General features: G+C 43.9%; 3 protein-coding genes across 3 annotated transcripts; 1 reads left to right on the top strand and 2 right to left on the bottom strand.

Annotated features, from left to right (window-relative positions):
* Nucleotides 1–46,773: 46,773 nt before the first annotated feature.
* Nucleotides 46,774–48,449, bottom strand: BHLH92 (basic helix-loop-helix (bHLH) DNA-binding superfamily protein). Its single transcript, XM_048712245.2, has 3 exons — nucleotides 47,887–48,449; nucleotides 47,498–47,797; nucleotides 46,774–47,047 (listed from the first exon to the last, which is right to left on the bottom strand). The coding sequence occupies exons 1-3, from the start codon at nucleotides 48,310–48,312 to the stop codon at nucleotides 46,922–46,924; spliced, it is 852 nt and encodes a 283-aa protein (XP_048568202.2). The 5' UTR covers nucleotides 48,313–48,449; the 3' UTR covers nucleotides 46,774–46,921.
* A 2,658-nt stretch (nucleotides 48,450–51,107) lies between these two features.
* LOC125544966 (photosystem II reaction center W protein, chloroplastic-like) lies at nucleotides 51,108–51,847 on the top strand. Its single transcript, XM_048708780.2, has 2 exons — nucleotides 51,108–51,318; nucleotides 51,413–51,847. Exons 1-2 carry the CDS (start codon nucleotides 51,246–51,248, stop codon nucleotides 51,733–51,735), a joined length of 396 nt encoding a protein of 131 aa, XP_048564737.1. The 5' UTR covers nucleotides 51,108–51,245; the 3' UTR covers nucleotides 51,736–51,847.
* Nucleotides 51,848–51,949: 102 nt separating this feature from the next.
* On the bottom strand, nucleotides 51,950–61,956 carry LOC125544965 (Glycosyl hydrolase family 47 protein). The gene is made up of 17 exons (XM_048708779.2): nucleotides 61,719–61,956; nucleotides 58,984–59,103; nucleotides 58,799–58,891; nucleotides 58,158–58,244; nucleotides 57,126–57,216; nucleotides 56,571–56,626; nucleotides 56,118–56,190; nucleotides 55,900–56,009; nucleotides 55,506–55,556; nucleotides 55,188–55,276; nucleotides 54,814–54,895; nucleotides 54,618–54,731; nucleotides 54,336–54,415; nucleotides 53,958–54,093; nucleotides 53,384–53,454; nucleotides 53,081–53,297; nucleotides 51,950–52,591 (listed from the first exon to the last, which is right to left on the bottom strand). Exons 1-17 carry the CDS (start codon nucleotides 61,869–61,871, stop codon nucleotides 52,193–52,195), a joined length of 2,022 nt encoding a protein of 673 aa, XP_048564736.1. The 5' UTR covers nucleotides 61,872–61,956; the 3' UTR covers nucleotides 51,950–52,192.
* Between the last annotated feature and the right edge of the window lie 10,133 nt (nucleotides 61,957–72,089).

The following is a 72,089-nucleotide window of genomic DNA, read 5'->3' as shown; positions in this document are numbered from 1 at the left end:
GCGGCATCGTGGGATGAAGCGGCCCGGACCGACCTTACACGTACGCTTACGTGAGACAGGTTCCACCGACTGACATGCACTAGTTGCATAAGGTGGCTAGCGGGTGTCTGTCTCTCCCACTTTAGTCGGATCGGATTCGATGAAAAGGGTCCTTATGAAGGGTAAATAGAAATTGGCATATCACGTTGTGGTTTTGGCGTAGGTAAGAAACGTTGTCGCTAAGAAACCTATAGCAGCCACGTAAAAATTTGCAACAACAATTAGAGGACGTCTAACTTGTTTTTGCAGCATGTGCCGTGTGATGTGATATGGCCAAAAGGATGTGATGAATGATATATGTGATGTATGAGATTGATCATGTTCTTGTAATAGGAATCACGACTTGCATGTCGATGAGTATGACAACCGGCAGGAGCCATAGGAGTTGTCTTAATTTATTTATGACCTGCGTGTCAACATATAACGTCATGTAATTACTTTACTTTATTGCTAAACCGTTAGCCATAGTAGTAGAAGTAATAGATGACGAGACAACTTCATGAAGACACGATGATGGAGATCATGATGATGGAGATCATGGTGTCATGCCGGTGACGACGATGATCATTGCGCCCCGAAGATGGAGATCATAAGGAGCAAAATGATATTGGCCATATCATGTCACTATTTGATTGCATGTGATGTTTATCATGTTTTACATCTTATTTGCTTAGAACGACGATAGCTTAAATAAGATGATCCCTCGCAATAATTTCAAGAAAGTGTTCCCCCTAACTGTGCACCGTTGCGAAGGTTCATTGTTTCGAAGCACCACGTGATGATCGGGTGTGATAGATTCTAACGTTCGAATACAACGGGTGTAAGCCGGATTTACACACGCAATACACTTAGGTTGACTTGACGAGCCTAGCATGTATAGACATGGCCTTGGAACACAGAAGACCAAAAGGTCGAGCATGAGTCGTATAGAAGATACGATCAACATGAAGATGTTCACCGATGTTGACTAGTCCGTCTCACGTGATGATCGGACACGGCCTAGTTGACTCGGATCATGTTTCACTTAGATGACTAGAGGGATGTCTATCTGAGTGGGAGTTCATTGAATAATTTGATTAGATGAACTTAATTATCATGAACTTAGTCTAAAATCTTTACAATATGTCTTGTAGATCAAATGGCCCACGCTAATGTTGCCCTCAACTTCAACGCGTTCCTAGAGAAAACCAAGCTGAAAGATGATGGCAGCAACTATACAGACTGGGTCCGGAACCTGAGGATCATCCTCATAGCTGCCAAGAAAGATTATGTCCTAGAAGCACCGCTAGGTGATGCACCCATCCCAGAGAACCAAGACGTTATGAACGCTTGGCAGCAACGTGCTGATGATTACTCCCTCGTTTAGTGCGGCATGCTTTACAGCTTAGAACCGGGGCTCCAAAAGCGTTTTCAGCAACACGGAGCATATGAGATGTTCGAAGAGCTGAAAATGGTTTTCCAAGCTCATGCCTGGGTCGAGAGATATGAAGTCTCTGACAAGTTCTTCAGTTGTAAGATGGAGGAAAATAGTTCTGTCAGTGAGCACATACTCAAAATGTCTGGGTTGCACAACCGCTTGACTCAGCTGGGAGTTAATCTCCCGGATGACGCGGTCATTGACAGAATCCTTCAGTCGCTTCCACCGAGCTACAAGAGCTTTGTGATGAACTTCAATATGCAGGGGATGGAAAAGACCATTCCTGAGGTATATTCAATGCTGAAATCAGTGTAGGTGGAGATCAAAAAGGAACATCAAGTTATGATGGTGAATAAAACCACTAAGTTTAAGAAAGCCAAGGGTAAGAAGAACTTCAAGAAGGACGACAAGGGGGTTGTCGCGCCCGGTAAACAAGTTTTCGGGAGGAAGCCAAAGAATGGACCCAAGCCCGAGACTGAGTGTTTTTATTGCAAGGGAAGTGGTCACTGGAAGCCGAACTGCCCCAAATACTTAGCGGACAAGAAGGCCGGCAACACTAAAGGTATATGTGATATACATGTAATTGATGTGTACCTTACCAGTACTTGTAGTAGCTCCTGGGTATTTGATACCGGTGCGGTTGCTCACATTTGTAACTCAAAGCAGGAGCTACGGAATAAGCGGAGACTGGCGAAGGACGAGGTGACGATGCGCATCGGGAATGGTTCCAAGGTCGATGTGATCGTCGTCGGCACGCTACCTCTACATTTACCTACGGGATTAGTTTTAAACCTCAATAATTGTTATTTAGTGCCAGCTTTGAGCATGAACATTGTATCAGGATCTCGTTTAATTCGAGATGGCTACTCATTTAAATCTGAGAATAATGGTTGTTCTATTTATATGAGAGATATGTTTTATGGTCATGCCCCGCTGGTGAATGGTTTATTCTTACTGAATCTCGAGCGTAATGTTACACATATTCATAGTGTGAATACCAAAAGATGTAAGGTTGCTAATGATAGTCCCACATACTTGTGGCACTACCGCCTTGGTCACATAGGTGTCAAACGCATGAAGAAGCTCCATGCAGATGGACTTTTGGAGTCTCTTGATTACGAATCATTTGACACATGCGAACCATGCCTCATGGGTAAAATGACCAAGACTCCGTTCTCAGGAACAATGGAGCGAGCAACCAACTTATTGGAAATCATACATACTGATCTGTGCGGTCCAATGAGTGTTGAGGCTCGCGGTGGCTATCATTATGTTCTCACCCTCACTGATGACTTGAGTAGATATGGGTATGTCTACTTAATGAAAAACAAGTCTGAGACCTTTGAAAAGTTCAAGGAATTTCAGAGTGAGGTTGAGAATCAACGTGACAGGAAAATCAAGTTCTTGCGATCAGATCATGGGGGAGAATACTTGAGTCACGAATTTGGCACGCACTTAAGGAAATGTGGAATGGTTTCACAACTCACGCCGCCTGGAACACCTCAGCGTAATGGTGTGTCTGAACGTCGTAATCGCACTCTATTGGATATGGTGCGATCTATGATGTCTCTTACCGATCTACCGCTGTCATTTTGGGGCTATGCTTTAGAGACTGCCGCATTCACTTTAAATAGGGCTCCGTCGAAATCCGTTGAGACGACACCATATGAATTATGGTTTGGGAAGAAACCTAAGTTGTCGTTTCTAAAAGTTTGGAGATGCGATGCTTATGTCAAGAAACTTCAACCTGAAGAGCTTGAACCCAAGTCAGAAAAATGCGTCTTCGTAGGATACCCTAAAGAAACTATTGGGTATACCTTCTACCTCAGATCCGAAGGCAAGATCTTTGTTGCCAAGAATGGATCCTTTCTAGAGAAAGAGTTTCTCTCGAAAGAAGTAAGTGGGAGGAAAGTAGAACTTGATGAAGTATTACCTCTTGAACCGGAAAGTGGCGCAACTCAGGAAAATGTTCCTGAGGTGCCTGCACCGACTAGAGAGGAAGTTAATGATGATGATCATGAAACCTCAGATCAAGTTGCTACTGAACTTCGTAGGTCCACAAGGACACGTTCCGCACTAGAGAGGTACGGCAACCCTGTCTTGGAAATCATGTTGTTAGACAACGGCGAACCTTCGAACTATGAGGAAGCGATGGCTGGCCCAGATTCTGAAAAATGGCTAGAAGCCATGAAATCCGAGATAGGATCCATGTATGAAAACGAAGTATGGACTTTGACTGACTTGCCCGATGATCGGCGAGCCATAGAAAATAAATGGATCTTTAAAAAGAAGACAGACGCAGATGGTAATGTGAGCACCTACAAGGCTCGACTCGTCTCTAAGGGTTATCGACAAGTTCAAGGGGTTTACTACGATGAGACTTTCTCACCTGTAGCGAAGCTGAAGTCCGTCCAAATCATATTAGCAATTGCCGCATTCTATGATTATGAAATATGGCAAATGGACATCAAAACGGCATTCCTTAACGGCTTTCTTAAGGAAGAATTGTATATGATGCAGCCGGAAGGTTTTGTCGATCCTAAGAATGCTAACAAGGTGTGCAAACTCCAACGCTCAATCTATGGGCTGGTGCAAGCATCTCGGAGTTGGAACATTCGATTTGATGAGATGATCAAAGCGTTTGGGTTTACACAGACTTACGGAGAAGCCTGTGTTTACAAGAAAGTGAGTGGGAGCTCCGTAGCATTTCTCATATTATATGTGGATGACATACTGTTGATGGGAAATGATATAGAATTCTTGGAAAGCATAAAGGCCTACTTGAACAAGTGTTTTTCAATGAAGGATCTTGGAGAAGCTGCTTATATGTTAGGCATCAAAATCTATAGAGATAGATTGAGACGCCTCATTGGTCTTTCACAAAGTATGTACCTTGACAAGATATTGAAAAAGTTCAATATGGATCAGTCCAAGAAGGGGTTCTTGCCTGTATTGCAAGGTGTGCAATTGAGCACGGCTCAATGCCCAACCATGGCAGAAGATAGAGAAAAGATGAGTGTCGTCCCCTATGCCTCAGCCATAGGGTCTATTATGTATGCCATGCTGTGTACCAGACCTGATGTAAACCTTGCCGTAAGTTTGGTAGGAAGGTACCAAAGTAATCCCGGCATGAAACACTGGACAGCGGTCAAGAATATCCTGAAGTACCTGAAGAGGACTAAGGATATGTTTCTCGTTTATGGAGGTGACGAAGAGCTTGTTGTAAAGGGTTACGTCGATGCTAGCTTCGACATAGATCTGGATGACTCTAAGTCACAAACCGGATACGTGTATAATTTGAATGGTGGGGCAGTAAGCTGGTGCAGTTGCAAGCAAAGCGTTGTGGCGGCATCTACATGTGAAGCGGAGTACATGGCAGCCTCGGATGCAGCACAAGAATCAATCTGGGTGAAGGAGTTCATTACCGACCTAGGAGTCATTCCCAATGCGTCGGGCCCGATGACTCTCTTCTGTGACAACACTGGAGCTATTGCCCTTGCCAAGGAGCCCAGGTTTCACAGGAAGACCAGGCATATCAAGCGTCGCTTCAACTCCATTCGTGAAAGTGTTCAAAATGGAGACATAGATATTTGTAAAGTACATACGGACCTGAATGTAGCAGATCCATTGACTAAAACTCTCCCTAGAGCAAAACATGATCAACATCAGAACTCTATGGGTGTTCGATTCATCACAATGTAACTAGATTATTGACTCTAGTGCAAGTGGGAGACTGTTGGAAATATGCCCTAGAGGCAATAATAAAATGGTTATTATTATATTTCCTTGTTCATGATAATTGTCTATTGTTCATGCTATAATTGTGTTATCCAGAAATCGTAATACATGTGTGAATACATAGACCACAACACGTCCCTAGTGAGCCTCTAGTTGACTAGCTCGTTGATCAAAAGATAGTCATGGTTTCCTGACTATGGACATTAGATGTCATTGATAACGGGATCACATCATTAGGAGAATGATGTGATGGACAAGACCCAATCCTAAGCATATCACAAGATCGTGTAGTTCGTTTGCTAGAGCTTTTCCGAATGTCAAGTATCATTTCCTTTGACCATGAGATTGTGCAACTCCCGGATACCGTAGGAGTGCTTTGGGTGTGCCAAACGTCACAACGTAACTGGGTGACTATAAAGGTGCACTACGGGTATCTCCGAAAGTGTCTGTTGGGTTGGCACGAATCGAGACTGGGATTTGTCACTCCGTATGACGGAGAGGTATCTCTGGGCCCACTCGGTAATGCATCATCATAATGAGCTCAATGTGACCAAGTGATCACGGGATCATGCATTACGGTACGAGTAAAGTGACTTGCCGGTAACGAGATTGAACGACGTATTGGGATACCGACAATCGAGTCTCGGGCGAGTAACGTACCGATTGACAAAGGGAATTGTATACGGGAGTGATTGAATCCTCGATATCGTGGTTCATCTGATGAGATCATCGAGGAGCATGTGGGAGCCAACATGGGTATCCAGATCCCGCTTTTGGTTATTGACCGGAGAGTCGTCTCGGTCATGTCTGCGTGTCTCCCGAACCCGTAGGGTCTACACACTTAAGGTTCGGTGACGCTAGGGTTGTTGAGATATTAGTATGCGATAACCCGAAAGTTGTTCGGAGTCCCGGATGAGATCCCGGACGTCACGAGGAGTTCCGGAATGGTCCGGAGGTGAAGAACTATATATAGGAAGTCCAGTTTCGGCCACCGGGAAAGTTTCGGGGGTCACTGGTATTGTACCGGGACCACCGGAAGGGTCCCGGGGGTCCATCGGGTGGGGCCACCTATCCCGGAGGGCCCCATGGGCTGAAGTGGGAGGGGAACCAGCCCCTGATAGGCTGGTGCACCCCCCCTTGGGCCTCCCCCTGCACCTAGGGTTGCAAACCTTAGGGGTGGGGGCGCCCCACTTGGCTTGGGGGGCAAGCCACCCCCCTTGCCCCCCCATCTAGATGGGATCTAGAGGGGCCGGCGCCCCCCTGGACCCCTATATAAAGAGGGGGGAGGGAGGGCTGCACACCCTAGCCCCTGGCGCCTCCCTCTCCCGCCCGTGACACCTCTCCCTCTCGCTGAGCTTGGCGAAGCCCTGCCGAGATCACCGCTGCTTCCACCACCATGCCGTCGTGCTGCTGGATCTCCATCAACCTCTCCTTCCCCCTTACTGGATCAAGAAGGAGGAGACGTCTTCCCCAACCGTACATGTGTTGAACGCGGAGGTGCCGTCCGTTCGGCGCTCGGTCATCGGTGATTTGGATCATGACGAGTACGACTCCATCAACCCCGTTCTCTTGAACGCTTCTGCTCGCGATCTACAAGGGTATGTAGATGCACTCCTTTCCTCTCGTTGCTAGAAGACTCCATAGATTGATCTTGGTGATGCGTAGAAAATTTTAAATTCTGCTACGTTCCCCAAGAGGCACCACTAGGCGGCCCTTGAAGTACAAGATGCCATCATCAGCAATAGTGAAGAACGAGGGCCTTCCTTCAGCGAGGTAGCGCTTAATCTTGTGGGCTTGAGAGTCATAATTCTATAGCATTTTGATGCTGTCCACAAGATCAGGTTTAGCAACCAGGGTATTGAGAGAACCCTGGGAAACAACATGGAGGTTCATCTTGCGGCACTCGGGGGAAGGGGGAGTGAGTGCACCCAGAGGAACTATATGGAGGTTCAGCTTTCTGAATTCTTCAACAAGCGAGAGCTGACCCTTGTGAACCTGGAGGTGGTTGCTGTAGGACTTGCGGCTCAAGGCATCAGCCATTACATTAGCCTTGCCGGGTGTATAGGATATACCCACGTCAAAGTCTGCAACAGTCTCCATCCATCTCTGCCGACAGAGGTTCAGGTCTGGCTAAGTAAACAGATACTTCAGACTTTGGTGGTCGGTGAAGATCTCGCAACGATTACCGGGAAGGTAATGTCACCACTGCTTCAGTGCATGAATGACAGCAGCAAGCTCGAGGTCGTGAACCGGGTAGTTTTCTTCGTGAGGGCGCAGTTGACGAGAGGCATAAGCAATCACTCTATGCTCTTGCATTAGGACACAGCCTAATCCTTGACGGGAAGCGTCGCAGTAAATGACGAAGTCCTTCTTAGTGTCAGGTGGAGCAAGCACTGGGGCAGAAGTCAACTTGTCTTTGAGTGACTGGAAACTTTCCTGACATTTGTCTGTCCATTGGAACTTGACGCCCTTATGCAAAAGATTAGTCAGAGGCCTAGCGATCTTGGAGAAGTTCTCCACGAATCGACGACAATAGCTGGTGAGACAGAGAAAACTTCGGACTTGCTTGACATTCTTCGGAGGAGTCCAGTCGAGAATATCCTAGACTCGTTCAGGGTTGACGGCAATACCATCCTTGTGTTGGAAATATGCCCTAGAGGCAATAATAAAAGGATTATTATTATATTTCCTTGTTCATGATAATTGTCTTTTATTCATGCTATAATTGTGTTATCCGGAAATCGTAATACATGTGTGAATACATAGACACCAACATGTCCCTAGTAAGCCTCTAGTTGACTAGCTCGTTGATCAATAGATAGTCATGGTTTCCTGACTATGGACATTGGATGTCATTGATAACGAGATCACATCATTAGGAGAATGATGTGATGGACAAGACCCAATCCTAAACATAGCACAAGATCGTATAGTTCGTTTGCTAGAGTTTTTCCAATGTCAAGTATCTTTTCCTTAGACCATGAGATCGTGTAACTCCCGGATACCGTAGGAGTGCTTTGGTTATACCAAACGTCACAACGAAACTGGGTGACTAAGGTATACTACGGGTATCTCCGAAAGTGTCTGTTGGGTTGACGCGGATCAAGACTGGGATTTGTCACTCCGTATGACGGAGAGGTATCTCTGGGCCCACTCGGTAATGCATCATCATAATGAGCTCAAAGTGACCAAGTGTCTGGTAACGGGATCATGCATTACGGTATGAGTAAAGTGACTTGCCGGTAACGAGATTGAACGAGGTATTGGGATACCGACGATCGAATCTCGGGCAAGTAACGTACCGATTGACAAAGGGAATTGTATACGGGGTTGCTTGAATCCTCGACATCGTGGTTCATCCGATGAGATCATCCAGGAGCATGTGGGAGCCAACATGGGTATCCAGATCCCGCTGTTGGTTATTAACCGGAGAGCCATCTCGGTCATGTCTACATGTCTCCCGGACCCGTAGGGTCTACACACTTAAGGTTTGGTGACGCTAGGGTTGTAGAGATATGAATATGCAGTAACCCGAAAGTTGTTCGGAGTCCCGGATGAGATCCCGGACATCACGAGGAGTTCTGGAATGGTCCGGAGGTGAAGAATTATATATAGGAAGTGCAGTTTCGGCCATCGGGAGAGTTTCGGGGGTCACCGGTATTGTACCGGGACCACCGGATGGGTCCCGGGGGTCCACCGGGTGGGACCACCCATCCCGGAGGGCCCCATGGGATGAAGTGGGGAGGGGAACCAGCCCATAGTGGGGTGGTGCTCCCCCCTTGGCCCACCCCCTGCGCCTAGGGTTGGAAACCCTAGGGTGGGAGGGCGCCCCACTTGCCTTGGGGGCCACTCCACCCTTGGCCGCCGCCCCCCCTAGGAGATCCCATCTCCTAGGGCCGGCGCCCCCCCTTGGGGAGCCTATATAAAGGGGGGGGGGAGGGGCAGCCGCACCCTTGACTCTTGGCGCCTCCCTCTCCCCTGCTACACCTCTCCCTCTCGTAGTAGAACGGCGAAGCCCTGCTGTGGTGACTCATGCATCCACCACCACGCTGTCGTGCTGCTGGATCTTCATCAACCTCTCCTCCCCCCTTGCTGGATCAAGAAGGAGGAGACGTCACGCTGACCGTACGTGTGTTGAACACGGAGGTGCCGTCCGTTCGGCGCTAGGATCTCCGGTGATTTGGATCACGTCGAGTACGACTCCCTCATCCCCATTCTTTGAACGCTTCCGCGCGTGATCTACAAAGGTATGTAGATGCAATCCGATCACTCGTTGCTAGATGAACTCATAGATGGATCTTGGTGAAACCGTAGGAAATTTTTTTGTTTTCTGCAACGTTCCCCAACAGTGGCATCATGAGCCAGGTTTATGCGTAGTTCCTTTTGCACGAGTAGAACACAATTTGTTGTGGGCGTAGATGTTGTCAACTTTCTTGCCGCTACTAGTCTTATTTTGCTTCAACGGTATTGTGGGATGAAGCGGCCCGGACCAACCTTACACGTACGCTTACGTGAGACCGGTTCCACCGACTGACATGCACTAGTTGCATAAGGTGGCTGGCGGGTGTCTGTCTCTCCCACTTTAGTTGCAGCGGATTTGATGAATAGGGTCCTTATGAAGGGTAAATATAAGTTGGCAAATCACGTTGTGGCTTTAACGTAGGTAAGAAAACGTTCTTGCTAGAACCCTCTTGCAGCCACGTAAAACTTGCAACAACAATTAGAGGACGTCTAACTTGTTTTTGCAGCAAGTGTTCTGTGATGTGATATGGCCAAAGTTGTGATGAATGGTGAATGATATATATGTGATGTATGAGATCATGTTCTTGTAATAGGAATCACGACTTGCATGTCGATGAGTATGACAACCGGCAGGAGCCATAGGAGTTGTCTTTATTTTTTGTATGGCCTGCGTGTCATTGAGAAACGCCATGTAAATTACTTTACTTTATTGCTAAACGTGTTAGCCATAGTAGTAGAAGTAATAGTTGGCGAGCAACTTCATGGAGACACGATGATGGAGATCATGGTGTCATGCCGGTGACAAGATGATCATGGAGCCCCAAGATGGAGATCAAAGGAGCTATGTGATATTGGCCATATCATGTCACTATTATTATTATTTGATTGCATGTGATGTTTATCATGTTTTTGCATCTTGTTTACTTAGAACGACGGTAGTAAATAAGATGATCCCTCATAATAATTTCAAGAAAGTGTTCCCCCTAACTGTGCACCGTTGCGACAGTTCGTTGTTTCGAAGCACCACGTGATGATCGGGTGTGATAGATTCCAACGTTCACATACAACGGGTGTAAGACAGATTTACACATGCAAACACTTAGGTTGACTTGACGAGCCTAGCATGTACAGACATGGCCTCGGAACACAGAAGACCGAAAGGTCGAGCATGAGTCGTATAGAAGATACGATCAACATGAAGATGTTCACCGATGTTGACTAGTCCGTCTCACGTGATGATCGGACACGGCCTAGTTAACTCGGATCATGTTATACTTAGATGACTGGAGGGATGTCTATCTAAGTGGGAGTTCATTGAATAATTTGATTAGATGAACTTAATTATCATGAACTTAGTCTAAAATCTTTACAACATGTATTGTAGATCAAATGGCCAACATTGTCCTCAACTTCAACGCGTTCCTAGAGAAAACCAAGCTGAAAGACGATGGCAGCAACTATACGGACTGGGTCCGGAACCTGAGGATCATCCTCATAGCTGCCAAGAAAGATTATGTCCTACAAGCACCGCTAGGTGAAGCACCTGTTCTCCCTGCAGAACAAGACGTTATGAACGCTTGGCAGACACGTACCGATGATTACTCCCTCGTTCAGTGCGGCATGCTTTACAGCTTAGAGCCGGGGCTCCAAAAGCATTTTGAGAGACACAGAGCATATGAGATGTTCGAAGAGCTGAAAATGGTTTTTCAAGCTCATGCCCGGGTCGAGAGATATGAAGTCTCCGACAAGTTCTTCAGCTGTAAGATGGAGGAAAGTAGAACTTGATGAAGTATTACCTCTTGAACCGGAAAGTGGTGCAACTCAAGAAAATGTTCCTGAGGTGCCTGCACCAACTAGAGAGGAAGTTAATGATGATGATCATGAAACTTCAGATCAAGTTGCTACTGAACTTTGTAGGTCCCCAAGGACACGTTCCGCACCAGAGTGGTACGGCAACCCTGTCTTGGAAATCATGTTGTTAGACAACGGTGAACCTTCAAACTATGAAGAAGCGATGGCGGGCCCAGATTCCAACAAATGGCTTGAAGCCATGCAATCCGAGATAGGATCCATGTAAAACAAAGTATGGACTTTGACAGATTTGCCCGATGATCGGCGAGCGATAGAAAACAAATGGATCTTTAAGAAGAAGACGGACGCGGATGGTAATGTTACCATCTATAAAGCTCGACTTGTCGCTAAGGGTTATCGGCAAGTTCAAGGGGTTGACTACGATGAGACTTTCTCTCCCGTAGCGAAGCTGAAGTCCGTCCGAATCATGTTAGCAATTGCCGCATTCTATGATTATGTGATATGGCAAATGGACGTCAAAACGGCATTCCTTAATGGTTTCCTTAAGGAAGAATTGTATATGATGCAGCCGGAAGGTTTTGTCGATCCTAAGAATGCTGACAAGGTGTGCAAGCTCCAACGCTCGATTTATGGGCTGGTGCAAGCGTCTCAGAGTTGGAACATTCGCTTTGATGAGATGATCAAAGCGTTTTGGTTTATGCAGACTTATGGAGAAGCCTGCGTTTACAAGAAAGTGAGTGGGAGCTCTGTAGCATTTCTCATATTATATGTAGATGACATACTTTTGATGGGAAATGATATAGAACTTTTGGACAGCATTAAGGCCTACTTGAATAAGAGTTTTTCAATGAAGGACCTTGGAGAAGCTGCTTATATATTAGGCATCAAGATCTATAGAGATAGATCAAGACGCCTCATAGGTCTTTCACAAAGCACATACCTTGATAAGATATTGAAGAAGTTCAATATGGATCAGTCTAAGAAGGGGTTCTTGCCTGTGTTGCAAGGTGTGAAATTGAGCTCAGCTCAATGTCCGACCACGGCAGAAGATATAGAAGAGATGAGTGTCATCCCCTATGCCTCAGCCATAGGGTCTATTATGTATGCCATGCTGTGTACCAGACCTGATGTAAACCTTGCCGTAAGTTTGGTAGGTAGGTACCAAAGTAATCCCAGCAAGGAACACTGGACAGCGGTCAAGAATATACTGAAGTACCTGAAAAGGACTAAGGAAATGTTTCTCGTTTATGGAGGTGATGAAGAGCTCGTCGTAAAGGGTTACGTCGATGCTAGCTTCGACACAGATCTGGATGACTCTAAGTCACAAACCGGATACGTGTATATTTTGAATGGTGGGGCAGTAAGCTGGTGCAGTTGCAAGCAGAGCGTCGTGGCGGGATCTACATGTGAAGCGGAGTACATGGCGGCCTCGGAGGCATCACATGAAGCAATCTGGGTGAAGGAGTTCATCACCGACCTAGGAGTCATACCCAATGCGTCGGGGCCGATCAAGCTCTTCTGTGACAACACTGGAGCTATTGCACTTGCCATGGAGCCCAAGTTTCACAAGAAGACCAGGCACATCAAGCGTCGCTTCAACTCCATTCGTGAAAATGTTCAAGATGGAGACATAGATATTTGTAAAGTACATACGGTCCTGAATGTAGCAGATCCGTTGACTAAACCTCTCCCTAGAGCAAAACATGATCAACACCAGAATTCCATGGGTGTTCGATTCATCACAATGTAACTAGATTATTGACTCTAGTGCAAGTGGGAGACTGTTGGAAATATGCCCTAGAGGCAATAATAAAAGGATTATTATTATATTTCCTTGTTCATGATAATTGTCTTTTATTCATGCTATAATTGTGTTATCAGGAAATCGTAATACATGTGTGAATACATAGACACCAACATGTCCCTAGTAAGCCTCTAGTTGACTAGCTCGTTGATCAATAGATAGTCATGGTTTCCTGACTATGGACATTGGATGTCATTGATAACGAGATCACATCATTAGGAGAATGATGTGATGGACAAGACCCAATCCTAAACATAGCACAAGATCGTATAGTTCGTTTGCTAGAGTTTTTCCAATGTCAAGTATCTTTTCCTTAGACCATGAGATCGTGTAACTCCCGGATACCGTAGGAGTGCTTTGGTTATACCAAACGTCACAACGTAACTGGGTGACTATAAAGGTATACTAAGGGTATCTCCGAAAGTGTATGTTGGGTTGACGCGGATCAAGACTGGGATTTGTCACTCCGTATGACGGAGAGGTATCTCTGGGCCCACTCGGTAATGCATCATCAGAATGAGCTCAAAGTGACCAAGTGTCTGGTAACGGGATCATGCATTACGGTATGAGTAAAGTGACTTGCTGGTAACGAGATTGAACAAGGTATTGGGATACCGACGATCGAATCTCGGGCAAGTAACGTACCGATTGACAAAGGGAATTGTATACGGGGTTGCTTGAATCCTCAACATCATGGTTCATCCGATGAGATCATCGAGGAGCATGTGGGAGCCAACATGGGTATCCAGATCCCGCTATTGGTTATTGACCGGAGAGCCATCTCGGTCATGTCTACATGTCTCCCGAACCCGTGGGGTCTACACACTTAAGGTTTGGTGACGCTAGGGTTGTAGAGATATGAATATGCGGTAACCCGAAAGTTGTTCGGAGTCCCGGATGAGATCCCGAATGTCAAGAGGAGTTCCAGAATGGTCCGGAGGTGAAGAATTATATATAGGAAGTGCAGTTTCGGCCATCGGGAGAGTTTCGGGGGTCACCGGTATTGTACCGGGACCACCGGATGGGTCCCGACCACCCATCCCGGAGGGCCCCATGGGCTGAAGTGGGGAGGGGAACCAGCCCATAGTGGGCTGGTGCGCCCCCCTTGGCCCACCCCCTGCGCCTAGGGTTGGAAACCCTAGGGTGGGGGCGCCCCACTTGCCTTGGGGGCCACTCCACCCTTGGCTGCCGCCCCCCCTAGGAGATCCCATCTCCTAGGGCCGGCGCCCCCCCTTGGGGAGCCTATATAAAGGGGGGAGGGAGGGGCAGCCACACCCTTGACTCTGGGCGCCTCCCTCTCCCCTGCTACACCTTTCCCTCTCATAGTAGAACGGCGAAGCCCTGCTGCGGTGACTCCTGCATCCACCATCACGCCGTCGTGCTGCTGGATCTTCATCAACCTCTCCTCCCCCTTGCTGGATCAAGAAGGAGGAGACGTCACGCTGACCGTACGTGTGTTGAACACGGAGGTGCCGTCCGTTCGGCGCTAGGATCTCCGGTGATTTGGATCACGTCGAGTACGACTCCCTCACCCCCGTTCTTTGAATGCTTCCGCGCGTGATCTACAAAGGTATGTAGATGCAATCCGATCACTCGTTGCTAGATGAACTCATAGATGGATCTTGGTGAAATCATAGGATTTTTTGTTTTCTGCAACGTTCCCCAACACCTTGGAGATGACATGCCCAAGATAGGTTACTTCAGGGAGCCAGAATTCACACTTGGAATACTTAGCGTAGAGTTGATGCTCTCGAAGCTTTTCCAGCACAAGACGAAGATGTTCAACATGTTCTTCTTTGTTCTTGGAAAATACAAGGATATCATCCAGATAAACCACGACGAACTTGTCGAGGTAATCCATGAATATATAGTTCATCAGACAAGAGAAGGTGGCTGGAGCATTTGTTAAGCCGAATGACATGACGGTGTACTCGTAAGATCCATATCGAGTCACGAAGGCGGTCTTTGGGATATCCTCTTCACGAACAGGGATCTGGTGGTAACCCAACCTCAAGTCGAGTTTGGAGAACACTGATGAACCAGCCAGTTGATCATAAGGATCATCGATCCGAGGGAGGGGATATTTGTTCTGAATAGTGGCTTGGTTAATAGGACGATAGTCTTAGACTAATCGGTTCGTCCCAACCTTCTTCTTAACAAAGAGAGAAGGTGCTCCCCAAGGAGAGCAATTAGGGCGAATGAAACCTTTGCTAAGAGATTTGTCGATTTCCGCCTTAAGCTCAATGAGTTCATTCAGCGGCATCATGTAGGGTCGTTTGGCTATAGGGGTGGTGCCTGGTTTCAAGTCGATGATGAATTCGATAGCTCTAGCAAGGGGAATCCCTGAAAGTTCTTCCGGAAAGATGTCTTGGAATTTGCAAACAACGGGAATGTTTTCAATGCCCTCGAGTGGTGCAGCGTTCAATGCATTCAAGGCATAAAGTCGTGCCTCGACATTCTGAACCAGATGAGCCTGGTAAGTAACTATTTCATCGGAAGGGTGTAGCAGATGGACGGTCTTAGTGGTGCAAACTATAGAAGCAGTATGCGCTTTCAACCAATCCATCCCCAAAATGAAGTCGATGTTAGACGACTTCAGGATAATGGGAGAGGCATACAATTCCAGCCCTTCAATTTCCACGGGGATGTCGATGCCAACCAGTGAGGTTTGACATTGTCCCACGGGGGGTTTTACCACTACTGAAGTGTTCATCTCCTCACATTTAACGTCATGCTTGTATGCAAAATCTTCTGACATGAATGAATGTGATGCTCCTGAATCGAATAAAACAGATGCATGTACTGAATTTATGAGGAGTGTACCCATCACAGTAGTAGGCTGGTCTTGAGCTTCATTGAGATCAACGTGGTTGGCATGAACACGACCATAAGACCTGGCATTGGTGTTGCGGGGATGGTTGCTTCCACGGCCAACTGCGAGAAGGGCCAGTTGATTCTGGCTCTGGTTGCATTCCCTAGCACGGTGTCCTGGTTGACCACACCTAAAGCACAGACCATTATTGGGAGTGGGAACAGGACCTCGGGGTGGTGGAGCTGGAAGTCTTGGTTGCCTAGTTGGTGGGGGAGGCAGACGCGGTGCAGCATAGGACTGCCTTGGAGCAGGTGTTGTTGGCTGGTACATGCTGTTGGGAATCCATATCCTACGCTTCTGCGAGGACGGGCCCGAAGATGAGCATGTGTCACTGTTGTGCCTGTGAGAGCTTTGGTGTTCCTGCAGACCAGTTTCGACATTGATGACCTTGTTCACCAAGGTGGCGAAATCAGCAAAGTCATGCACTAGAAGTGCGAGCTTGATGTCAGCTTGAAGGCCATCACGAAACTTCTCTTGTCTGCGTGCATCAGTTGCAATGTCTTCTTCAGCATAGCGGGACAAGTCCAGAAACTCCCGCTGATAAGCTTCCACAGTTTTGTTGCCTTGGGTGAGGTTGCGGAACTCGCGCTTCTTCTGGTCCATGACTCCTTGAGGAATGAAGCGGGCACGGAAAGCAGCCTGGAAGTCTGGCCAGGTGATGATTGTTCCTACCGGTAGAGTATGCCTGTGGCTGTCCCACCATTGAGCAGCGGGTCCTTTCAGGAAGAAGGAAGCAAAGGTGACATAGCTGGCAGGGGCTACATCAGCAGATTCCATCTCATAGGTGATGTCACGGAGCCAGTCATCAGCATCCAGAGGCTGAGTTGAGCTGCGGTACACAGTTGGGTTGAGGCGCATGAAATCCTGTAGAGTCACTTGGGCTGGCTGCTGGTTCATATTGGGGCAAGGAAACTGAGCCATAATATTCTCCATGAACTGGCGATTCGTCTCAAACTGTTGCATCATACCAGCCATGTACTCAGGCGGTGGTGGGGGATGGCCACCACGCCCACGCCCACCTAGTCTAACCATCCTGCTAATATATAACGGGGGTAGTTCAGCATTGAGAAATTGCAAGGACAAGAATCATTCATGATGAAACATGCATAATGAAAGGAACACGATAGATACTACATAGTAGTTGGCATATCTTACAAAAGAGATCATGCATAGAGTTCGGTACACAGAGTTCAGTACATAGACTAAGAACATCATAGGCGGCATGTAGGCTCGCAGTGAATGCATCTAACACTAACAAGCAAGCCTACATCAGTCCCAGGAGGAGCTGTGGAGGTAGGTGTAGCCTGACAGCTGGTAGTGACGCGACGGGAAGTCCTCCACATCAGTAGCCCGGGGTCCGCGGATACTCTGGTGCAGAACCCGATGCGCAGGTGGCAGAAGAGGACCAAGTGTGGGAGAGTATCCTCCCACATCTGGCCAGCCGACACCCTGGGGCATTACGGTCCTGGCAGGGTAGATCACAGAACGCGACAGATCACCAGATCGGACAGAGGGGTGCAACAACGTCAGAGCATGGTACAGCAAGGTTGGAAAAAGCGGTAGGTGTAAGCGAGGCGGTTGGCCTTCGCCTAGTGCCTAGGCGGTGCTTAAGCGCCCTAGGCGTGGCCTAGGCGGTAATATAGTTTTACTATCAGGGCATATTTGTGGATATGATATGCATGCCGATATTAATTTAGGGCATATAAATAAGTTAACTACCAACTACTACCATTGGCATATGGCCCATTTGGCATATATATGAATGCAATATGGCATCGTTTGTCACTTGGGGAGACAATTCTTTGCTTGCACTGCCTAGACTTCCATTTATGCCCTAGGCGAGGCGTTTGGCCATCGCCTAGCGCCTAGGCGTGCCTAAGCGCCTCCTAGGCACTGCCTTTTCCAACAGAGGGTACAGGTGCTGACGGGTGGTGTACAACTTGTGGTGGATAGCTCGATTAGCTCTATCCAGCCCATCAGCATGCAGAACCAGGTTCCGATGGTAGAAGGGCTCTTGGGTGACAGTGGAGTAGGCAGCAGTGTGGTACCCCTCCGCACCAACATCGGATGCGATAGCAATGTGCCTGAAAGGGGAGGTGTCCAACTCCCGATACTCTCCATGAAGACATGTTAGAGAAGCATAAGCAGCATCATGGACCGCCATGTCGATAGTCACTCCAACACCATGAGCAGTGTGCAGCACGGTAGTGGAGTCATACTCCCGAGATTAGAGGTGGACGATGGCACGGTACTGCTCCTGGTTAAAGTCCTGGTACTCCTCGTAGACAGTGTACTCAGGGTGCCAGCGATAACCCAGATAGGTCATCATCTCAATCAACATAGCAGGTGATCATGAGGCACCAATGGTCGTCGTGTGGCGCACGACCTGTCTCGTGGGTTCCATCTGAAAACAAAGATGTTTTAAAGGAGTCAGATGACAGTGTGGATAATGTTCAATATACTACTCTAAGGAATAGCTAGGGCTTATCCAACTTTCAGGTGAATGTGGTCACGGGATCCTAATGTTAGAGTTAGTAAATTCATTTAACCCAAGTAGAAGAGAGTTCAGAGTCCCAGAGTAAAAGATCGAGGAGTAAAAGATCGAGGAGTACAAGAACCTAATACCACCCAGATGGCGATGTGGGCCCGTCAGACACACAAACATGTTAGTAAAAGTTTTGCAATGTCTAGACTCAACTTCGGCCAAGGAGTGTGAAAGAGGGATTCCTACAGGCAGTCGGCTCTGATACCAACTTGTGACGCCCCCGATTCAATCGTACACTAATCATACACGCAAACGTGTATGATCAAGATCAGGGACTCACAGGAAGATATGACAACACAACTCTACAAATAAAATAAGTCATACAAGCATAATATTACAAGCCAAGGGCCTCGAGGGCTCGAATACAAGAACTCGATCATAGACGAGTCAGCGGAAGCAACAATATCTGAGTACAGACATAAGTTAAACAAGTTTGCCTTAAGAAGGCTAGCACAAACTGGGATACAGATCGAAAGAGGCGTAGGCCTCCTGCCTGGGATCCTCCTAAACTACTCCTGGTCGTCGTCGGCGACCTGCACGTAGTAGTAGGCACCTCCAGTGTAGTAGGAGTCGTCGTCAACTGTGGCGTCTGGCTCCTGGACTCCATCGTCTAGTCGCAACAAATGGGTATGGAAAGGGGGGAAAGGGGGCGCAAAGCAACCGTGAGTACTCATCCAAAGTACTCGCAAGCAAGGAGCTACACTACATATGCATGCATTGGTATCAAATGGAAAAAGGGGTAGCATATGTGGACTGAACTGCAGAATGCCAGAATAAGAGGGGGATAGCTAGTCCTATCGAAGACTACGCTTCTGGCAACCTCCATCTTGCAGCATGTAGAAGAGAGTAGATGGTACGTTCACCAAGTATCATCGCATAGCATAATCCTACCCGGTGATCCTCCCCTCGTCACCCTGTGAGAGAGCGATCACCGGTTGTATCTGGCACTTGGAAGGGTGTGTTTTATTAAGTATCCGGTTCTAGTTGTCATAAGGTCAAGGTACAACTCTGGGTCGTCCTTTTACCGAGGGACACGGCTATTCGAATAGATCAACTTCCCTGCAGGGGTGCACCACATTTCCCAACACGCTCGATCCCCTTTGTCCGGACACACTTTTCTGGGTCATGCCCGGCCTCGGAAGATCAACACGTCGCAGCCCTACCTAGGCACAATAGAGAGGTCAGCACGCTGGTCTAAATCCTATGGCGCAGGGGTCTGGGCCCATCACCCATTGCACACATGCACGTTGCGTACGCGGCCGGCGAGCAGACCTAGCCTCCCTTATACAAGAGCAGGCGTTCCAGTCCAACCCGGCGCGCGCCGCTCAGTCGCTGACATCAAGAAGGCTTCGGCTGATAGCACGACGTCGAGTGCCCATAACTGTTCCCGCGTAGTTGGTTAGTGCATATAGGCCAGTGGGCCAGACTCAGATCAAATACCCAGATCTCGTTAAGCATGTTATTTTGAAATAATCGCGGACGCCGACCAGGGCCAGGCCCACCTCTCTCCTAGGCGGTCTCAACCTGCCCCGTCGCTCCGCCACAAAGATCCACTCAGAGGGCCGTCGGGACAAACGTCCTTTCGGACCCAATCCGTGAATCACTCGCGGGTACTCTACGAGCCGACCCGACTTTAGTCACCACAGGTATCATATAATATGTATAAGTATATACCCGTGATCACCTCCCGAGTGATCACGGCCCGACAGTATAGCATGGCAGACGGACAAGGATGTAGGGCCACTGATGATAAACTAGCATCCTATACTAAGCATTTAGGATTGCAGGTAAGGTATCAATAACTGGAGCAACAATGACAGGCTATGCATCAGGATAGGATTAACGGAAAGCAGTAACATGTTACACTACTCTAATGCAAGCAGTAGAGAGAAGAGTAGGCGATATCTGGTGATCAAGGGGGGCTTGCCTGGTTGCTCTGGCAAGTAGGGGTCGTCAACAACGTAGTCGATCGAGGCACCAGTAGCGGCGTCAGTCTCGTAGTCTACCGGAGAGAAGAGGGGGAAGAAACAATGAATACAATGCAAACAGATGCATAACGATGCATGACATGACAAGTAGCGGTGCTAGGTGTGCCCTAACGCGGTATGAGGTAATACAGGTGAAGGGGGGAAACATCCGGAAAGATATCCCCGATGTTTCGCGTTTTCGGACAGATGAATCGGAGGGGGAAAGTTGCGTGTTCGCTATGCTAGGGATGTGTGGCGGACGATCGGGTTGCGTATCCAGATTCGTCTCGTCGTTCTGAGCAACTTTCATGTACAAAGTTTTCCCATCCAAGCTACGGTTTATTTTATATTGATTTTAAAAGAATTAAATCATTCTTAGAATTTGTTAAATTATTTTAATTCAACATTATCCAGAACAATGCATGCTGATGTCAGCATGACGTCAGCAGTCAACAGGGGTGTTGACTGGTCAAACTGACATGTGGGTCCCGTTTGTCATTGACTAGACTAACTAATCATGATTAATTAGTTTAATTAATCAAAATTAATTAAGTTAATTAATTCTTTAATTATTTATTTATTATTTTTTAATTCCTTTTTTATATAACATTTTGGGGGTGGGCCCTGGCTGTCATTGGGCCAGGGTCCCTAACGGGCACGGGCGTCGGGTCATGGGCGTCGCCCAAGCGAGGGGAAGCGAGGCGAGGCCAGTGGAAAACGCCGACGAAGAGCGCGGTGCGGGTGGCGAGAGGAGCGGCATGGCGCGCAGCCGGACGGGGAGGTGGAAGGCGGAGGCCATGGCAGAGCTGGGCGGCGCGGGGGTGGCGGAGCAAGGCGGTGGGGGCCGCGAGCGGTGGCGCGGCCGGGCGAGGACGGCGTCGAAGCAAGGAGCAGCCGCGCGGGGAGGCCGAAACGGTGCGATGGGCGCCGAGGAGGGAGGTCGGGCATGGCGAGCGGGGGGGCCGAGGCGACGGCGGCCTCGCTTGGCAGCGACAGGGGCGAGGCGCGGCGAGGCGGGGCGCGGCGGTTGCGGTGAGCGCGTGTGGGGCGGGCGGCGAGCGTGTGCACGCAAGGCGGTTGTGGTGGTGCGGGGCAGTGTAGGGGGGTCGGCGGGAGGTAGTGGAGCACAGGGGAGGGGCGCATGGCGCGTGAGCTGGCAGCCACTACGAGCAGCGAGGCGCGGGCGGCACGAGAGAGCGAGCACCGGAGTGCGGCGCAGGGGCGACCGCGGGGGAAGGCGGCGGCCTCGAAGCGGCAGCGGGTGCGCGCGGTGGGGGCTGCAGGCGGGCGTAGGGGAGCGGCAGCGAGCGCGGGCTGGTGAGCGGGATGGAGGGGCGGCGGTCGCGAGGTGTGGCCGGGCGTGCGGCGATGTAGTGGAGAGCGGCGGTTAGAGGCGAGCAGCAGCGCCGAGGCGCGGCCACTGTGGATGGGGGGCGCGACGAGCACGGAGGGCAGAGGGGAGGGAGAAGGCGGCGGCTCACGGCGGGGAGTAGGGATCGGGGCAACGGGGGTTAAGGAGGAGTCGGGGACGACGGCGCTAGCGAGGAGGAAGGCGACGGTGGTGGTGACGGCGTTCGGCGGCGGTGAGCGGCGGCCTCCTCCTCTCAATCCCGATCCAATCAGTGGAAAGAGGGGGAGATATTTTACGGGGGGGCTGTGGGGTGTCGGTGGGGGGTTTGGGTTACGGGAGTGGGGATATGGGGAGTGGGGGTGGTTGGTCCGGTTGGGCCGGTGGCCTGCTGGGCCTGAGCCCAGTGGGAGGGGGTTTCTCCTTTTTTTGTTAGTTTTCTTTTCTTTTATTCATTTTTCTTTTTCTATTTTAATTCAATTTAAAATATTTATGCAATTTCTAAAAATGTGTATTCTGCACTATAATTACCTAGGCATTTAACTGCACACTCCGAACATTTTAATTTCAACGTTTATAAACTTTTATCGTTTGCCATATTTTTTAATACAAATTTTGAACGGGTTTTGAACTAACGAGAGATTACCAACAGTGACGGAGGTGACGTGGCATCATTAGCAGAGTTTTACTATCGCTTGATTATTCGGGCGTTACAATGGATCTTCAAGAGGAAGACGGATGCTGATAGTAGTGTTACTATCTACAAAGATCGAATTGTCGCAAAATGTTTTCGACAAGTTCAAGGTGTTGACTACGATGAGATTTTCTCACTCGTATCGATGCTTAAAAGTCTGTCCGAATCATGTTAACAGTTGCCGTATTTTATGAAATCTGGCAAATGGATGTCAAAATTGTATTCCTTCATGGATTTCTTAAAGAGGAGTTGTATATGATGCAACCAGAAGGTTTTGTCAATCCTAAAGGTGCTAACAAAGTGAGCAAGCTCCAACGATCCATCTATGAACTGGTGCAAGCATCTCGGAGTTGGAACCTATGCTTTGATAAAGTGATCAAAGCATATGGTTCTATACAGATTTGCGGTGAAGCCTGTATTTACAAGAAAGTGAGTGGGAGCACTACAACATTTCTGATAAGTATATGTCAATGACATATTGTTGATCAGAAATAATGTAGAATTTTTTGGAAAGCATAAAGGAGTGTTTGAAAGGAGTTTTTCAAAGAAAGACCTTGGTGAAGCTACTTACATATTGAGCATCAAGATCTATAGAAATAGATCAAGACGCTTGATATATTTTCAATGAGTACATACCTTAACAAGATTTTGAAATAGTTCAAAATGGAAAAGTCAAAGAAGGAGTTCCTGCCTGTGTTGCAAGGTGTGAAGTTGAGTAAAGACTCAAAACCCCACCACAGCAGAAATCTGGATACATATTGAAAGTGGGAGCAATTAGCTAGAGTAGCTCCATGCAGAGCATTGTAGACATAGAAAATTTGCAAAATACATACGGCTCTGAATGTGGCAGACCCGTTGACTAAATTTCTCTCACAAGCAAAACATGATCACTCTTTGGGTGTTAATCACATAGCGATGTGAACTAGATTATTGACTCTAGTAAACCCTTGGGTATTAGTCACATGGAGATGTGAACTAATCACATAAAGATGTGAACTAGATTATTGACTCTAGTGCAAGTGGGAGACTGAAGGAAATATGTTATTATTTATTTCCGTATATCATGATAAATGTTTATTATTCATGCTAGAATTGTATTAACTAGAAACTTAGTACATGTGTGAATACATAGACAAACAGAGTGTCACTAGTTTGCCTCTACTTGACTAGCTCGTTGAATAAAAATGGTTAAGTTTCCTAGCCATAGACATGAGTTGTAATTTGATTAATGGGATCACATCATAGAGAATGATGTGATTGACTTGACCCATTCTGTTATCTTAGCATGATGATCGTTCGGTTTGTTGCTACTGCTTTCTTCATGACTTATACATGTTCATCTAACTATGATATTATGCAACTCCCGAATACCGGAGGAACACTTTGTGTGCTACCAAACGTCACAACGTAACTGGATGATTATAAAGGTGCTCTACAGGTGTCTCCGATGGTACTTGTTGAGTTGGCATAGATCAAGATTAGGATTTGTCACTCTGATTGTCGGAGAGGTATCTCTGGGCCCTCTCGGTAATGCACATCACTATAAGCCTTGCAAGCAATGTGACTAATGAGTTAGTTGCAGAATGATGCATTACTGAATGAGTAAAGAGACTTGCCGGTAATGAGATTGAACTAGGTATTGCGATACCGAAGATCGAATCTCGGGCAAGTAACATACCGATGACAAAGGGAACAACGTATGCCGTTATGCGGTTTGACCGATAAAGATCTTCGTAGAATATGTAGGAGCCAATATGAGCATCCAGGTTCCTCTATTAGTTATTGACCGGAGATGAGTCTCGGTCATGTCTACATGATACGTCCATTTTGCATCATGCTTTTATATCAATATTTATTGCATTATGGGCTGTTATTTCACTTTATGTCACAATACTTATGGCTATTCTCTCTTATTTTACAAGGTTTACATAAGGAGGGAGAATGCCGGCAGCTGGAATTCTGGGCTGGAAAAGGAGCAAATATTAGAGACCTATTCTGCGCAACTCCAAAAGTCCTGAAACTCCACGGAATGTCTTAAAATAAATAAAGAAAAATCCTCGCCAAAGATGAAGGCCAGGGGGCCCACACCCTGCTCACGAGGGTGGGGGGCGCCCCCCCTAGGGCGCGCCCCCCTACCTCGTGGGCCCCCTGGTGGCTCTCCAACGTCCATCTTCTCCTATATGAGGTCTTTCGATGAGAAAAAAATAAGAAGGAACTTCTCGGGACGAGACTCCGCCGCCACGAGGTGGATCCAATCTAGAGCTCCGGCAGAGCTGTTCTGCCGGGGATACTTCCCTCCGGGAGGGGGAAATCATCACCATCGTCATCACCAACGCTCCTCTCATCGGGAGAGGGCAATCTCCATCAACATCTTCACCATCACCATCTCATCTCCAAGCCCTAGTTCATCTCTTGTATCCAATTCTTGTCTCAAAGTCCGGGATTGGTGCTAGTAGGTTGCTAGTAGTGTTGATTACTCCTTGTAGATGATGCTAGTTGGTTTAATTGGTGGAAGATCATATGTTCAGATCCTATATGCATATTATTACCCCTCTGGTTATGAACATGAATATGCTTTGTGATTAATTACGTTCGTTCCAGAGGACAAGGGAGAAGTCTTGCTATGAGTAGTCATGTGAATTTGGTATTCGTTTGATATTTTGATAAGATGTATGTTGTCTAGCCTCTAGTGGTGTTATGTGAACGTCGACTACATAACACTTCACCATTATTTGGGCCTAGAGGAAGGCATTGGGAAGTAATAAGTAGATGATGGGTTGCTAGAGTGACAGAAGCTTAAACCCTAGTTTATGTGTTGCTTCATAAGGGGCTGATTTGGATCCACATGTTTCATGTTATGGTTAGGTTTACCTTAATACTTTTATTGTAGTTGCGGATGCTTGTAATAGAGGTTAATCATAAGTGGGATGTTTGTTCAAGTAAGAACAGCACCCAAGCACTGGTCCACCCACATATCAAATTATCAAAGTATCGAACGCGAATCATATGAACGTGATGAAAACTAGCTTGACGATATTCCCATGTGTCCTCGGGAGCGCTTTTCCTATTATAAGAGTTTTTTCCGGCTTGTCCTTTGCTACAAAAGGATTGGGCCATCTTGCTGCACTTTATTTACTTTTGTTACTTGTTGCTCGTTACAATTTATCCTATCACAAAACTATCTGTTACCACTTATTTCAGTACTTGCAGAGAATACCTTGCTGAAAACCGCTTATCATTTCCTTCTACTCCTCGTTGGGTTCGACACTCTTACTTATCGAAAGGACTACGATAGATCCCCTATACTTGTGGATCATCAAGACTCTTTTCTGGCACCGTTGCCGGGGAGTGTAGCGCCTTTGGTAGGTGGAATTTGGTAAGGAAAAATTTATATAGTGTGCTGAAATTTACTGTCACTTGTTACTATGGAAAGTAATTCTCTGAGGGGCTTGTTCAGGGTATCTTCACCCTGTCCCGTAGAGAAAAGAGTTGCTCCTCAACCTACTGAACCTATTGAAAATGAAACTCCTTTTGAATTTCCTTCGGGTATGATGGAAAAACTGCTAGCTGACCCTTTTACAGGAGATGGAACAAAGCATCCTGATGAGCACTTAATATATGTGGATGAAGTTTGTGGGTTATTTAAGCTTGCAGGTATACCCGATGATGTTGCTAAGAAGAAGGTCTTCCCTTTATCTTTGAAGGGAGACGCATTGATATGGTATAGGCTATGTGATGACATGAGATTCTGGGACTATAAAAGATTGAAGTTGGAATTTCATCGAAAGTATTACCCTATGCATCTTGTTCATCGTGATCGCAATTATATATATAATTTCTAGCCTCGTGAAGGAGAAAGCATCGCTCAAGCTTGGGGGAGGCTTAAATCAATGTTATATTCATGCCTCAATCATGAGCTCTCAAGAGAAATGATTATTCAAAATTTATATGCTCGGCTTTCTGATAACAATCGCACCATGCTCGATACTTCTTGTGCTGGCTCTTTTATGATGAAGACTATTGAATTCAGATGGAATTTATTGGATAGAATTAAACGCAACTCTGAAGATTGGGACCTCGACGAAGGTAAGGAGTCAGGTATGACACCTAAGTTTGATTGTGTTAAATCTTTTATGGATACCGATATTTTCCGTAAGTTTAGCACTAAATATGGACTTGACTCTGAGATAGTAGCTTCTTTCTGTGAATCTTTTGCTACTTATGTTGATCTCCCTAAGGAGAAGTGGTTTAAATATCATCCTCCCATAGAAGTAAAAGTAGATGCACCTATTAAAGCTGAAGAAAAGACTGTCACTTATAATGATCCTATTGTTCCTACTTCTTATATTGAGAAACCACCTTTCCCTGTTAGAATAAAGGATCATGCTAAAGCTTCAACTGTTGTTCGTAAAAGCAATATTAGAACTTATACACCTCCTGAGAAAGTTAAAGTAGAACCTAATATTGCTATTGTTAAAGATCTCTTGTGTGATAATATAGATGGGCATGTTATTCAGTTCGAAGGTGAAACTGCTAGAATTGCTAAACCTTGTGATAAGGATAAACATAGACCTGTGGTAGGCGTGCCTGTTATTTCTGTTGAAATAGGAGATCATTGTTATCATGGCTTATGTGATATGGGTGCTAGTGCTAGTGTAATACCTATTGACTTATACGAAGAAATTAAGAATGAAATTGCACCTGTTGAGTTAGAAGATATTGATGTTACTATTAAACTTGCTAATAGAGATACTATTGCACCAATTGGAATTGTTAGAGATGTTGAAGTATTGTGTGGGAAAACTAAATATCCTGCTGATTTTCTTGTTCTTGGTTCCCCACAAGATAGCTTTTGTCCCATTATATTTGGTAGACCCTTCTTAAATACTGTCAATGCTACCATAGACTGCACAAAGAATGTTGTTACTATTGGATTGGATGATATGGTTCATGAGTTTAATTTCTCTAAATTTAGTAAACAACATCGTGAGGAAGAATTACCTAGTAAGGATGAAATTATTGGTCTTTCTTCTATTGTCGTACCTCCTAGTGATCCTTTAGAACACTATTTGTCAGACCATGAAAATGATATGTTCATGAATGAAAGAAGAGAAATAGATGAAGTATTCTTTAAACAGGAACCTATTCTGCAACACAATTTGCCTGTTGAAATTTTAGGGGATCCTCCTCCAGCCAAGGGTGATCCCGTGTTTGAGCTTAAACCTTTGCCTGATAATCTTAAATATGCTTATCTTGATGAAAAGAAGATATATCCTGTTATTATTAGTGCTAACCTTTCAGAGCATGAAGAAGAAAGATTATTGAAAACTCTGAAGAAGCATCGTGCTGCTATTGGATATACTCTTGATGATCTTAAGGGCATTAGTCCCACTCTATGTCAACATAAAATAAATTTGGAAGCAGATGCCAAACCAGTTCGTGATCCTCAACGACGTCTGAATCCTAAAATGAAAGAAGTGGTAAGAAAAGAAATACTCAAGCTTCTGGAAGCAGGTATAATCTATCCCGTTGCTGATAGTGAGTGGGTAAGTACTGTCCATTGTGTCCCTACGAAGGGAGGTATTACTGTTGTTCCCAATGATAAAGATGAATTGATTCCACAAAGAATTATCACAAGTTATAGGATGGTAATTGATTTCCGCAAATTAAATAAAGCTACTAAGAAAGATCATTATCCCTTACCTTTTATTGATCAAATGCTAGAAAGATTATGCAAACATACACACTATTGCTTTCTAGATGGTTATTCTGGTTTCTCTCAAATAGCTGTGTCGGCTAGAGATCAATCAAAGACTACTTTTACATGCCCTTTTGGTACTTTTGCTTATAGACGTATGCCTTTTGGTTTATGTAATGCACCTGCTACCTTTGAAATATGCATGATGGCTATATTCTCTGACTTTTGTGAAAAGATTTGTGAGGTTTTCATGGACGACTTTTCCGTCTATGGCTCCTCTTTTGATGATTGCTTGAGCAATCTTGATCGAGTTCTGCAGAGATGTGAAGAAACTAATCTTGTCTTGAATTAGGAAAAGTGCCACTTTATGGTTAATGAAGGTATTGTCTTGGGGCACAAAGTTTCTGAAAGAGGTATTGAAGTTGATAAAGCCAAGGTTGATGCTATTGAAAAGATGCCATGTCCCAAGGACATCAAAGGTATAAGAAGTTTCCTTGGTCACGCCGGATTTTACAGGAGGTTCATTAAGGATTTCTCAAAAATTTCCTGGCCTCTGACTAATTTATTGCAAAAAGATATACCATTTGTCTTTGATGATGATTTTGTAGAAGCATTTGAAATACTTAAGAAAGCATTAGTCACTGCACCTGTTGTTCAGCCACCTGATTGGAACCTACCCTTTGAAATTATGTGTGATGCTAGTGATTATGTTGTAGGTGTTGTTCCAGGGCAAATAGTTGATAATAAATTAAATGTTATTCATTATGCTAGTAAGACTCTAGACAATGCTCAAAGAAATTATGCTACTACTGAAAAAGAGCTTTTAGCAGTTGTATTTGCTTGTGATAAGTTCAGATCTTATATTGTTGATTCTAAAGTAACTATTCAAACTGATCATGCTGCTATTAAATACCTTATGGAAAAGAAAGATGCTAAACCTAGACTTATTAGATGGGTTCTCTTGCTACAAGAATTTGATTTGCATATTGTTGATAGAAAGGGAGCTGAGAACCCCGTTGCAGACAACTTGTCTAGGTTAGAAAATATTCTTGATGACCCACTACCTATTAATGATAGCTTTCCTGATGAACAATTAAATGTTATAAGTACTTCTCGTAGTACTCCATGGTATGCTGATTATGCTAATTATATTGTTGCTAAGTTTATACCACCTAGCTTCACATACCAGCAAAAGAAAAGGTTTTTCTATGATTTAAGACATTACTTTTGGGATGACCCACATCTTTATAAAGAAGGAGTAGATGGTGTTATTAGACGTTGTGTACCTGAGCATGAACAGGAACAGATCCTATGCAAGTGTCATTCCGAGTCTTATGGAGGACACCACGCTGGAGATAGAACTGCACATAAGGTATTGCAATCTGGTTTTTATTGGCCTACTCTCTTCAAGGACGCCCGTAAGTTTGTCTTGTCTTGTGATGAATGTCAAAGAATTGGTAATATTAGTAGACGTCAAGAAATGCCTATGAATTATTCTCTTATTATTGAATCGTTTGATGTTTGGGGCTTTGATTATATGGGACCTTTTTCTGCCTCTAATGGATACACACATATTCTAGTTGCTGTTGATTACGTTACTAAGTGGGTAGAAGCCATTCCAACTAGTAGTGATGATCATAACACTTCTATTAAAATGCTGAAGGAAGTTATTTTCCCGAGGTTTGGAGTCCCTAGATATTTAATGACTGATGGTGGTTCACACTTTATTCATGGTGCTTTCCGTAAAATGCTTGCTAAATATGATGTTAATCATAGAATTGCATCTCCTTATCACCCTCAGTCTAGTGGTCAAGTAGAGTTGAGAAATAGAGAGCTCAAATTAATTTTGCAGAAGACTGTTAATAGGTCCAGAAAGAATTGGTCTAAGAAACTTGATGATGCATTATGGGCTTATAGAACTGCATACAAAAATCATATGGGTATGTCTCCGTATAAAATGGTTTATGGAAAAGCATGTCACTTACCTCTCGAACTAGAACATAAGGCATATTGGGCCATTAAAGAGCTCAACTATGATTTTAAACTTGCCAGTGAGAAGAGGTTATTTGATATTAGCTCACTTGATGAATGGAGAACCCAAGCTTATGAAAATGCCAAGTTGTTTAAAGAAAAAGTTAAAAGATGGGATGACAAAAGGATACAAAGGCATGAGTTTAATGTAGGTGATTATGTATTGCTATACAACTCTCGTTTAAGATTTTTTGCAGGCAAACTTCTCTCTAAATGGGAAGGCCCTTATGTTATCGAAGAGGTCTATCGTTCCGGTGCCATAAAGATCAACAACTTCGAGGGCACGAATCCGAAAGTGGTAAACGGTCAAAGAGTCAAACATTATATCTCAGGTAATCCCATAAATGTTGAAACCAATATTATTGAAACCGTAACCCCGGAGGAATACATAGGAGACACTTTCCGGAATGTTTCAGACTCCAAAAAGGAATAGGTATGTGGTACGGTAAGTAAACCGACTCTAAAACAATTTTTAAGGTAATATTTCTCCGTTTTGGAATATTTAGAACAATAGAAAAATAAGTAGCAGCCCGGGAAGGACACGAGGGTGGTGGGCGCGCCCTACCCCCTGGGCGCGCCCCCCTACCTCGTGAGGACCTCGTGTGCCTTCCGGACTCTGTTTTCTTGCATGATACGTATTTTGGTCGGTAAAAATTCATTATATAACCTCCCGAGGGTTTTGACTCCCGTATCACGCAAACCTCCTCTGTTCTTGTTTCCAGCTGTTTTCTGTCAGGGTTTTCCAGGCTAGGCATCATGTCGTCTCCCTCCTCCAACAATGGTGACAACGATGCTTGGCTAATGAAGATAGATCTGAAGAGGGAAGAACCCACGAGGGTCAACAAGGATGAAAGGATCAAGAAGGCCACGGAGGATCAAGCTCCGGCAGCAAAAGACATCCTTCAACCTGATCATAACCTTCTTACCCCAACTGAGATCGAAGCTTTCAAGATGATTGAGTTAGCTCGTATACAAAACAAATATCTCACACAAGAAAATATTTTGTTGGAGGAGCATATTGTTACACTCAAGGGCATTATTCGCAAGCTGGAGGACCTCTTACGCTCGATGTGCGATTATCCGTGGCCTCCACCTTCTTCACCGACAAAGGAAACATAATCACATGGGTATGGGCACTCCCCTTGGCAACTGCCAAGCTTGGGGGAGGTGCCCCGGTATCGTATCACAATCACAACTCCTATCTTTACCGTTTTTTCTCAGTTCGATCCTATTAGTAGTATCTTGATCTAGTAGAATAAAGTTTATGGCATGATCTAGTTTTGAGTTTGCTTTGTGATCTTTCTTTGTAATCGAGTCCGTGAGTTATATATAATAAAGATTAGTGTTGAGTCAAGGGCTTGATTATTTTGCCATGATCTTGGGTGAATAAAAGAAAAAATAAAAAGAATAAAAAGAAACAAAAAGTTCATATTGATCTTATTGAGAGTAATGACTTCACATAGAAAGAGTATGATGATTAAAAGTTGTTGGGAGTTGGCAGACATAGCTTTGGTCATTGTTGCAATTAATAGGAAGTAATAAGGAAAGAGAGGATTTCACATATAGATATATTATCATTGACATCTTTTATGAATGGGAGCACTCATTAAAATATGACATGCTAAAGAGTGGGTGTTGGACAAGGAAGACAACGTAATGAGTTATGTCTTTCTTATATCTGAGATAAAGTATGTTGCCATGGATCCTATAACTTGTTGAGCTTGCCTTTACCCCTCATGCTAGCCAAATTCTCAGCACTAAGTAGAAATACTACTTGTGCTTCCAAAATCCCTAAACCAGTTTTGCCATGAGAGTCCACCATATCTACCTATGGATTGAGTAAGATCCTTCAAGTAAGTTGTCATCAGTGCAAAGCAATAAAAATTGCTCTAAATATGTATGATTGATTGGTGTGGGAGAAATAAGCTTTATATGATCTTGTGATGTGGAAGTAATAAAAGCGACGGACTACATAATAAAGGTTCATATCACAAGGGGCAATATAAAGTGACGTTTTTTCACATTGAGATTTTATATATCCAACCATAAAAGCGCATGGAAACCTCTGCTTCCCTCTGCGAAGGGCCTATCCTTTATTATTACCTTCTACCTTATGCAAGAGTCATGGTGATCTTCACCTTTTCTTTTTCATTTTATCCTTTGGCAAGCTCAGCATGTTGGAAAGAACATGATATATATATATATATCTAATTGGATGTAGGGGAGCATGAACCATTATTGTTGACATTACCCTTGAGGTAAAAGGTTGTGGGGCAAAACTATAAGCCCCTATCTTTCTCTGTGTCCGATTAAAACTCCGTAACCACAAGTATCGCGTGAGTTTTAGCAATTATGGAGGACTAAATGATAGTTGAGCATGTGGAATTGCTTTTTAGCTCTGACATAGACTCTTTCTGATGTTATGATAAATTACAATTGCTTCAATGACTGAGATTATAGTTTGTCGGAGCCCAATAAGGTTTATGATTTATACTTTGCATTGTGAATAGATCATCACTTGAACATAAGTAATCATATGACAAAATCTATATATGTTGCTGTTATGAGAATAATCATGATGCCTTCATGTCCGTATTTTATTTTTATCGACGCCTCTACCTCTAAACATGAGGACAAATTTATTGTTATCGGCTTTTCGCTTGAGGACAAGCGAGGTCTAAGCTTGGGGGAGTTGATACGTCCATTTTGCATCATGCTTTTATATCAATATTTATTGCATTATGGGCTGTTATTTCACTTTATGTCACAATACTTATGGCTATTCTCTCTTATTTTACAAGGTTTACATAAGGAGGGAGAATGCCGGCAGCTAGAATTCTGGGCTGGAAAAGGAGCAAATATTAGAGACCTATTCTGCGCAACTCCAAAAGTCCTGAAACTCCACAGAACGTCTTAAAATAAATAAAGAAAAATCCTCGCCAAAGATGAAGGCCAGGGGGCCCACACCCTGCTCACGAGGGTGGGGGGCGCCCCCCCCCTAGGGCGCGCCCCCCTACCTCGTGGGCCCCCTGGTGGCTCTCCGATGTCCATCTTCTCCTATATGAGGTCTTTCTATGAGAAAAAAATAAGAAGGAACTTTTTGGGATGAGACTCCGCCACCACGAGGCGGAACCTTGGCGGATCCAATCTAGAGCTCCGGCAGAGCTGTTCTGCCGGGGATACTTCCCTCCGGGAGGGGGAAATCATCACCATCGTCATCACCAACGCTCCTCTCATCGGGAGAGGGCAATCTCCATCAACATCTTCACCATCACCATCTCATCTCCAAACCCTAGTTCATCTCTTGTATCCAATTCTTGTCTCAAAGTCCAGGATTGGTGCTAGTAGGTTGCTAGTAGTGTTGATTACTCCTTGTAGTTGATGCTAGTTGGTTTAATTGGTGGAAGATCATATGTTCAGATCCTATATGCATATTATTACCCCTCTGATTATGAACATGAATATGCTTTGTGATTAATTACGTTCGTTCCAGAGGACAAGGGAGAAGTCTTGCTATGAGTAGTCATGTGAATTTGGTATTCGTTTGATATTTTGATAAGATGTATGTTGTCTAGCCTCTAGTGGTGTTATGTGAACGTCGACTACATAACACTTCACCATTATTTGGGCCTAGAGGAAGGCATTGGGAAGTAATAAGTAGATGATGGGTTGCTAGAGTGACAGAAGCTTAAACCCAAGTTTATGTGTTGCTTCATAAGGGGCTGATTTGGATCCATATGTTTCATGCTATGGTTAGGTTTACCTTAATACTTTTATTGTAGTTGCGGATGCTTGCAATAGAGATTAATCATAAGTGGGATGTTTGTTCAAGTAAGAACAGCACCCAAGCACCGGTCCACCCACATATCAAATTATCAAAGTATCGAACGCGAATCATATGAACGTGATGAAAACTAGCTTGACGATATTCCCATGTGTCCTCGAGAGCGCTTTTCCTATTATAAGAGTTTGTTCCTGCTTGTCCTTTGCTACAAAAGGATTGGGCCATCTTGCTGCACTTTATTTACTTTTGTTACTTGTTGCTCGCTACAATTTATCCTATCACAAAACTATCTATTACCACTTATTTCAGTACTTGCAGAGAATACCTTGCTGAAAACTGCTTATCATTTCCTTCTACTCCTCGTTGGGTTCGACACTCTTACTTATAGAAAGGACTACGATAGATCCCCTATACTTGTGGGTCATCACTACATAGTTCTCAAACCCGTAGGATCCGCACGCTTAACGTTCGGTGACGATCGGTATTATGAGTCTATGTGTTTTGATGTACCGAATGTTGTTCGGAGTCCCGGATGAGATCGGGGACATGACGAGGAGTCTCGAAATGTTCGAGACGTAAAGATCGATATATTGGAAGGCTATATTCGGACATTGGAAAGGTTATGAGTGGTTGGGGTATTTATCGGAGTACCGGGGAGTTACGGGAATTCGCCGGAGAGTATATGGGCCTTATTGGGCTTTAGGGGAAAGAGAGAGGGGAGGATGCGCGCCCCCCAAGGCCTAGTCCGGATTGGACTAGGGGGAGGGGCGGCGCCCCCTCCTTCCTTCTCTTCTCATTTCCATTTCCTTCTCTCCTACTCCTACTACATGGAAGGAGGGAATCCTACACCCGGTGGGAGTAGGACTCCCCAGGGCGCGCCATAGTAGAGGGTTGGCCCTCCCACTCCTCCACTCCTTTATATACGGGGGAGGAGGGCACCCCATGGACACACAAGTTGATTGTTCCAAGCCGTGTGCGGTGCCCCCCTCCACCATAATCCACCTCGATCATATCGTAGCGGTGCTTAGGCGAAGCCTTGTGTCGGTAGCAACATCATCACCATCATCACGCCGTCGTGCTGACGGAACTCTCCCGTGAAGCTCTGCTAGATCGGAGTTCGTGGGACGTCATCGATCTGAACGTGTGCTGAACTCGGAGGTGTCGTGCGTTCGGTACTTGGATCGGTCAGATCGTGAAGATGTTCGACTACATCAACCACGTTCTCGTAACGCTTCCGCTTACGGTCTATGAGGGTATGTGGACGATACTCTGCCCTCTCATTGATATGCATCACCATGATCTTGCGTGTGCGTAGGATTTTTTTTAAATTACTACGTTCCCCAACACTCACACCATAGGGTTAGTTGTATGTTGATAGGACTATGTATTGGAGGGAAAGAGTGACAGAAGCTTCAACCTAGCATAGAAATTGATGCATACGGGATTGAAGGGGGACCAATATATCTTAATGTTATGGTTGGGTTTTACCTTAATGAACGTTAGTAGTTGCGGATGGTTGATAATAGTTCCAATCATAAATGCATAGAATTCCAAATCAGGGATGACATGCTAGCAGTGGCCTCTCCCACATAAAACTTGCTATCGGTCTAGTAAAGTAGTCAATTGCTTAGGGACAATTTCGCAACTCCTACCACCACTTTTCCACACTCGCTATACTAACTTTATTGCTTCTTTACCTAAAACAGCCCCTGGTTTTTATTTACGTGCTCTTTATATTCTTGCAAACCTATCCCGTTACACCTACAAAGTACTTCTAGTTTCATACTTGTTCTAGGTAAAGCGAACATTAAGCGTGCGTAGAGTTGTATCAGTGGTCGATAGAACTTGAGGGAATATTTGTTCTACCTTTAGCTCCTCGTTGGGTTCGACACTCTTACTTATCGAAAGAGGCTACAATTGATTCCATATACTTGTGGGTTATCAAGACCTTTTTCTGGCGCCGTTGCCGGGGAGTTATAGCGTGGGGTGAATATTCTCGTGTGTGCTTGGTTGCTTTATCACTAAGTAATTTTTTGATGTTCTAAGTTGTTCTCTATCTTTAGTTATGGTATGGAACACGAAATACCAAAAAAATAGGTTTACTTGCTACTCATGGAGATGGGGAACCTCCTAAAACCCTCGATTCTCATTATGTGAAAGATATTATGCACTACTTTAATAATCCTGAGAAAACCCCATTCAATTATATAGTGGGAGACACGTTGGATCAACATGAATACTTTAGGAATTATCGCTTGACTCAAAAAGGGAAACTATTATGGGATCAAATTTATATATTGCATTGGTATGCTTGGCAACTATGCTTGAGATATGATTATACTTGTTGCTCTAGGATGAAAGCTCCACACCTTCCCTTTTCATGCAAATTTAATGATAATGAAACCTTAGCTTCTTATTCTAATGGTATATATGATTACTATGATGTGGAACGAATAGAAGAATTTGTTGCTTTTAAGGGTGCTTGTGAAATTGAATCTTTGTTTAAAGAGTTTGAAGATTTTGATGATTCAGTTTATAGACCTGAAAATTTGTCTATCCTTAAATATTGCTATGAGAACTATAAATACAATTATGATATTGATGAATTTATTGAGAAAGTTTCCGCTGTCCGAGAAGAGACTAATATTTTGCAGGAGTCTATGAAAGAAGAAATTGATGAAACTGTGAGCTCATTGGATGAAAAAGATGATGAGGAGAGCGAAGAACAAAAGGAGGAAGATCGGATTAGCTACCCGTGCCCACCTTCTAATGAGAGTAACTCTCCAACTCATACATTATTTAATGTCCCTTCGTTCTTACCGAAGGATGAATGCTATGGTGATTGTTATGATCCCGTTGATTCTTTTGAAATATCCCTTTTTGATGATACTTGCTATGCTTGTGGCCAAGATGCCAATATGAATTATGCTTATGGAGATGAACTTGCTATAGTTCCTTATGTTAAACATGAAATTATTGCTATTGCACCCACGCATGATAGTCCTATTATCTTTTTGAATTCTCCCGACTACACTATATTGGAGAAGTTTGCCCTTATTAAGGATTATATTGATGGGTTGCGTTTTACTACTACACATGATGATTTTGATAGATATAATATGCATGTGCTTGCTGCTCCTACTTGCAATTATTATGAGAGAGGAACTATATCTCCACCTCTCTATGTTTCCCACACGATAAAATTGCAAGAAACTGTTTATACTATGCATTGGCCTTTACTATGTGTGCATGAATTGTTCTTTTATGACATGCCGATGCATAGGAAGAGAGTTAGACTTCGTTGTTACATGATATATGTTACTTTGTGCTCACTACAAAATCACAAATCATTGTTAATTAAAATTGGCTTTGATATACCTTGGGATCCGGGTGGATCCATTACTTGAGCACTATATGCCTAGCTTAATGGCTTTAAAGAAAGCGCTGCCAGGGAGACAACCCGAAAGTTTTAGAGAGTCATTTGTTTCTGTTGTGTGCTTTTATAAAGTTTAAAAATAAAAATAATGTGCCAAGATTTGCCTTTAGGATGTTTACGTTGCTTGTTGGTTTGTGCGGTGCAAAACATAAACTTTGGCTATAGTGCGCGATTTTACATTTTTACTGAAACGTCAAACGGTTCTGAAACTTTTTGCACTGTCCTTCTATACAAATTGTTTATTTTTCCTAATTGTTTCAGAATTTTTGGAGTACCAGAATTATGGTGAATGTTCAGATTACTACAGACTGTCCTATTTAAGACAAATTCTGTTTTTTGATGCATAGTTTGCTTGTTTTGATGAAACTATCGATTTCTATCAATGGATTAAGCCAATGAAAAGTTATATTACAGTACCTACAATGCAAAAAAAATATGAATTGGTTTGCAAAAGTACTTAGAGTAGTGATTTGCTTTATTATACTAACGGATCTTACCGAGTTTTCTGTTGAGTTTTGTGTGGATGAAGTGTTTGAAGATCGGGTATGTCTCGATAAGAGGATAAGGAGGAGAGGCAAGAGCTCAATATTGGGTATGCCCAAGGCACCCCAAGTAAATATTCAAGGAGACTCAAGCGTCTAAGCTTGGGGATGCCCCGGAATGCATCCCATCTTTCTTCAACAAGTATCGGTATGTTTTTGGATTCGTTTCGTTCATGCGATATGTGCAAATCTTGGAGCGTCTTTTGCATTTAGTTTTAACTTTTCTTTTATGCACCATGCTGGTATGAGATAGTCCTTGGTTGATTTGTAGAATTCTCTTTGCACTTCACTTATATCTTTTGAGTATGGCTTTATAGAATGCTCCATGTGCTTCACTTATATCATTTGAAGTTTGGATTGCCTCTTTCTCTTCACATAGAAAACTGCCATTTGTAGAATGCTCTTTTGCTTCACTTATATTTGTTAGAGTGTGGGCATATCTTTTGTAGAAAGAACTAAATTCTCTTGCTTCACTTATATCTATTTAGAGAGATGACAGGAATTGGTCATTCACATGGTTAGTCATAAAATCCTACAAAAAAACTTGTAGATCATTGAATATGATATGTTTGATTCCTTGCAATAGTTTTGCGATATAAAGATGGTGATATTAGAGTCATGCTAGTGGGTAGTTGTGGATTGTAGAAATACTTGTGTTGAAGTTTGTGATTCCCGTAGCATGCACGTATGATGAACCGTTATGTAACGAAGTTGGAGCATGAGGTATTTATTGATTGTCTTCCTTATGAGTGGTGGTCGGGGACGAGCGATGGTCTTTTCCTACCAATCTATCCCCCTAGGAGTATGCGCATAGTACTTTGTTTCAATGACTAATAGATTTTTGCAATAAGTATGTGAGTTCTTTATGACTAATGTTGAGTCCATGGATCATACGCACTCTCACCCTTCCATCATTGCTAGCCTCTTTGGTACCAGGCATTGCCCTTTCTCACCTTGAGAGTCGGTGCAAACTTCGCCGGTGCATCCAAACCCCGTGACATGATATGCTCTATCACACATAAACCTCCTTATATCCTCCTCAAAACAGCCACATACCTACCTATCATGGCATTTCCATAGCCATTCCGAGATATATTGCCATGCAACTTCCATCATCATCATAGACATGACTTGAGCATTTATTGTCATATTACTTTGCATGATCGTAGGATAGCTAGCATGATGTTTTCATGGCTTGCCCGTTTTTTATTTCATTGCTATGGTAGATCATTGCATATCCCGGTACACCGCCGGAGGCATTCATATAGAGTCATATTTTGTTCTAGTATCGAGTTGTAAGTAAATAAAAATGTGATCATCATCATTATTAGAACATTGTCCCATGTGAGGTTATCAAAATAAAAATGGCCAAAGAAGCCCCCCAAAAAGAGAGAGAGGCCAAATAAGCCTAAAAAAGAAAATAAATAAATAAAGAGAAAAAAAATTAAAAAACGAGAGCAAAGAGAGAAGGGACAATGTTACTATCCTTTTACCACACTTGTGCTTCAGAGTAGCACCATGTTCTTCATATAGAGAGTCTCTTGAGTTATCACTTTATATACTAGTGGGAATTTTCATTATAGAACTTGGCTTGTATATTCCAACGATGGGCTTCCTCAAATGCCCTAGGTCTTCATGAGCAAGCAAGTTGGATGCACACCCACTTAGTTTTCAGTTTGAGATTTCATACACTTATAGCTCTTAGTGCATCCGTTGCATGGCAATCCCTACAACCCACATTGACATCAGTTGATGGGCACCTCCATAGCCCATTGATTAGCCGCGTCGATGTGAGACTTTCTTCCTTTTTGTCTTCTACACACAACCTCCACCATCATATTCTATTCCACCTATAGTGCTATATCCATGGCTCATACTCATGTATTGCGTGAAAGTTGAAAAGGTTTGAGAACGTCAAAAGTATGAAACAATTGCTTGGCTTATCATCGGGGTTGTGCATGATTTGAATATTTTGTGTGGTGAAGATGGAGCATAGCCAGACCATATGATTTTGTAGGGATAACTTTCTTTGGCCATGTTATTTTGAAAAGACATGATTGCTTTATTAGTATGCTTGAAGTATTATTGTCTTAATGTCAAATGACAGACTATTGCTTTGAATCACTCGTGTCTTAATATTCATGCCATGATTAGATTACATGATCAAGATTAAGCTAGGTAGCATTCCACATCAAAAATTATCTTTTTTATCATTTACCTACTCGAGGACGAGCAGGAATTAAGCTTGGGGATGCTGATACGTCTCCGTCGTATCAATAATTTTTTATTGTTCCATGCCAATATTATACAACTTTCATATATTTTTGGCAACTTTATATACTATTTTTGGGACTAACATATTGATCCAGTGCCGAGTGTCAGTTCCTGTTTGTTGCATGTTATTTGTTTCGCAGAAAATCCATATCAAACAGAGTCCAAACATGATAAAAACTGACGGAGATTTTTTTGGAATATATGTGATTTTTGGGAAGAAGAATCAACGCGAGACGATGCCCGAGGGGGCCACGAGGCAGGGGGCGCCCCAGGGGGTCAGGCGCGCCCTGGGCCCTCGTGGCCACCCCGTAAGGCAGTTGGTGACCTTCTTTCGCCGCAAGAAAGCTAATATCCAGATACAAATCATGATAAAATTTCAGCCCAATCGGAGTTACGGATCTCCGGGAATTTAAGAAACGGTGAAAGGCCAGAATCTGGAACGCCTAAACAGAGAGAGACAGAGAGACAGATCCAATCTCGGAGGGGCTCTCGCCCCTCCGCCGCCATGGAGGCCATGGACCAGAGGGGAAACCCTTCTCCCATCTAGGGAGAAGGTCAAGGAAGAAGAAGAAGAAGAAGGGGGGCCCTCTCCCCCTCTCTCCCGGTGGCACTAGAAAGCCGCCGGGGCCATCATCGTGTGACGGCGATCTACACCAACACCTCCGTCATCTTCACCAACATCTTCATCACCTTCCCCCATCTATCTACAGCGGTCCACTCTCCCGCAACCCGATGTACTCTCTACTTGAACATGGTGCTTTATGCTTCATATTATTATTCAATGATGTGTTGCCATCCTATGATGTCTGAGTAGATTTTCGTTGTCCTATCGGTAATTGGTGAATTGCTATGATTGGTTTAATTTGCTTGTGGTTATGTTGCTGTCCTTTGGTGCCCATCATATGAGCGCACGCGTGGATCACACCATAGGGTCAGTTGTATGTTGATAGGACTATGTATTGGAGGGAAAGAGTGACAGAAGCTTCAACCTAGCATAGAGATGCATATGGGATTGAAGGGGGACCAATATATCCTAATGTTATGGTTGGGTTTTACCTTAATGAACGTTAGTAGTTGCAGATGCTTGCTAATAGTTCCAATCATAAGTGCATAGAATTTCAAGTCAGGGATGACATGTTAGCAGTGGCCTCTCTCACATAAAACTTGCTATCGGTCTAGTAAAGTAGTCAATTGCTTAGGGACAATTTCGCAACTCCTACCACCACTTTTCCACACTCGCTATACTAACTTTATTGCTTCTTTACCTAAAACAGCCCTTGGTTTTTATTTACGTGCTCTTTATATTCTTGCAAACCTATCCTGTTACACCTACAAAGTACTTCTAGTTTCATACTTGTTTTAGGTAAAGCGAACGTTAAGCGTGCGTAGAGTTGTATCAGCGGTCGATAGAACATGAGGGAATATTTGTTCTACCTTTAGCTCATCGTTGGGTTCGACACTCTTACTTATCGAAAGAGGCTACAATTGATCCTCTATACTTGTGGGTTATCATAGTTGCACTCAGCGCCTATGTATCTTGCCTTGGGTGTGTGCGTGTGTTGTGGTGGCGTGCGTTCGTACTGGGTGCTTGTCGATCGGTGCTTTATATATAAAGCGGGGCGAAAGCCTTTTTCCGTAACAATAGACAAAATCGTGAGACATTGCCCCTAATAAAAAGTCAGATGGCACCACTCCCAATGCAAGAACTATAACATCTGCACACCATGGCAAATAGGCATAACCCCAAAATTCCATCAAATCAAAGCGAAAACACATAGCCCAGAGACCACCAACCAAACATCGAATCTCAAGAGTATATCTGGCTGTAACGCCCTCGATGTGGCTATATCTCCCACGTGTCGAAGCACGACTTAGAGGCATAACCGCATTGAAAGCAATGTCGCAAGTGAGGTAATCTTCACACAACCCATGTAATACATAAGGGAAAGAGATACATAGTTGGCTTACAATCGCCAGTTCACACAATTACATGGATAAAGCATTACAACATCCAAATATAATCAAGGTCCGACTATGGAACCAAAATAAAAGAAGAACCCCAAATGCGACAAGGTCCCCGATCGACCCCAACTGGGCTCCACTACTGATCGACTGAAACGAAACAACACAAAGGACAAGATCTTCATCAAGCTCCTCCTGAGCTCAGTTGCATCACCGGCACGGTTCAACGGCACCTGCAAGTTGGTTATGGAAGTATCTGTGAGTCACGGGGACTCAGCAATCTCACACCCTCGCGATCAAGACTATTTAAGCTTATGGGTAAGGTAAAGGTATGAGGTGGAGCTGCAGCAAGCTACTAGCATATATGGTGGCTAACATATGCAAATGAGAGCGAGAAGAGAAGGCAAAGCACGATCGAGAAACTATGATCAAGAAGTGATCCTAGAACAACCTACGTCAAGCATAACTCCAACACCGTGTTCACTTCCCGGACTCCGCCGGAAAGAGACCATCACGGTAACACACACGGTTGATGTATTTTAGTTAAGATCAACTTCAAGTTTTCTACAACCGGGCGTTAACAAATTCCCATCTGCCCATAACCGCAGGCACGGCTTTCGAAAGATCATATCCCTGCAGGGGTGTCCCAACTTAGCCCATCACAAGCTCTCACGGTCAACGAAGGATATTCCTTCTAGCGGGAAGACCCGATCAGGCTCGGAATCCCGGTTACAAGACATCCTCGACAATGGTAAAACAAGTCCAGCAAGACCGCCCGATGCGCCGACATCCTGATAGGAGCTGCACATATCTCGTTCTCAAGGCAACACCGGATGAACACTACGTACAGCTAAAACCAGCCCTCAGGTTTCCCCGAGGTGGCGCCGCAAGTGGCTCTGTTTCGGACCAACACTTAGACAAGCACTGGCCCGGGGGGGTTAAAATAAAGATGACCCTTGGGCTGGCCTAACCCAAGGGAAAAAGGCTAGGTGGCGAATGGTAAAACCAAGGTTGGGCCTTGCTGGAGGAGTTTTATTCAAAGCGAACTGTCAAGGGGTTCCCATTATAACCCAACCGCGTAAGGAACGCAAAATCCGGGAACATAACACCGATATGACGGAAACTAGGGCGGCAAGAGTGGAACAAAACACCAGGCATAAGGTCGAGCCTTCCACCCTTTACCAAGTATATAGATGCATTAATTAAATAAGATATATTGTGATATCCCAACAAGTAAACATGTTCCAACAAGGAACAACATCTCCATGTTCCAACAAGGAACAAACTTCAATATTCACCTGCAACTAACAACGCTATAAGAGGGGCTGAGCAAAGCGATAACATAGCCAAACAACGGTTTGCTAGGACAAGGTGGTTAGAGGCTTGGCTTAACAATATGGGAGGCATGATAAGCAAGTGGTAGGTATCGCAGCATAGGCATAGCAAAAGAGCGAGCATCTAGCAAGCAAAGATAGAAGTGATTTCGAGGGTATGATCATCTTGCCTGAAATCCCGCAAGGCAGAAGAACGAGTCCATGAAGAAGACAAACGGACGTAGTCGAACGGATCCTCACAAACGCGACGTTACCGGAACCAACCCGAAGAAGCAAACACCGGAAAGAAGCACACAACATAGTAAACAACCAACACATGAACATGGTATGATATGCGGGATGCGGTATGCGATGCATATGCATGATTTAACAAGGAATGATTGAACCTGGCCTCAACTTGGAAATTCAAGTGTGCCAATGGAAAGGTGAGATTAAATCGCTTGAAAACGATATAAATATCACCGGAATCGGAGTTACGGTTTGGAAATGGCGAGCAATTCAAATATGGCACCAGTCTGCGATATACAGCAAGTAGCCATCTAAATGCAACAAGTTGAACATGCTACAGCACTCAAACATGGCAACAAAATACATGGCAGGGATCCATTCATAAAGCTTAACAAAAGATGAACACTGAGCTACGGCCAATTCATCCATTAACAGGTTCAAACAAGCATGGCAAAAGAGCAATTGGTAAACAGATCTCAGACTTAGTGAAATTAACACAAGCCTGGAATTTCAGATCAGGTAGCACACTTTGGAGCAATAAAACTATATGCTACAGGGCCTGAACATGGCAAAGTAAAGCATGGCATGGAGCTACTCAAAGAGCTTAACAAAAGTCCCTTAGTGACCTTGAGCCAAAAGGGATCAGAAAATACAATTGCATGCATGTGAACATGGCAAAAACATAATCAGATCACAGACTTGGTGAAAAACTAGAGCATGCAAATCAGATATCAAGTAGGCATGTTTACGAGCTCGATGCACTCACTACAAAGTAAGGCATGACAATCTAAGTATACACCCATCAAGAATACACATCATACAAGCTAAACATGGCAATAACAATAGCATAGCATGCACGGATCAACTACAACATCCTCGGCAAAATCGCTAACAAGTAGACAATCTGCCCAGATTCACGAAATAGCAAAAGTAGAGCTCGATTGACTCAAGCTAGGGTACTCGATAATTGCAAACAAAGACATGGATGGATAGAGCACTACAAGATTAACAAAACATCTTTACTGATCATCCTCAAAAGAGGCACGAATCACTAGGAAACAATATGAACATATGGCATATTGAAATAAACAGATCAAGGACTTAGTGGAATTGCTAAGTCCCTGAAATCAGCATTAACGAATGCACCACTTTGCAAGCTTGTGCTAGTCACCACACACATCACAAAAAATACATGGGTTGCACCTCTGGAAAGATGGAAAAGCATATAACAAAACACATGTAGAGCTCAGGGGCATATCATGCACACATAAATCATGGCAAAAATGACAAATATCTAATTGGAGCAGCAGATCTGACAACTAACTCAAATAGCTCTCTTCCAACAGCATTTCGGGCATCAAGATGAACTCAAAAGAAAATGATGCAATGAGATGAAATGGTGTGCTCTCTGAGACGAACATTTCGATATGCTACACGCTCAAAACAGAGCTACGGATACAGAGATACGACATGATGAACAAGGGCATTTGAAACATGGAAAACTCGGGGACTTAGCGAAAATTACCACTCCGAGACAGATCTAGGGTTTTGACCTGGGTGCACGCAGATCGAGGCAGGGCCGGGCCTGCGCCGGAGTTAACGCCGGAGAGCAGGGGAGGCGGTGGCCGGCTCGAGGTCGAGGAGGAGGAGGCCGAGGTCGTCGGCCGGAGCTGGTGGCGGCGCTGGCGGCCCCCGCGGCGAGGTTGGGCGGCGGACGACGGACGGAGGCGGCCGGCTCGCGGTGGCCGGAGCTCGCGGCCGGCGAGGCGCGCGGCGTCGAGCGGAGGCACGGCGAAGATGCGGCGGGGCTGGAACGGTCCGGTGGCGGCGCGGGCGCCCCCAGGCGGCGGGGCAGGCGCGCGCAGATCCGGGCCCGGGCGGGCCTGCCTCGGGTCCGGCGGGCCGCGGGAGGCGGGGAGGAGAGAGAAAGGAGGCGGGGCTGAGGTGGCGCGAGGGGAGTGGCTGGCTGTGGCGGCGGAGTGACGTGGCACGCTGCCATTGGGCGGAGTGAGGTGGCCGGCGGACGCGTCCGGCGCGGACGGACATGTCCGGCGGCGCGAGGAAGGGGAAGGCTAGGGTTCATCCGCGAATTTCGGGAGGGGAGCACATATTTATAGGTAGAGGGAGCTAGGAGAGTCCAAATGAGGTGCGGTTTTCGGCCATGCGATCGTGATCGAACGATCGAGATGATGGAGGAGGTTTAGGTGGGTTTTGGGCCACTTTGGAAGGGTGTTGGGCTGCAACACACACGAGGCCTTTTCGATCCCTCGGTTAACCGTTGGAGTATCAAACGAAGTCCAAATGGTACGAAACTTGGCAGGCGGTCTACCGGTAGTAAACCAAGGCCGCAAGACAAGTCTCGGTCCAATCCAAAAATGTTTAATCCCCACACATGAAAGAAAGGTAGAAATGACCACCGGAGGAGAACGGAACGCCGGAATGCAAAACGGACAACGGGGAAAATGCTCGGATGCATGAGACAAACACGTATGCAAATGAAATGCACATGATGACATGATATGCAATGCATGACACGCAAGCAATGACAAGGCAACAACAGTGAATAACTGGAGGACACCTGGCACATCGGTCTCGGGGCGTTACACTGGCCAAAACTCGGGTCGGTCCGGGCTTCGGGTCGGGCCTAGCCAAGCCCGAGTCAAAAAACCTAGGCCCAAGCCCGACCCGGCCCAGCCATCAGGCCTGGTTTTTAGGCCCAAGCCCGGCCCGAACACATAAAAGCCCGATGGCTGATGAAGCCTAAAAACAATACATTTTGCATTTTGCCTCGGTCTTGGTGCAAAAGACAATACATTTTGCATTTGTGGAGTAACCAACTAGTCATCACATATATGAATGAGCCAACTTTCTATATTACTTGAAGAACCGAACCAATCAGTTCAGCTAGGCCGAACGCCCCGTCTAGTCGAATCTCATGCAATGACCAGAATGAAATCTCATGCAATGACCAATGAAATCTCATGCAGTGACCAAAGGGACCCACTGAGACGATGACCAAGTTAAAATCGTGGGGCAAAATCTCAAGTTGTACACCTCAATTGATTGTGAGAGCTTCACATCATAGGGAGCATATTGTGAATTAAAGGATGCTACATCTTTTCTTCTTTTTTTTGCGAATATATTTCTTACTGCATCAACTCACAACTTGAAAACTAAAATTGGAGCTACGCTTCACTGGATCCTTCAAGCGGCCGGGTTTGATTTCCTCAAGCTCTATCAAGGCATTTGTTATTCGCATGTCCACCTCAAACGAAGATACCTACACGAGCACGAGATAAACGGAGTTTAGCAAGTAGAGTAGTATATAATTAAATTTCGCATGATACTGAATCGAACCATGTTGACTCATTCTGACCGAAGAAGCAGTCAACCTGCGACTATGGCCCTGTTTGGTTCATAAATCCTAGGACTTTTTTTTAGTCCCAACTTATAAGTCTCAAGTCCCTATCTGTTTGGTTCCTGAGACTTATAAGTCTCAATAAAACCATATTACAACTATAAGTCCTTATAAGTCCCTCCTTAAGAATCTTATTTGATAAATCTCAAATGTCCACTTTAAATTCTTTATAAAGACTTATTTAAGTCCATAAACCAATAAGTCTCTAGAAACAAACAGCCTCTTCCTACTCCTACCCCGTTAACTCGGGCACTGATGGAGAGCAATTCGTCGAAAGAACTAAAGTCGGATTAGGCTTTCCGGCGCACGTACCGTTGACTCCACCGCGACCGCGACGTCCATGCACATGGCGCCGTCGCAGCACCACGACCGGATCGCCGTCACCCGCAGCTCCTGCATGGCTTTGAGCCGCCGGAGCACCGCCTCAAGCACGCCAGCCATAGAAGAACACACGCCCTCGCTGCGCACCTTGACCACCACACCGCCGCGGGACGCGCCGTCTGATTCTGACGATCTCACCAGCTCTGCATTCCGCGCGCCAAGCCGGCCCTTCCTCCCCTCCAGCTCCCTGATGTAGTCGACCGCCGCGGCGAGGACGAAGTTCTTGGCACCCTGCATACGAACGTGCAGAAGAGAAATGCTCGTGTCACTTCACTTGCGTTTGCAGTTCAGCGACCAATTGATGTGATCAACGTACGTACGTTTGGTGCCCGTCCCGGGGGCAGGAGGGCGCGGATGTCGGCGTAGCCCTGGCTGAGGCGCTCCCGCCGCAGCCGCTCCCGCGTGATGTGCCGGAACGCCGAGCTGCGCGGCACCTGCGGCTCGATCGGCTCCTTCGCTGGCGGCGCCGCTCGTGCTCCAGAAGATGTCCCCTGGGGAGACGACTCAAGGCCATTGATGCGCCTCGGCCTCAGGTACTCGTGCATGCTCCGGTGGACGTTGGCTCTGCCCCGCGCGCGCTGCCGCCGGCCCGGGGACGCCAGCGACGACGTCGCCGTACTACGCCGCTGGTACGGCGCGAAGGCGCTGCCCTGGTGCGCCACCGCGGGCGGGGGCGAGAGGAGGCCCATCAGGCTCATCAGGCCGTCGTCGTCGTCCCGGTCGACGGAGAAGAACCACTCGTCCATGGCTCAAGGACCAAGTTCTCCCGGTGGCCTCTGGGTGCTCTGAATGCCGAGGCTATGCTTGCACGCATGCCGATGTTGCCGCTGTTGGTGGTGCCGCGATCGCGCGCGTGTCTGCGCTTGTATACGCGGGCGTCCAGGTGTGGCGGCACGACAAAAAAAAGACCGAGGAGGAGAAGAAAGGTCGTCACGCCCGCGGGTGGTTTGGTTTGACCGGGCACACTGTTTGAAGGCTGGCTGGCTGGCTGAAAAGTGAAAGCAGAAGCAGCACGGCTTCTCACTGCAGCACTGCGTGTCTGCGTCTGCATGGTGTGTACGGTCTACGGTGTACCTGTTTTTCATTTAGAAAGACGGCCGTACAGTACCCGCGCGTAGTCTGTATGCCATGCATATACGTACGATGGAAGGAGCTCGGTGTCCTCTGCTCCGAGGCAACATCAGAACAGAAAGCACCGATCGATGGTCAGATTCAGATAGAAGGATTGAAAACTTCTACTTGGCCCTCCTTTTGTTTCGGCGTGCGGTGTATACGCACGATGCGTGCGTTGATTGCTGGCCGTAATGCGGTTCTGGGAGAGATGGCCAGTAGTATCCCGGAAGCTGCAGCCTGCACAGAACAGCGGGATGGTTTCTTTCGATCGCATGCGCATGGTTTACATGCTCTATATGGAATGTCTATGCGCTCCGATTAAAGTTAAATACATTGAAGGTGACTCAACTTGTCCTGCATGTTCGGTTTGATGTTTAAAGTTGTAAAATACATAAAATAAGTGTTTGAACTTGCCCGGCCGTGCAAATAGGGTGCCTCCTTCTATATCCGCCCGTACATCTAACCCGCGTGGCATGCCAGCATGGCAGTGACCCACCTGTCAGTTGCTGAGAGCAGGGACAGTGTTGGGTACTCCGTGCGTGAGGATTTTTTTAGCGGAAACCCCCCTCATGAAAAAAGACCTCAAACACAGTGTATGGTGGTGAGAAATAACATGAAAAATTCATAATGTAGGGGTTTCGAACCTGACACTTCCTGATCAACTACGACTCGGTCTGCCCACTTGGCCAAAATATGCCATGCGTTCACCTCTTAGATAGAAAGCTTTGTAGACGCTTTCCACATATCGCTCTGCAAATTTCCTAATGTGTTATCTATCGGGTTTTTTAAAAGATCATGTGTAGTTTTGTTGCACGTACTTTGAAGAGCTAGACATGAATTTTTTTCAACAATTTATGGGGATTGAAATAGTTTAACCTATATTAGAAATTGTTGTCTAAATATATGATTCTGGACCACAAGGCACACACACTATTGTTTATCTTTATTGTATTTCTATTGTTAACAAATTAAAATACCTAATTATTATGGAGTATTCAGCATGCATTAAAAAGTATTGTGTTAAAAAATTTAATACAAATATTCAAAATGCTATAGAATGATTCTTAATACAAATTGAACTCTTTTTAATACAAATTTCCAATTGTTTAATGCAAGACGAACATTTTTTTCAAAAACACGCTATAATTTTTTAGTACACGTGAAACATCCTCCAAAAACATGTTGAACAGTTTTAAAACACACTAACAGTTTCTTCAGTTATGGCAATTGTAATTTTTCTTACATTATTTTTTTGAATGGTAAAATAATATGAAAATAAAAATAAATAACTTGAAAAATCAAAATAAAAATTGTGCGGCCCATAGAAGCGCCATCTAAATAAAAGTTGCTTGAAGACGTACATAGCAACCAAAGAGGACTTTTGAAGCACGGTGGCCACTGAGCATGTTTTATTAAAGGCTAGAAACTGGCACTTAAAGGTTTAAAAAAGAATTGATTGTTTTCACACTCAAAATTTATGCATGTGCTCTAAGTGACATTCAAATTTTGTTTCACAATTATGCTATATTATACCCTGCAAAAAAGACAAAGACCCGGTAACAAAAAACAAGATGATTTTTGCATTTATTTGTATTTTCTACCTCTCACATACAAGCGCAAATTTTGATGAAAATTCATACACATATATTACCCTTCTATGTGTGCATGTACGAAGAATTTCAGAATTTTTTTAGCTATAAAAATCCATTTCTTTGAACTTTGAAAAAAAAAGGACACAGTATGCCTATGGTCCAAAGTTACTTTTTGCATATCAATGCAATATATGGTGTTCATTCGACCGATGTTAGATATGTTTGATCAAATTGAACGGATGTTTGGTTCAAGCCACACCGTAGACAAGATTCCTTTTGTGAAAAAGTAAACTCGGCATGCCATACGCACAAAAATGTGACAATATTTTCTTAGGCAATCTGAAGTGTTGCTAAGAGTTTGTGAACCTAAAGTTAGACAAGTTTAGCAAAATTTGAGTGGCAAACTATGACAAAATTAGCCAAACCAAACAGGCCCGTAGTTTAAGAGTTCAATGACCGTCTAAAAGAAGTTGAGCAAGTTGGGTAGCCCATAAGCTGGATTATGGCATGCATAGGAAAATACTGTGTATGTAGGTTTTATATAATAGGTCGAAATGAAACAAGTGGGGCCAAAACTTCCCATAGCCGGGCTAGAGAATTAGCATCGGGACAGCATGCGATTAATTAATCAATATGGCAAAAATTCCTACAACATGCGATTTCTCCTCTCGAAATACCAGTACCACTCAGCCAAACTAGAGTCGCTGTGCAGACGTCCACTTATTTCCACCGGAGAATCTGCGGGTCCACGCGGCAAGCTCTGATTGGCCACGACAGGATAGCCAATCTCCCGCCTCACCCAATCCTGGTGGTGCCAAGCGATCCGCGGCCCCGCTTATTGTCGATATTTTCACACGTCGCCTTATTAAGGATACACCGTGCGGACCAGCACACGCTAGCCAAGCAAGACCCGAGCAAGCCACACTCTCCAGCACCAGCAGGCCAGCGGCAAGCAGCGCAAGCACAACAACCAAATGGCCACCATCAGCGCCGCCGCGGCGACCACCGTCGTCGCCCGTGCCGCCATCGCCAGGCCGCAGGCCCTAGGTACGTAGCGCTACGTGCCGCTGCGCGTGTGTGTGTTCCATGTGCAGCGTTCGCAGCCCAAGCCTGAGCTGAGCTGAGCCGATTAACCGTGCAGGTCTGCCCCAGCTGAGGACGAGGAGCGAGAGGGTGAGGTGCAGCTACTCCAAGGACGCCAAGGAGGCGACCCCTGCCGCCGCCGTCCGCGGGGCTGGCGCGTCCCTGCTCGCCGCGGCGGGCGCGGTGACCGCGTCCGCGGGGCCGGCGCTGGCGCTGGTCGACGAGCGGATGTCGACGGAGGGCACCGGGCTGAGCCTGGGGCTGAGCAACAACCTGCTGGGGTGGATCCTCCTGGGCGTCTTCGGCCTCATCTGGTCGCTCTACACCGTATACACCTCCGGCCTCGACGAGGACGAGGAGTCCGGCGGCCTCTCGCTCTAAGCTACACATAGTTTCCTCGTCGTCTCATGTAATCCGCTCGCGAGCATCGCCATGATCGGTGTAATGTAATTCCAGAGATGGATATTTGTATCTAAGCGTTTCCATTCTGAGATGTTTCGCCGTCAGATGGTTTGCTCGCCCCGCCTTGAAGACTGTGTCTCGCGACTTGGATGAATAATAAAAACATCCAAGGAAAATTTCACGCACGCACAGATAGGTCCAAGTTCTCAGTAAAATTGCTGATCTGTGATGGTATGTGCCATTTTGGCCATATAGTTCCTTTGCTTCTAGTGTACATAACTTTACATCAGCTATTTGATCAAACCCATATAACAGAACATGTATCGGTTCGCTGCAACAGAATATTAACTTTTTGATCTACAACAAAATCTGTTGATGAATGTTGATTCTCAAGGTGCTCCAGGTTAGGTGTAAAAACTGGTGCCTACTCTAATGGTCAGCTGGTACTATCTTCAATATGATTGTCCTGAGTCACAATCTCTTCAGCAGTAACTTCTATCTGTTCAGAGATGCTTAAGGTGACCTCGGAAAAAATTTCAGTGTTTCCTTCGGACGAGCCACCAGTAGCATCAGTAACTTCTATTGGCTCAGAATCGCCAGTTACCACAATATTTTCAAGGTGCTGAGCTCTTGACCTGGTTTTCAAAGGCTCATCAGGTGGGCTTGTGGCTGGATGAGAGATCAATATTACAGAACTCGATTGAATCTGGACACTGGATTGGTCCACATAAGATTCATCGGGGTGCTCATGACTTCTAGAATTCTGCGTGTTATCCTCTTCGCCATGGTATGATATGCCAAGTTTCTGTGCATGACTCAATCCTGGACAAACTCCCTAGCAAAAAGATGTATCGCAGTCAGAAAAGAAAAACACACCTTCAACTTCAAACCAACGTATATACTAGATCGAAGTGACAAAAGATCTTAAAAGATCCGCTTGGTAAGTGTGGTATTCCTGTACAATAGCACAAGCACCATAATAAACCATAAAATAAGGCCGTCCATCTTTAGTTCTTACATATTGAACACTCGAACGCAACATCAGATTGACACGGAAACCATGCATGGCATTCGAAGTCCACTCCTAAACTACTCAGATAAAATATACATTCCACTGTTCAATCTCATCTTTCCTCACCTAGTGAAGGACCGGTAACAACAAGTGGAAAGTTAATAACACAATTAAATATGCTCCATGCAAACAGTTAATATATCATTAAAGCAGATTCAATTTAAACAACATGTTCCATTATCGTCCATTTTCTTTCTGCAAGGCAGAGAAGGTGCCTAAAGAAAAGTTAATCAGAAATGCAGTAGAGCATACCTTGATGTAACCTCTTGTTGTGAACAAAACATTGGACAATGAATTTTGACTGGAAACAGTCCGTCTTTCATCAAACTGGGCACAGTTAGCACTTTGCTGTATACTGGAACCATCACCACTGCCGTAGCCACGGTCTCCAAAATGAAGACAATGCTCATCTACCAAGGTTATTTCGGGAGTAGCAGGTAACAAATGGCCTTCTGTGCTGAATATGTATCTGCAGAGTCAATGATACATGGTAAGTTGGAATGTTACATCTGAATAAGCAACTGAACTCAATAACTCCACAGAAGTCGTACTTACTTATATGGCCCATTTTCAACAATGTTATCAGGGCCTACAGCTAAATCAAAAAGAAGCCAGAGATATTTTACCTGCAATGTGTTCGTAGTTAGATTTAACTGGTACAGACATGAAATGACTGTTTTTTTAATTCATGTCAAGCATTCATACATATTATGATTCGGGAGAAGGGCTCGAGGAAATATAATGTGCACATAAATTTTAGGAGACACAAAGTAGATGATTATATTTCGTAGTTCGCCAGATCTAATCATAAATGTTAGGGTCCAGAGAAGAGATTGTTTTAAAGTTTATGGTTCACTCTCGTGTTAGTAGACTAAGATACCCTACAAGAAAAATGACTAAATGTTTAGAACTGGTGAAGAAATATAAGAGCGTTTAGATCACTAAAGTAGTGATCTAAACGCTCTTATATTTCTTTACGGAGGAAGTACTAAGTAGTTACCCATACACATGCTAATCTCATTTCTAACAAACTGATCTAGGTGATGTGCGGTGCTGGTCCACGAAAAAAATCATGCCAGCATTTTATTGGCAAAGAATATATTGCATATTTTGATATAAAATTACTTGCCGTTTCTGCAAGGAAAAAACTCTCCATGTGGTCATCCTGCTTGTGGGTTTCCACATCTGAAATGTGGCAGTAGCCGCAAGGACATTTAGCAGCATATTGAAGGCTTGCTAGTATATCCCTTCCAACATCAAGGTACCTGCAAATTTTTCATGGTAACGAAGTTATAGTTTTGCACTTAACTAAAAATCAACAGGTTCCCATCAATAATAGCGAAGGTGAACACTTCTTTTGTCCACATCAGCATCACATAAAAGAATCATACATGGAGAGCTTCACTCAGGTCTCATATGTCCCTTTAAGTGGTAAGAGCACTTGATTCTAAAAGATTGGTCTGTTTACACAAGAACAAACTATATCTTACTTGCAAAGAAAACACACCTATAATCTCTGGTAGCCTTGAATAGCCAATATGTGCTTTCAATCAACTCAGGCCGCAGCGGGTAGCTCCTTTGTCCGTTCTATGAAACATTGGAACATATCAAATGGTGAGAATAAGAAAGTGGTAAATACTCTCGTTACAGCAGTTTTGCTAGGACCATATTTGTCTTTTAGAATTGATAATTCCATTTGAAGTTCAAGGCTTGCGGTGTATCCGGCCAGATTGAGGACCAAAAATTATTAACCCATAAACGCATAAAATTTATTCGGTTATTCCATTACCTGAACAGTGGATGTAGCCAGATTAAACCCTTCTGGAGTGAACCCATATTTTTTCCAGACGCTAAAGAAGGCAGCATGTGTTCGAATGGCAGGATCTACATCTCCAGCTAAAACCTTAAATCTAAGTAGCATAAGCAATTATCTAAAATATGTGCTGCAGAGCTGGTATATGTTCTGTTATATGAAGAACCCAAACCTGAAGTCCTGGCCAGAATGCCTGCAGACTATTGAATAGTGGCCAAACAGTAGCACCAGAATTCATATTTACCTCAATATACCTAACATGGAATTTTGAAAATTAGACATCAAACTTGAACATTCAACAGGAAGCAGCTGAAAAACTTACAATAGCATGAAAACATAAACTATCTGACCGTATATGCTGAGCAAGAAAACATGATTGAACTTATGTAGTTGTACGTTACAGTTTCATCATGTTATAGAGATCAAATTCCAATTTTGACCTTTAAAAAATACAACCTTGCAAAATAACCAAATATCCTCAAACAATGACATGATACTGGGGCTTAACAGCGTTGAATATGATTTAAAAAGTAATAGCATTTTTACCAAGGATCATGGTGGAGGTAGTGCATGGCAGCCTTGTAAGCCTCTTGAAATACATACAAGTATTCTTCATCTCCGAACAATAAATATGCCTGTTGATACAAAATAATAACTGTTAAAATCTATGGTAGGGAAGTCAAGAAATAGATTAAGAGAGAACCAACTAGATGATGAGCAGGGTTTTGGTCAAGCTATAGAATAAACATGTATCAAGGATTATTCAAAAATATCTGGCACGCCTATCTTATTACATTCGATTGTACAATACTTTTTTCCAAAAAAATAATATCTATGTTCTACATTATTTAGAGTTTTGGACACCTTCAGAACATATTCGTAGAACGAGTCGATGCTTGTGCCGATTCCTGCATCCTGCATGATGGTAATGGTGAATCGTCTTCAGAAACTAAGAATGCAAAGGGAAAAAATTGGAAGTAATTATGTTGGTATTGTTAGCACGGCCCCCAGACAAGCAAAAGCGACGATACAACGCAGAACAAACATGTTTCCACTCCACTGGCATGACCAGTCATATCAATTTAATAAATAGACATAGTGAGTAGCATGGGACATGGTATTTATCCCAGACAGTGGTACATGCCTACACAAATACCATGAGCTAGCTTCTTGTACATCAAAGTGTTATACGGCAAGAGAGTGCAGAAAAATACATTTGGTGGCTCAAAAATTGTCATACGAGGATAACAATTAATACCTTTTGTGTCCATTCACCAGTAAAGACATTTATATGGGCACCGACAAGGTTGAGTTTCGACCTGCGTGCCCATATCCCACGCACTGAATTTTTTGCAACTTGCTCAAAAACTGCGATGGGAGTAGCAAATTTAACAAAGAATGATATAATGCACTAACAATAAGAAAGCGATACTACAAGATCAAAGCACAACACTGATTCATATTGCCAATACTGACCAGTGTTATTAGTCAACCGACTCAAGACACCGAACTCCAATGTCAAAGTGCCGCCACCAGCCGTCGATGTTATCTGGAGTAACATCCAGATGTCAACAGCAAATCTAATGTATGTTCATGTCCACTTAATAGCCAGGTAACTTGCTCGTGCTAGTTACAAGCATGAATACGAGAGATTAAGCAGGACATATGTGATGGTATTTATCGTCAAAAATTACTGAACATGAGTAGAGGTAATTCAAAAGTGATATAGAGGATTAGATGACACTGAGGTAATATGTTTAATGGTTACAAAATCAGTAGAATAACCATTCCAAAATTACTGAAGCAAAATGCATAAGAATTTTGGAACTCTCAGCAAATCTCAACATTATTGGTAATTAACATGTTTCTAGAGACGTTTCTCTTTGCAAAACTTTACAGCCAGCAAAAGGGAAGAAGAAAGAAGCTTGCCTTGCTTTCATCATCATCGACTCCATACAATAAATTAACAGATCCAAATGGAATACCTACAAGACAAATTGCACTAGTTAGGCAAACAATAGGAAATCAGAACACAATAAGAACTAAGAAACTTGAAAAGCCTTTTTGTTCAATCCATCATAAATGAGTGACCGAGAGATGCAAGGGGAAATTTCTTATCCAAACCAATTTGGTATACGTTTCTACCTGTGGCCATCGAAAGTGGCATTAAACACCAGTGATGCGGTGAAACCGGTTCAACAACAGCCAAACTCCAGTGGCAAATCCAGCATGTTGCCAAGTCACATATAAGATATTTTCCTTTTTATAAATTTGTGAAGTGTGTGCATGCTTGCATTATGAGTGTGCCGTCCATGCGTTTTCACATGTATGTGAGTGTGTATTGTTAAAATGAACATGATTTTCCTTGTAATTAGGTCTAGTACCACCACCCTGGCCGGTGAAAAATAGTCCAATGTCTGCTGTACTGATGGGATACATAACATATTCCATTACAAAAAGATACAAATAGACAAAGTAGTGAACCTGTAGGAGTGTCAAATGCAGGTAACAACCTCTGGGCCAAGTCAACGGACAAATGAAGTAACTGATCATCATAAGACTCGATCTCCATACCCTGTCAATGAATAGTTAATACTGGAATACTTGAGCCATATGCCCATATCTATGTTCAGCTTTTTTTGCAAAATAAAATACATTAAGTAAAATTTCAGTCATTCAAACTGATGCAGATATTTATTGGTAGATCGCAGCACTTGAAGCCATGCATGTGATGACAAGAGAAAGTTGTATATATACTTTCTCCACAAGGCATGTTTCACACACTGTCATGCTTCTTTGCGCTCCACCACTTAGAAATATGTATCCATTTATGGTCACACTTTTGTAGTTCAGACTGAGAAAGTTAAAGTGGAAGCATTACCTAACCTTCTTACATTTTTACTGGTTTCATATCGTATTGACTCTGCACACTTGATAGTTGAACAAATAAGGTGAACAGAGTTTAGTAGTAATGAGGCGTTCTTTGGTCACTTTCTCCTCTTTTTACAGTGGATTATTTTTCTTTTTAATGAAAACATTTTCTTCATTACATGGGGGTGCTTTTAGTGAAACGTGGCAAACTAAAGAAAAAACTGACACGTGACCACGCCTATTACTTAATGCATCACATTCAGCCATTGCAATATTACAAAATAATCTCAAACAAAAAACAGAAGTGTTGAAATTGGGATACAGATGGTCTAGAGGGACTAAAACTAAAATATTCCGCATGGTTATTCCCAAGTAATAAGTTACAGTTTGGTGTCAAAAGTAGGCATACATATTATCAATATGGTCTTGCAAATTTCAGTTCAAAAAAATGGTCTTACGTTAGTAGCTTTGTTTTGCACCACAGCTGCTGCTTCAGTAAGATTTTTATGCTGTACTAAAGTATATATTATAGTTTCTATCTATAAGTGTATACTTTTTCATGTCATACTAAAAGTGATGTTATCAGGAAATAGGTAAGAACATAAACAGTCACAGCAAAGATGAGATAGGATCAAGCAGACATACAGTGGCATAGTCACTGGCAATCAGGTGAGCTGATAACAGACCCCCAAGTATACGTATATTGGTTTCAAAAACTGAGACAGTTTTGTTCTGCATGCACAGAGGAAACATGATTACTCAAATGGCGTGAGTTCTAAACAACAATCAAGTGTTAAATAACAGACTCATAAATGCCATAAGGAAGAAACATTCTGATTTGTACACGCTGAAATTCAGACGAAAAAACAAGTACGCTAAGTAGAAGTAGAACAGTCAAATATAACGAATTAATGGGGTACCTACATAATAGATGGTATGTTTTTCATAATCAAATTGCAATGCCCCAAAAAGGGCATGCTACTTCACAGCACACTGATATGTTTTACATAATCAGAATGCAAGGCTCCAAAAAGGGTATTGCTACTTCATGTCATCATTTGCGAAGTAGATCAACAAATTCATTGAGATAATAATAATTTGGTCAGCAAGCAGTTGATCATTTTGCTGCCCAGCAGAAATTAAGATATGAGAGTACTTCATTTTCTTTGCTATTTACTGGATGCATTTTCTTAACTCGGAAACTAACAAGCAAAGGATAAAATGCATTTCGTTAGATCTGTAATTAGTGAAACCAGATTCACTAAATGTCACTCATGTTTACTTACGATATCAAAGCGGACGTTCTTACCAACCCACTCCACACCAGCAGCAAATCTCTCCTTATCACCTAGTAAAGCCAGAGTATCCAAAGAATCGATCTGTTCAACAATGTTTGTTCGTGATTAATGATAATCCACTAAAGTAACAGATGTTTGCAAAAATACTGAGGAACCAGTTTGCTAGTTCTTACAAGAGTAAGTGCATAACCACCAAGGGAGTCTTCCCCTTGACAACTCAACGGTCGCAACTCATCAAGTGGAAAAGCATGTTGCATGTACCCATCAAATGCATGATAAAACATATCTTTCACCTGCATAAAAATATATACTTCTGTCTGTTAGCATTTCAACAAAGTTTAGGTCAATACAGGGCATTAAAAAATATGCTAGCTTGTTCTTATCTATACCACCCAAACGGGCAGATCCAATTCATCACAGCCATCAAACCATGTCAATCCAACAACCTAGATTGCTCCAATGGTGAGCTTTCAACACGTTTAGCGCACAAATAATATTATACCAAATATCAACGCATGTGCTAAACTGCTAATCACACAATTAACACCTAACTATATACTACCTATTAGTATTAATGTGCAATTAATTTTCTCCTAATATCAACATGCATTGCACGTGGACATTTACTAGTGCCATTTAGAGACTCTTGAGCTATTGCCACTACTGCCGGCCAAGGTAAGATACTGTTAAAAACATGATCGGTTAACAAGTAAATACGCGATGTTATCTTGGTTGAGTACAAGAGTAAGACATATACTTGGAATCCTGGATAAATCAGATAACTGAACTGGCCTAAGCTGCAACTCGTAAAAAATGAGCTATAACTTGGATTATACCCCATATCCTGCCATTGGGAACATCATCAGAATGTGCCTCGCACAAGGCACAAAAAATTCAGAGCCTTACCCCAGAAATGCTTCATTACAAGATAAATTTAAGAAGGAATGGAAAAAAGAAAGTGAAGTCTTTTTCTCAAAACAAGGCAACCTCAAAAGCACCAGAAGGCCCGAAAATGGAGTGGTCCAGTGAAATTCATAAAATGATCCCGTCCAGTAAAATTCAACGGACATGCTCACAAGAGTGCCTTTGTAATTTGTAATTGGGATAGGGTGTAGGGACAGTTGCTTCAAGTCCCAAACGGTACCTCTGATGACACAATCTTTATAACTAATAACATGTGCCAGCGTGTCTCAGGAATGCCAAATCCAAAACTGAGCTGTGGTCTTTTTTTTCACTCAACTCTATATCTATATCTATATCTATATCTATACCTACTAATAAAGGGAGGTGATATTCTTGGTTTGGTACCAAATTTTCTTACACTTATTTGTCCGCCATACTGGTTTCGTCCGCTTTCATTTTCTATTTTTGTTTCGTCCGCTTGCTTCGCCATATACGTGCACGTCGATCTATCCCCAGCTGGCCCCTGGGCCGCGCGCAGTTTTCACATCGACCGAGTTGGTAGCTGGGACAGCACGGAAGTAGCAAAAAAATCGTTGCGGGTGGGGTTCGAACTCACGAACTTGCTTCCTATCTTAACCGCTGCAGCTACCTGAGCCAGCTAATGCTCGTGGTAGAGAGTTGGTTCGTTATAAAATTAAATAATACCACCTCGCTCCTGTACACAAAACTTCACCAATTTATATACATCGATGAGTTACCTCAACATCAGCAAGCCACCTAGATAAGAGGGTAAAGTGTGGCTCATTTATTCTAGGAACAAAGGAAAAGGAAAGAAAGAAAGACCCGATGGAGAAATTAACTCCACAAATTGTGATGCCCAATGAAGTCCACAAATTGTGATGCGTGGCTGCATAGGCCAATGAAAGAAAAGAAATAAAGACCCGATGGTGAAATAGAAAAGAAAGAAAGACCTGATGGAGAAATTAACTCCAAAATTGTAATGTGTGGCTGCACATTGCCAATAAAAACACCAGATGAAGAAATTAACTCCACAAATTGTGATGTGTGGCTGCACGTGCCAATAAAAATAAAAAGACCCGATGAAGAAATTAGCTCCACAAATTGTGATACGTGGTTGCACATGCCAATAAAAAAAGATAAAGACCTGATAATGGCCACAACATTGTGGGAAGGTCTCAGTGGACATGCAATTAATATATGCGTCGTCAATATACATTTCTGCTAGACCTCGGCGTGCACGCTCCAGCTAGCGTCGGGTGTCACCATTCGGATGTTGTCGTGTTGTGCTGATGGACGTTTTGGTGGCGCCGTTCGAATGTTGTCATGCTGCGCTGATGGACATTTTGAAAGACGCGCCAATTTATATCTCCCGGTGCATTGCACGGGCACGTTTGCTAGTAGGCTTAAATAGCAGACATGCTCACAATCGAACAATGATCTTGAGTGGGGGGAGGGGGGGTGGGGGGGGGGGGGGGTGTATGGATCTTTCACTAAAGGTGCCAGCAATACCCATGAATCCAAAAAAATGTGCGCTGACAGGAACACTAACAGTGCCTTATGGCATCTCACATCAGGCATGAAAAGACCGAAAGTGATGGTTATATGATACATCTCCCAAATGTGGTGGTTTCATGTGGTTTACTCCGCCCCAGGTAGTGAACTCTTGAAAGTTGATTCCTACAACACACGTTCTCCTGGAACAAACAGTGGGTGCGACGGAAGCCAGGAATCTAACAATTTTTCCAGGAAGAAACTGTGGGATGCGGCAAAAGCCATGAATCTAAAAATTTAATTAACCAAACCAAGTGATCAATCCGGGGAGCCTAACACCAGATTACCAAACCAGCTAGCAATCGAACTGAAGCAAACGACACCGTTCAGCAAGCCGCAGGGAGCCGAACTGTAATGGAATCACGGAACTAGCTATACTAAGCTAGGACGGGCTGCGGCTAGGAGCGGCGGATCTGAGGGAGGGGCGGGGTACCTCGTCGCGAAGCAGGCGCGCCTCGGAAGGCGTGACGCCGTCTGCGACGGCGGCGCCAGGGAGCAGAGCGGCCGCGAGGATGGCGGCGGAGAGGCAGAGGAGGGGGGAGGCGCGGCCTTGGCGCCGCAGCCGCAGCCGCATCGGCTGCATCATGTTCGAGTTTGGGGACGGGCCCGAGAGACGAGGGGGAGCCCGGGAGGAGGGAGATAGGACTGCCAGTGCCAGGACAGGGTACTCCGTCTCCAGGAGACGTGTTTTTTTTTAAGATACGAGGAGACGTGTTCTGAAAAAAGAAAAACATACCACCGTGCTATGCATATTGATATTTGGCAGAATATTAATTGCATCTTGATATTAGATAGAATATCCTAAAAAAGATATAGAATATCCTAAAAAATATTAGATAGAATATTAATTATATGTTAATTATGTGATTAGCGCTGGGCTTGGGAGGCCGAGTGATTTCTCCAGTCAGATTTGTTTATGCGAGCCATTTTTTTTGGTCGAGAGCATGACGTGGCGGCCAAGATCGTCTGGGACTATTAAGTGTGTTATGATGTAGGTTATTTGCTTGGTTGGCCTACAAGAACCACTGTTGGATTTCTGACAGGATGCCCCGACGTGGATTACCGCATCAAGACATGTGCCCTCTCTATTTCAAATGTCAAAAATCATCGATCATTTGCTAGTAGTCTGCGTCTTTGCACGTGTCGTTTGGCACCCAGCTGTGACTGCCCAGAGACACACGAAATGGTCCACTCTAGAGACAGATCGTCTTCTACATGGGTGTGTTTCATTATGATCACCGCTTCAAGGAAAGACCTACGTACTCTTTTGTGTTGCTGTTTGAGTTGGAAAATGTGAAACACCGCAATGCAAATCGTATTCGGCAATGCATCTCCCCCATCCGTTGAAGTTGTCTTGGGAAGGATTATGGAGAAGGGGAAGACTTGGCAAGTTGCAGGATTATTTCATGGAGACATCTCATGTTTCTTCCAAGATTTGCTTAGGTGAAGGTCTAGGAGTGGTCGTTGTATCTCAAACTCTAAGCCAGTAGTATAGACCAGTGGACGGTTTTCCGAGCCTTTATTCTATGAACATATAATATGTATGTTTGTGCTTATTTTAGAAAAAATATTTGCACCTATATTAATATTTGGTATGATATTAATTGCATTCTAAATATATTGAGTGTTTGTTTTTGGAGCAGTCTAGATCGTCTGATTGACATGGTTGGATGAATGGGATTAGTTGAATCTAGCCCTTCGAGCTTTTTCATATTGGTATATAGATATAAATACTATGATAGTGTTGTTTTCATTTTTCCAGTTTTTTGGTTAAGTAATTTCATAAGAAATTTGTAGGACTTCATTCCTCGTGATTTTTCATGTAGGAGTTCTTTCGGTTTGTAGGGCCTAAAACTATAGAAATTTCTTTTGTAGCGATCTACTTCACTTTGAACACGGTTTGTAGTGCTATTTTGAACCCTAAAAGGGAATAGTTTGAAGTCCATATCAATATCCTAACTCAACGATTTAACAGTGTAGTAGGTAGCACATGAATTATTGTCGTATAGTGACATTTTGTCCTCCCCAGCCCTCGCCCAAAGATCTAGTTCATGTTATAGTACATCTGGCACTAAGGAATGATACCATCTTCCATGAAGGGAAGTCCCCAGTCAATAACTTTTGTGATTTCTCTAAGCAGCCGGGGTATGGACTTCAGATGTCGTGGACTAGCAAGAGCTCATAGAAAAAACATGGTGTGGACAATCTCCTTGTTGAACAAGGATGCACGGAAATTCAGTGAAGCATTGGTTACATCTCTGGCAGGCTAGCCAGAGTTGATTATGGATGCTTCGTTCCTCATCTCGGGAGTAGCAAGTGAGTGATTGTTATACATAATTTGCCCCCCCCCCTCCGGGGGGGTTGGGGGTTGTCTTCTCAGAAGGTCCCCCAAGTCCGCGTTGATGCTTGAGAAGGCTAGTATCCTTGCACGCCTATAAGATATTAGACTCCTACAAGATGGATTTCCATGTCGGCTATGGTGGAATTATATTGCGCCTCTATTGTAGTTGTATTACAGTAAAAGGTTGTTGGCCGATTGTTCAAACACTTCTTCAAATAAATGATGGCTGCCTTTTTATGGCTTATTCTTGATTATCAGCTTTTGAAGTTGTGAAAGGGAGTGCAACAAGGTAGGTCGCGAGCTTCTTCAGCTACGAGGAACATTCACCTGAGGGTTTGACGGTTGGCTGCATTGACATACAACTTTTAGCTTATTTCAGATGGCTACGAGGATATTATGATCGGTTAATAAAGCTCTCTCATTACTCACAGAAAAATACAATAAGCAAAGAAAGGATTCAATCATAGGCGAGCCAAGAGACAATAAATTACTCCACACCCATTGTCTATAAGCTAGTCCAAAGCTATGTCATAATCTTGTCATGATACATTCATACATAAGCAACACAATGCAACATATACCTATTGTAGTGGAATTTCATTGTACACTTATGCTTCACATCATACTGTGTCATCCCCTCATGACCTCATTGACCATTTGTTTCAGAATAGCACCGTAGAAGGGGTGTTATCATAATCTCCAGAATCTGGATAACCATAGAAAATGCTTAGAACAATGCTAGCACAAAGTCACATACGGTTATTGGGTTCAGTTGAACCCAACAAATTCAGAAACCGAGTACATGTCACTATTGATTAATGGATTCACACATAGTTTAATGGAGTTGATCCTTGCAATACTCGCTCCAAACTTCACTCGTGGAAGTACCATGACTTGCACCCGAGATAATGTTCGTACAGAAACCAAAAGTCTACTAGATATAACAAAAAACAAGGAAAGGGGGAAAGAGCTTGGCCATTTGTTGGCGCTGGCGCCATGAACCCATGAGGGTATTCTCGACCACTGCTATCTCACATGTCGCTTGTGGGGCGGTTACCTTGTTATAGGCTTGTAAATTCTGTAAAAGATATTATTTTCTTGAATTTTGGAAAATGTTTACCTTCGTCTCTTTAACTGATTTTGGTATGATCCTTCGTTGATGTGGTGCCTACTTGGTGCCTACTTTGCTTTCTTATTTGCAAAGGCGAAGAAGCCAATTTTTTGCCAACTACTACATAAATACATGGCACTTTATCAATATGCGGTCCTAAGCAAGAGGTAAAATGTGTTTCGGGAGTATTGCACAAAATTCTAATTTATAGGCTTCTTTCAATTGTCTAAAATGGAAAACACAGGGATAAGAAAACGCACAGTCCAAATGTCACCTACAGATTAGAATCCTCTAAATTTCAAATGGATTATTTTTCAGAGAAAAATTATATGAAATTATTTCCATCCTATGTACCCTAAAAGAGTGAAAGAATATGACATCACTGTTGGGGAACGCGGTATTTCAAAAAAATCCTACGACCACGCAAGATCTATCTAGGAGATGCATAGCAACGAGAGGGGAGAGTGTCTACGTACCCTCGTAGACCGAAAGCGGAAGCGTTGAGTAACGCGGTTGATGTAGTCGAATGTCTTCGCGATCCAACCGATCAAGTACCGAACGCACGTCACCTCCGTGATCTGCACATGTTCAGCTCGGTGACGTCCCTCAAACTCTAGATCTAGCTGAGGCCGAGGGAGAGTTTCGTCAGCACGACGACGTGTTGACGGTGATGATGAAGTTACCGACGCAGGGCTTCGCCTAAGCACTACGACAATATGACCAAGGTGGAAATCTATGGAGGGGGGCACCGCACACGGCTAAGAAATCAACTTGTGTGTCTATGGGGTGCCCCCTCCCCCGTATATAAAGGAGAGGAGGAGGGGGCCGGTCGGCCTCAAGGGGTGCGCCCCAAGGGGGGGAATCCTACTCCTACTAGGAGTAGGTTCCCCCTTTCCTAGTCCAACAAGGGGGGAGGAAAGAGGAAGGGGAGAGAAGGAAGGAGGGGGGCGCCACCCCCTCCCCTTGTCCAATTCGGACTGGGGGGCGCCACCTCCTGGCCGGCCCTCTCTCCTCTAAGGCCCATGTTGGCCCATTAACTTCCCGGGGGGGTCCGGTAACCCTCCGCCACTCCAGTTTTATCCGAAACTCCCTGGAACACTTCCGGTGTCCAAACAACATGGTCCAATATATCAATATTTATGTCTCAACCATTTCGAGACTCCTCGTCATATCCATGATCACATCCGGGACTCCGAACAACCTTCGGTACATCAAATCACATAAACTCATAATACCAATCGTCATTGAACGTTAAGCGTGCAGACCCTACGTGTTCGAGAACTATGTAGACATGACCGAGACACTTCTCCGGTCAATAACCAACAGCGGAATATGGATGCTCATATTGGTTCCTACATATTCTATGAAGATCTTTATCGGTCAAACCGCACAACAACATATGTTGTTCCCTTTGTCATCGGTATGTTACTTGCCCGAGATTCGATCCTCGGTATCATCATACCTAGTTCAATCTCGTCACCGGGAAGTCTCTTTACTCGTTTTGTAATGCATCATCCCACAACTAACTCATTAGTCACATTACTTGCAAGGCTCATAGTCATGTGCATTACCGAGAGGGCCCAGAGATACCTCTCCGACAATCGGAGTGACCAATCCTAATCTCGATCTATGCCAACTCAACAAACACCATCAGAGACACCTGTACATCATCTTTATAATCACCCAGTTACGTTGTGACGTTTGATAGCACACAAGGTGTTCCTCCGGTATTCGGGAGTTGCATAATCTCATAGTCACAGGAACATGTATAAGTCATGAAGAAAGCAATAGCAATAAACTAAACGATAATAGTGCTAAGCTAACGGGTGGGTCTAGTCCATCACATCATTCTATAATGATGTGATCCCGTTCATCAAATGATAACTCATGTCTATGGCTATGAAACTTAACCATCTTTGATTAACGAGCTAGTCTAGTAGAGGCATACTAGGGACACTCTGTTTGTCTATGTATTCACACATGTACTAAGTTTCCGGTTAATACAATTCTAGCATGAATAATAAACATTTATCATGATATAAGGAAATATAAATAACAACTTAATTATTGCATCTAGGGCATATTTCCTTCAGCCTCCCACTTGCACTAGAGTCAATAATCTACATTACAGAATAATGATTCTAACACCCATGGAGTCTTGGTGTTGATCATGTTTTGCTCGTGAGAGAGGCTTGGTCAACGGGTCTACAACATTCAGATCCGTATGTATCTTGCAAATCTCTATGTCTCCTTCCTTGACTTGACCGCGGATGGAATTGAAGCGTCTTTTGATGTGCTTGGTTCTCTTGTGAAATCTGGATTCCTTTGCCAAGGCAATTGCACCAGTATTATCACAAAATATTTTCATTGGACCCGATGCACTAGGTATTACACCTAGATCGGATATGAACTCCTTAATCCAGACTCCTTCATTTGCTGCTTCCGAAGCAGCTATGTATTCCGCTTCACACGTAGATCCCGCCACGACGCTCTGCTTAGAACTGCACCAACTGACAGCTCCACCATTCAATAAAAATATGTATCCGGTTTATGACTTAGAGTCATCCGGATCAGTGTCAAAGCTTGCATCCACGTAACCATTTACGACAAGCTCTTTGTCACCTCCATAAACAAGAAACATATCCTTAGTCCTTTTCAGGTATTTCAGGATGTTCTTAACCGCTGTCCAATGATCCACTCCAGGATTACTTTGGTACCTCCCTGCTAAACTAATAGCAAGGCACACATCAGGTCTGGTACACAACATTGCATACATGATAGAACCTATGGCTGAGGCATAGGGAATGACTTTCATTTTCTCTCTATCTTTTGTAGTGGTCGGGCATTGAGTCTGACTCAACTTCACACCTTGTAACACAGGCAAGAACCCTTTCTTTGCTTGATCCATTTTGAACTTCTTCAAAACTTTATCAAGGTATGTGCTTTCTGAAAGTCCAATTAAGCGTCTTGATCTATATCTATAGATCTTGATGAAGGAAATATGCCCTAGAGGCAATAATAAAGTTGTTATTTATATTTCCTTATATCATGATAAATGTTTATTATTCATGCTAGAATTATATTAACCGGAAACTTAGTACATGTGTGAATACATAGAAAAAACAGAGTGTCACTAGTATGCCTCTACTTGACCAGCTCGTTAATCAAAGATGGTTGAGTTTCCTAGCCATAGACATGAGTTGTCATTTGATGAACGAGGTCACATCATTAGAGAATGATGTGATTGACATGACCCATCCGTTAGCTTAGCACTTTGATCATTTAGTTTATTGCTTGCTTTCTCCATAACTTATACATGTTCCTGTGACTATGAGATTATGCAACTCCCGAATACCGGAGGAACACTTAGTGTGCTATCAAATGTTACAACGTAACTGGGTGATTATAAAGATGCTCTACGGGTGTCTGCGATGGTGTTTGTTGAGTTGGCATATATCGAGATTAGGATTTGTCACTCCGATTGTCAGAGAGGTATCTCTAGGCCCTCTCGGTAATGCACATCATTATAAGCCTTGCAAGCAATGTAACTAATGAGTTAGTTATGGGATGTTGCATTACGGAACGAGTAAAGAGACTTGCTGATAACGAGATTGAACTAGGTATGATGATACCGACGATCGAATCTCGGGCAAGTAACATACCGATGACAAAGGGAACAATGTATGTTGTTATGCGATTTGACTGATAAAGATCTTCATAGAATATGTAGGAACCAATATGAGCATCCAGGTTACACTATTGGTTATTTACCGGAGATGAGTCTCAGTCATGTCTACATAGTTCTCGAACCCGTAGGGTCCGCACGCTTAACGTTCTATGACGATATGTATTGTGAGTTATGTGATTTGATGTAACGAAGGTTGTTCGGAGTCCCGGATGTGATCACAGACATGACGAGGAGTCTCGAAATGGTCAAGATATGAAGATTGATATATTGGAAGGTTACGTTTGGACACCGGAAAGGTTTCGGATAGGTTCAGGCATTTTCCGGAGTACCGGGGGGTTACCAGAACCCCCGGGGGTTAATGGGCCTTCATGGGCTTTAGTGGAAGAGAGAGGAGGGGGCCGGGCCCCCTTTCCTTCTTTCCCTCTTCCCTTTCCTAGTAGGAGTAGGATTCCCCCATTGGGGCACGCCCTATGAGGCCGGCCGGCCCCCTCCTCCACTCCTTTATATACGAGGGAGGGGGCACCCCATAGACACAAGTTGATTTCTTAGTCGTGTGCGGTGCCCCCATCCATAGATTTCCACCTCGGTTATATTGTCGTAGTTCTTAGGTGAAGCCCCGCGTTGGTAACTTCATCATCACCGTCAACACGCCGTCGTGCTGACAAAACTCTCCCTCGGCCTCAGCTGGATCTAGAGTTTGAGGGACGTCACCGAGCTGGTAATAGAGAGGCTAGCAAATGTGGAAGGGTGAGGGTGCGTATAATCCATGGACTCAACATTAGTCATAAAGAACTCACATACTTATTGCAAAAATCTATTAGTTATCGAAACAAAGTACTATGCACATGCTCCTAGAGGGATAGATTGGTAGGAAAAGACCATCGCTCGTCCCCGACCGCCACTCATAAGGAAGGTAATCAATAAATAAATCATGCTCCGACTTCATCACATAACGGTTCACCATACGTGCATGCTACAGGAATCACAAACATCAACACAAGTATTTCTCAAATTCACAACTACTCAACTAGCATGACTCTAATATCACCATCTCCATATCTCAAAACAATCATCAAGTATCAAACTTCTCTTAGTATTCAATGCACTTATATGAAGGTTTTTATAATGCCTAAAAGCAAATTGCCATGTTGTTCTAAAGGACTCTCAAAATAATATAAGTGAAGCATGAGAGATCAATTATTTCTATAAAATGAAACCACCACCGTTCTCTAAAAGATATAAGTGAAGCACTAGAGCAAAGACTATATAGCTCAAAAGATATAAGTGAAGCACATAGAGTATTCTAATAAATCCCGATTCATGCGTCTCTCTCTCAAAAGGTGTGTAAAGCAAGGATGATTGTGGTAAACTAAAAATCAAAGACTCAAATCATACAAGAAGCTCCAGGCAAAACACATATCATGTGGTGAATAAAAATATAGCTCCAAGTAAAGTTACCGATGAACGAAGACAAAAGAGGGGATGCCTTCCGGGGCATCCCCAAGCTTAGGCTTTTTGGTGTCTTTGGATTTTACCTTGGGGTGCCTTGGGCATCCCTAAGCTTAGGATCTTGCCACTTCTTGTTCCATAATCCATCAAATCTTTACCCAAAACTTGAAAACTTCACAACACAAAACTTAACAGAAAATCTCTTGAGCTCCGTTAGCGAAAGAAAACAAAACACCACTTCAAGGTACTGTAATGAACTCATTATTTATTTATGTTGGTGTTAAACCTAATTTATTCCAACTTTTATATGGTTTATAAACTCTATTACTATCCATAGATTCATCAAAATAAGCAAACAACACACGAAAAACAGAATCTGCCAAAAACAGAACAGTCTGTAGTAATCTGTAGGTTTCGAATACTTCTGGAACCCCCAAAATTCTAAAATAAATTTCTGGACGTGAGTAATTTATCTATTAAGCATCTGCAAAAAGAATTTACTAAATAGCACTTTCCAGTAAAAATGGCAGCAATTCTCGTGAGCGCTAAAGTTTCTGTTTTTTACAGCAAGATCAAAAAGATTTTCCCCAAGTCTTCCCAACGGTTCTACTTGGCACAAACACTAATTAAACACAAAAACACAACCAAAACAGAGTATAGATAAAATATTTATTACTTAACAGGAACAAAAAGCAAGGAATAAAAATAAAATTGGGCTGCCTCCCAACAAGCGCTATCGTTTAACGCCCCTAGCTAGGCATAAAAGCGAAGATAGATCTAGGTATTGCCATAATAATGATAAGGTAAATCGTGAAAACTCATCTCATACTCCCTACGTTCAGCAGCAAGCTTTCTTTTTGGCAAACAATAGTAATCAAAAGGGCTAAATTTAATGGGACAAAAGTCCCCAAGATCAAGCTCGGGAGGTATTGGTTCCTCCTTTGGCCCCTCATATTGCACAACCAATTCATCATTATAAGCATTCTTTTGGCAAAAAGTCATGAGGCTTTGTTCAAGAGAAAAGCCTAGGCCATTGTTCTGGATGGCAAAATTATCATTAAGTTCAGAGATCCTATTAACAAGAGCATCGATAGGAACCTTTTTCTGAGGTTTTCATTGAAAGCAACATGATCTAAAGATCGTAAACGCATAATGTCTTCTTGATAGAAAAGGATTGCTTCTATGGGAGGATGGCCAGCATCCACCCTATAATGCGCAAAAATTTCATTGGCTTCTTTTATTATAAATCTGAACTCATGAGCTAAAAAGATGGTTGCTGCTCGCTTAACAGAAGAATGCTCAATATTAGAAAATTCTAGGAAAATCCTTTGTATGGAAGGATGCATATGTAAAAATTGTCTTTCAAGTTCAACTATGAGCAAAGATATAGCATCTGCTAGACTACTAGTTTTATGAAGGATAGATCCACTCATGGTAGGCAAAGCACCAACACAAGTAAAGAAATCTTGAATAACTCCCTTCCCAATAATATTACCGCTACCAATCCGAAACTTTTTAGTGTGTAAAATAGTAGATCTTCAAGAGGGTCATCAATAGCATCAAAGTTTTCCATATTATTATCCTTATCAACGATAACCTCCCCAGTTTCAGACATGATGGCAACAGATTGCAAAAAGAACGAGCACATAAAAGACAAGAAGGGAAAAGAGACGAATGGAAAGAGAGGGAGAAAGGAAAAGAGGGCGAATAAAATGGCAAGGGTGAAGTGGGGGACAGGAAAACGAGAGGCAAATGGCAAATAATGTAATGCGAAGGATAAGAGTTGTGATGGGTACTTGGTATGTCTTGACTTGGTGTAGATCTCCCCGGCAACGGCGCTACAAATCCTTCTTGCTACCTCTTGAGCACTGCGTTGGTTTTCCCTTGAAGAGGAAAGGGTGATGCAGTAAAGCAGCGTAAGTATTTCCCTTAGTTTTTGAGAACTAAGGTATCAATCCAGTAGGAGACCACGCGCGAGTCACCTTGTACCTACACAAACAAATAAGAACCTCGCAACCAACGCGATGAAGGGGTTGTCAATCCCTTCTCGGCCACTTGCAAGAGTGAGATCTGATAGAGATGATAATATAAGCTAAACATTTTTGGTATTTCTATGATATAGATTGAAAGTAAAGATTGCAAAATAAAATAGATTGGAAACTTATATGATGGAGAATAGACCTGGGGGCCATAGGTTTCACTAGTGGCTTCTCTC

The sequence above is a fragment of the Triticum urartu genome, chromosome 3A (assembly GCF_056163025.1).
Source record: "Triticum urartu cultivar PI428250 chromosome 3A, HENAU_Tu73, whole genome shotgun sequence".
In the NCBI taxonomy this organism is placed as follows: domain Eukaryota; kingdom Viridiplantae; phylum Streptophyta; class Magnoliopsida; order Poales; family Poaceae; genus Triticum; species Triticum urartu.
Note: the sequence above shows the minus strand (reverse complement) of the source record. Positions and strands in the feature narration are given on the sequence as shown.

What these genes read in the sequence shown, in the direction of transcription:
- BHLH92 (XM_048712245.2), bottom strand. Translation starts at nt 48,312, where the DNA reads ATGGACGAGTGGTTCTTCTCCGTCGACCGGGACGACGACGACGGCCTG. An exon ending in CCCCGGGACGGGCACCAAAC is followed by an intron (nt 47,798 to 47,886) that starts GTACGTACGTTG and finishes GTTCGTATGCAG; the next exon opens with GGTGCCAAGAACTTCGTCCT. An exon ending in CGGTCGCGGTGGAGTCAACG is followed by an intron (nt 47,048 to 47,497) that starts GTACGTGCGCCG and finishes GTGCTCGTGTAG; the next exon opens with GTATCTTCGTTTGAGGTGGA.
- LOC125544966 (XM_048708780.2), top strand. Translation starts at nt 51,246, where the DNA reads ATGGCCACCATCAGCGCCGCCGCGGCGACCACCGTCGTCGCCCGTGCC. An exon ending in CGCCAGGCCGCAGGCCCTAG is followed by an intron (nt 51,319 to 51,412) that starts GTACGTAGCGCT and finishes TTAACCGTGCAG; the next exon opens with GTCTGCCCCAGCTGAGGACG.
- LOC125544965 (XM_048708779.2), bottom strand. Translation starts at nt 61,871, where the DNA reads ATGATGCAGCCGATGCGGCTGCGGCTGCGGCGCCAAGGCCGCGCCTCC. An exon ending in TCGGTTGACTAATAACACTG is followed by an intron (nt 56,010 to 56,117) that starts GTCAGTATTGGC and finishes CTCCCATCGCAG; the next exon opens with TTTTTGAGCAAGTTGCAAAA. An exon ending in GTTTTTTCCTTGCAGAAACG is followed by an intron (nt 53,455 to 53,957) that starts GCAAGTAATTTT and finishes AACACATTGCAG; the next exon opens with GTAAAATATCTCTGGCTTCT.